The 52294-nt window shown below is 41.2% G+C and overlaps 1 protein-coding gene across 1 annotated transcript; it reads right to left on the reverse strand.

Annotated features, from left to right (window-relative positions):
• Positions 1–723: 723 nt before the first annotated feature.
• LOC138774976 (fibrocystin-L-like) lies at positions 724–25443 on the reverse strand (the record flags this gene model as incomplete). The annotated part of the gene is made up of 17 exons (XM_069955742.1): positions 25410–25443; positions 25202–25279; positions 24221–24301; positions 22574–22718; positions 21549–21657; positions 18313–18370; positions 16198–16291; positions 14596–14658; positions 14395–14468; positions 13659–13701; positions 10173–10243; positions 9284–9394; positions 7553–7642; positions 5223–5485; positions 3492–3580; positions 985–1144; positions 724–856 (listed from the first exon to the last, which is right to left on the reverse strand). Coding segments are annotated over exons 1-17 (1696 nt in total), but the record flags the coding sequence as incomplete, so codon positions are not given.
• Positions 25444–52294: the final 26851 nt, after the last annotated feature.

The raw sequence follows: 52294 nt of genomic DNA on the forward strand, positions 1-52294 counted from the left end.
CCCCCACCCTACAGCTGCTGATTAACAGTTTACTGACTATACACAGCATGGATAGATAACTGCCAATCAGCAGCTGGTGGGTGGAGTTTTCTGCTTCTCATGAATATCCAGGACTACTGAGCTCACGCATATAATGGGGAGGACTACGTATTTGTCCATGTTATTCAGGAAGATATCTCTGGATTAGCTGCACAGAACAATGTAAGTGAGATATCATTCTGTTTAGCTTCTCTGTCACTAGTTTATGCTACCATGAGATAGGACAACATAAACCTGCTGACAGAGTTTCTTTAGGATGCAAGCCTGAAAAATGATATGATAACAGATATGATAACAGATAGACCAAAATTCTATGCAGTACAGGACATGTAGTAGCAGTACAGGACATGTAGTAGCAGTACAGGACACGTAGTATCACACTATACCCTGGAGAATCACTACTAGACAGCCAACCAGTGCGGGCATTTTAGTAATACTGGGTTTTATCAGTAAAATGCCCAGTTTCATTGGTTGATCATCTAGTTATTGACTTTTGCCGCAGATCTTGACTGTAGCATTGTAAGTTGAGTCTGGTTTAAAGTTACGATGGTCCAGAAAGGACCATTGTATGTTGAAAATATTGTATCTTGAGGCCATTGTAAGTTGAGGCATCACGATAGATAGATAGATAGATAGATAGATAGATAGATAGATAGATAGATAGATAATATTTTTCATCCTGACCTGTTGCTTCCTTGCCATAGATCAGCCAGTAATACATGGCAGGACATGGAGGAATACAGTCTGTGGTGACATTAATTTGCTGAACCTCAGCTACTGCTTGTTGGGTTGTGTTCCAGTTCTGTAGCGTTATAACCTTAGGGGAAGAAAATAATGATGTTTCAGTGGAACCAACATCGAAACTGTATCCTATAATGTACAGTATATGATACCAAATACAAGAGGAGAAAACATCTGTAATACAGAATACTATATACTACATACCTGTGTTTCTAGAATGGTCGCACTCTGTGATTGTATATTCTGGATTTCATTCACTGCATCAGGTGTCTGCTGATCTGTGTATGAACTCTTCTTACTATATACACCAACATCAATTACTGAAGGTCCATAGACATTTTGGATATAAGCTTCAAAGTAACACCTGCAAATGGGCCAAAAAAAGTCATTTTTCCTGGATCTGATCATTTCATGATCAGGAGAAACATATGAAACAGCCAAAAGTCCCAAAACTTTACTCCATCACCAAGCAGGTACAGCAACGTTTTGACCTAATGGGTCTTTGTCAAGCATGCTTGTCTTCTATGTCAGAGAGACATGCCAAAAGTTTTCATCGGTCCAGGACTAATCAATCGTGAGAACGAGCTGGGAGAGGGCCAAACTGCAGCACAGACCACTTTAAAAGTTTTTTTTTATGATGACAGTGACACTTCAATTTTTTTAATTGATGTCTGGTATAATCCCTTGAATTCCCTTGTGTTTTGTCTGTGTTAATAAATACCTGTATTCCCCATAATATATCACTTCTGGAACATACTGATAAGGCTGGGTTCACACTTCATTTTTGCAATCAGTTTTTGCAAAAAAAAACTGATGAAAAACTAATGGAAAAACATGCATTTGTGTGCATCAGTTTGGATCCATCTTTCCACTGACTTCCATTATAAAGAAAAAAAAAGGATCAAAATGCATGTTTTTTTAACGCACACAAAAATAAGGTTAGTTAAATTTTTCTGTATGTTAAAAAAAAAAGCATTTTGATCCATTTTTTTTATAATAGAAGTCAAAACGTTTTTTTTCCATCCATCTTTTGCAAAAACAAATTAAAAAAAACGGATTGCAAAGACGTAGTGTGAACCGAGCCTAACTGGGTGTTTCTATTCCTTTCTGCATGTGGACATAACCATGGCTACATGTGATGGCCAATTCTGAATGATTTTGCTGCATGCCCTGCTAAGCAAAGCTGTGATGGAAAGCCATTATTTAAAAAAGTGTTCCTTATTATAAAAAAAAAAAATGACAACAGTGGATGTTGAAGTATTGTATTGCCCCCCAAAAGTTACAAATTACCTATTAGTGCTTTTTCCTTGCACTTACTACTGCATCAAGGCTTTACTTCCTGGATAACATGGGGATGTCACTTCCTGGATAACATGGGGATGTCACTTCCTGGATAACATGGTGATGTCACTTCCTGGATAAAATGGTGATGTCACGACCCGACTCCCAGAGCTGTGCGGGCTGTGGCTGCTGGAGAGGATGATGGCAGGGGGACACTGAGGGACACAGAGCACCGGAGGGACACTGAGCATCTCTCTGCCATCATCCTCTCCAGCAGCCACAGCCCGCACAGCTCTGGGAGTCGGGTCGTGACATCACCATTTTATCCAGGAAGTGACATCACCATGTATCCAGGAAGTGACATCACCATTTTATCCAGGAAGTGACATCACCATGTTATCCAGGAAGTGACATCACCATGTTATCCAGGAAATGACATCACCATGTTATCCAGGAAGTGACATCACCATGTTATTCAGGAAGTGAGGCCTTGATGCAGTAGTAAGTGCAGGAAAAAAGCACTTTATAAGCATTTAAGTGTGTGTATATTGGTGATTCATATAACTTTTGGGGAGCAAAAGTTAGGGGCTTTTTCTCTAAGGTCTTATTTCCACGTCCCGTATTTTACAAATGCTATGGACGAGAAAGCCCTGTAATGAAGTGTTTCCCCACCCGGCATAATTTATCGATATCATACCAGGAGCAGGGAAACTGTTTGAATCTCCGTAACCCGTGCGGTTCGGTCATTACAGAGCCACTGAGATTTAAAACAGTTTGAATGATTAGCTTTTTGCTGACTAAAGTAAAGGCAAGTGTACAATAGGGCTTCTTACTGTGAATTGGGAGATATATCTCTTATTTCAGTCTGAGATTAAAGCAAGTTATATGCAAAACAGAAGCTAAACTAATGGGGTGTTCCCCTGAGCTGCCTCCTAATTTGCACAACATTTCTAAAATGCATATCTCAGCGCTGGAACGACAGATTGAAATAAGAGTTACATCTTCTGATTCATGATTAGAAGCCCTATTGTCCGCTGCCTATATGGCTTTACTTTGGTCGGCAAAAAGATGTTGACAGGTCTACTTAAAATAGACTATATTGCAAGTGTTAAGAAGTGAGGGTCTGACATCTGGGACCTCTCTAATCAAGAGAATACGGTATTACTGTGCAGAGCAGAACAGCTAAACTGCCATCATGTAGAGTATTAGTTGGTTTTTCTTCAATCATATTACAGTGCAGTGTACGGTAAAGAGGGGAGACCACTTAAAAGGGAAAGCACCAGGGCGAGTTTTGTGCTATCCTTAAGCTACATTTCAGTGCTGAGGCCAACACAACTGTGAATGCAGACAAACTCATTTTCAAGTAAATTGTAATAATACAATGCTGACATCTATTGGAAGAACATAGTTTTTCATATAATATGACTCACGGCTTTCCCGCCTGGAGGAAAAAGGTCTTTGAATTCTGAGATGAAAACGCGAAGTAAGAAGTTGAGTAGCTGCTATAAGCAATCTGCACCTGTTATATGGGGGGAAATAAGTGGAAAGTTAGGCTCTGTTCACAGTGCTGTTTTCCATTCTGTCATTGGTTTTGGTGTTTATGGTAAGAACGGTATAGCCTGTAGTTATAAACACCAGAACAATACTGGACACCTACCGAACCTATACTATACATAGACTGAAATAACAAATCAGTGGGGTCCATCACTATTTCTTAGAACTGTTAATATGGATCTATACTACTAGTCATGGGAGTGTTTAAGTCTATCTATCTCCTATCTATCTATCTATCTATCTATCTATCTATCTCCTATCTATCTATCTATCTATCTATCTATCTATCTAACTAACTAACTATCTATCTATCTCCTATCTATCTATCTCCTATCTATCTATCTATCTATCTATCTATCTATCTATCTATCTATCTATCTCCTATCTATCTATCTATCTATCTATCTATCTATCTATCTATCTATCTATCTCCTATCTATCTCCTATCTATCTATCTCCTATCTATCTATCTATCTATCTATCTATCTATCTATCTATCTAACTAACTATCTATCTATCTCCTATCTATCTATCTATCTATCTATCTCCTATCTATCTATCTATCTATCTATCTATCTATCTCCTATCTATCTATCTATCTATCTATCTATCTATCTATCTATCTATCTCCTATCTATCTATCTATCTATCTATCTATCTATCTATCTGTCTATCTCCTATCTATCTATCTATCTATCTATCTCCTATCTATCTATCTATCTATCTATCTCCTATCTATCTATCTCCTATCTATCTATCTATCTATCTATCTAACTAACTATCTATCTATCTCCTATCTATCTATCTATCTATCTCCTATCTATCTATCTATCTATCTATCTCCTATCTATCTATCTATCTATCTCCTATCTATCTATCTATCTATCTATCTATCTATCTATCTATCTGTCTATCTCCTATCTATCTATCTATCTATCTATCTATCTCCTATCTATCTATCTATCTATCTATCTATCTATCTATCTATCCATCCATCTTTTACCTCACTGTTTGTTCCTCTCATATGTATTGATACACATCAGCAGATTCTTTTTCTTTTTGCTCCATGATAATTGTTATTTTTTTATTTAAATTATATATTCCCTAAATATACCGTGAATGTGAAATTTGCCATGAACTTAAAAATAATGATCTAAAATGGCCAAATTTCTCTCATGATCCACCATTAGTCAAGATTTTTTGTCTAAGTTTCTTAAGGACAAGAGATAATCTGTTAAAATATTTTTTTTCCCTCCTTCCTGCATAATCTGACAATCCTGTTATGTACATTTGTATCCGCCAGTATATGAATCTAGTATGTTCAGGGACAGTAATAGGGAGGTTGGAACTCCAGCAATTGCTTTCAATTCCATTTACTAGCTGGGGCATTGAGAATAGCAATGCTAATAGCAAACTAGCACCACTTAGTATTATACAGTATATTGTTGTATAGTGGTATTATTTGCACTATTTTAAATTAACATAATTATTTAAGTGATGTTTTATGGCCAAGACTCATTTTCTTTGCAGCCAACCCTGGGTATGTCCATTGTTACTGGGTATTTTAGTCAATGACAACAGAACATATACAGTTATATTCAGATTACCTTTCCTGCAGGATCACCAGATTCATTGAAATACAGAGCAGAATTGTCATCTCCCTTTATATAGAAATTGTAGTAATCTGTATCCGGAGGCACAAAGAATCCACTGAACCGAGCGACAAAGGCATTGGTCTCCGAGGGCCAAGATATGGAGGCCCCATCATACCAAGAAGCACCGGCATAGCCTGTGGAGTTTTCATTCAATTTTAGTGCATTAGTTGGTGTAGCACTGACGTTCCACCTCTCCATCTTCAGTCCTCGGCTTCCTAAAAATAAAGCATAGGAATTATGGTGAGTTTAGAAAATCAATTTTACATTCGTTATTAGGGAAGAGTACAGTGCTATTACAGAGAGCTTCTGTCTTCTTGGGGGATCTGGCATGTCCCGCACTACACAAACAACTATTGATATGAACAGGCACTGTGTAGTGTTTAAAGGGGTTATCCAGCGCACAAAGACATGGCCACTTTCTTCCAGAGACAGCCCCACTCTTGTCTTCAGCTTGGGCGGGGTTTTGCTGCTCAGTTCCATTGAAGTGAATGGAGCTTAATTGCAAACCGCACCTGAACTGGAGACAAGAGACGTGTTATCTCTGAAAGAAGGTGCCAATGTTTTTGTAGCGCTGGATAACCCCTATAAGCTCCATTAACTTGAATAGAATTGATCTGCAAAACCTACACCCAAACTGGAGACAAGAGTGGTGCTGTCTCTTGAAGAAAGTGGACATGTTTTTCTAATGCTGGATAACCCCTTTTATTTCCCCTGTGGTGGTGCTACAGGAAAACTCAACACTCACTGACAGGTTTCCATGCAGATTGCAGCCGGTTTCTCATTGGCATATCACCATTTTTACATCTGTATTACACCTACAAGTCCCAGCCTGACCAAGCCTTTTGATGGCCCAAACTGGCAGCTGTAATACACCGTGTCAACCCGGCGTACAGCTGATAGCCAAAGTTCCTAGCTAGGGGACACTTTATAGTCCAATGACTACCAATCTGGCTACAGTACCATTATGTAGTACCATATGTCCTTCTAAATGACAGAATTAGGAGGCATTCACACTTTACGTACTTTGCGCACAGTCCGCAATCACGGATGATGTGCTATTGAACAGACTTCGAAACTAGTGATATCATCATTCATGCTGATTCCAGGAGCACCGAAACAGTTTCAATCTTTGCACTACCGTATTGATACAGTCGCCTGTCCGTGTCAGTACAGTACTGCGAAGATTTGAAACTCTTCCATAGCTTGATGCAGAGTTCCCAATTCTGGTCCGTAGCACATCCTAATAGCGGAACGTGTGACTTCCCCCCTAGGCTTTGTGCTGTAAGTTGGATTATGCAGGAGCAGTAGTGGATTATAATAGGGGCGTTTCGGGCGGCAGCCCGGGGCCCTGAGTTCCTGGGGGGCCCAGGACCACCCAAAAAGACTTATACTTTCAGTGGTGTACTGTCTCCTGGCTACACTTCTGCCATGATTTGCAAAAAATCAATGGTTTTTTATGGCAATTTTGCACAAATGAGGACATCATGACATTATCTGTCCTGTACTATGAATGCCAGGCTAGTGCTGCCATACTGTAGTTACAGTGGGTTGGGAGGGCCCAGGCTTGGTGAACAGCCCGGGGCCTATGGTAAAGTTAATCCGCCCCTGTGCAGGAGTCATATATTTAGTGCCAGGAGTGGGGTCAAATCCCATCCTGTAAGATCAGGAAGTGTAAAATCCCATGTTTCTGGCCTCTTGTACAATTTGTAGGAAAAAAAAGTTTTTTAGACCCCACTTCTGTGTCTAGGGTGGTGCTCACAGTAAGAAAAAATTCCAACAGTATTATGAAACTTCATTCTCGGCACTCACCATCATGCTTCATAAATTTTTATTGTAGAAAAAAGACCATCAAAAAAATATACAATGGCAACAGGACGTTTCGGTGCTTGATGCTGAAACGCCCTGTTGCTGTTGTATATTTTACTGATGGACTTTTTTCTACAATATAAAATTTATGAAGCATGATGGTGAGTGCCGAGAATGAACTTTCATAATCTTGTACAATTTTTGACCTAAAACAAATATCTAATAGGACCCCTCCTATCATGTGGAATTATACTACTGGGGTCATCCTGTATGTGGAGAAGTCTTTAGGCCCCCTTGCACACCTAAGCCTGGGTGTAACTACTAATTTTGCCCATCCACCTTATAGCTTCTCCACAGAGCCTAATATATGATAGGAGTGTAAGGGTTGTATGACTCCATGCTGTAATGGGAACCATCTTCACTGTTTTCTAGAAACAGAAAAAGATTTTTACTATATAGTCATACATTGTAAATACCTGGAAAAAAAGATGGCAGGACAGGCGGCTGTGGTGGACTCCTACAAGTTATTGTTGTATCTGTTAATCCAAGAATTTGGCATTGCTGACCTGTAATACAATTACATATAACATGAGCATGGCTGAGTTAAATTAGAAGTTCTCAACTGAAGGAGGGGTAAGAAGATGCACAGTAGGGGGCATTGAAGAGGTATATGTGGGTCAACTAAAGAGGGGGGAAGGAGGTATACAGTATGGGAGGGACTACCTGCAGATGGGGGTGTATACAATATTGAGGAACAACTACAGAGAGGGGAGGGAGGTATACAGTATGGGGGGGGACTACCTGCAGGGAGATGTATACAATATGGGGACTACCTGCAGAGGCGGGTGCATACAGTATGGGGGGGAAGAACTACAGAGAGGGGAGGGAGGTATACAGTATTGGGGGAACCACAAAGAAACTTTTATTATACTAGCCTTACAGAAGTGGTACATACAGTATGGTGGCTAACTACTATATAGAGTGGGGCTACAGTGTAGGGGCATAGTGTGTGGACAATAGCACCTACACCGAAAATAAGCCCTAGTCTACAGTAAAAAAAAAACAATATAAAACCCTGTGTTATGTTGGAGAAACATGGTAGTAGATTAAAAAGTGTAAACTTGGTATAAAAAAAATATATTTATTAATAAATTAGTAAATTGCTAAAGTTTTGAGGATGTGTGGTCAGCTACTGATGGTCGGCTAAACTGGGGTCTTCTCTCTTGATGAGTCTTCATGAGAGTCTTAGCTGTTAGGGTTCGTTCACACTACGGAATCGGCACCGAACCCTGCCTTTTATCTGTTTGAATGGGAGGGCTCGAGCGCTTTCAGCTTTGGCTGTCCAGGTATGATAGAAATTGCAGTTTTGCAACAGCTGGAGGGCCGCAGTTTGGTGGTGGGTCGAGGTTGGATGGGGCAGGGTTTGGTGATGGGGCCACTGCGACCTGAATAGTCTGCAAAAATCTGTTCCTCCTCATCTCTCTCCAACACTCCAACTCCAAGGAAAGTTAGCCTAGACTAACACTGCTGTCAGGGTGCAGCTTGGTTTTATAGCCACAACAAGGTTCTATTGTGACATCATCCTCATATGTGACATGATGACATCACAAGCAGTGGGTGTGGCCAGAGCACAAAGAGATGAATAATTTATGTACCTGCACTGGACTTCTACATTATAACATTACAGGATTTCTTCTCCAATTTTAGTCCTATTAGTAAATAATAGTAATAACCAGTGTTCTCTCTGCCTGGTGGTGCAGGACGGGGTCTATAGAGGGGCTTTATTACGGGTGATAATTTATCAGGAATACACCCCCTCCCCAGGTTGGATGCAAGTTCTCCTTGCAGATGACATTATGCTTTATGGGATATGCTGAGTGTTGTCCTAACTCCATCATGAATGAGCTCCAGTATATCTGTGAGATGGCTCCTATGTTATGGATGGTAGATGCCGCTGTTAGGCGTCTCACAGCCTCCCCAGCGTATACAAACATGGAAGCTACAAAATAGTGTTATGGTAGCTTCACACACACCGTATCTCAGTGGATTTTATGCTGCACATCCGCAGTGGATCCGCAGCAGATTTGAACACAGATTTGAATAACTGAACATACCATCAAAACTGCTGCAGATCCTATCCTGTAATTGTGAATGCACCCTAAGAAATATAATAGTCCAGTTATGATAAAGCAATAAAATTCACTTACCTCCTATAAGGACTTTGGCTGGAGCGTCTGTCTGATCAAAGTACTGTCCAGATATTGTGACTATTGTGCCTCCTTGTATACTGCCAGAAGAGGGGAAAATCCCTGTAATCTCTAGAAAAGAAACCACAGTATACCAGGCATGAATAGACTGCCATCAGATTATCAGATGTGTTCACACACTGAATACTCCTTTGCATCGGTTTGTGTGGTAAATAGTATTCAACGCTTTAGTAAAAAGCTATTTTTTATAGTTTTTTTTGTTGTATTTTTAAAATTATGCCTAAAAAGTTCCATAACCCGGCCGGAGTCACGGAACGGCCGATCTCTTACGTTGTGTGAACATAGCCTAGGAGTGTATGAAACACGTAGCACATATATGTAGGTCTATATATAATACAAGTTTTCCCAGCATTTATATTGAATTTAGTGAATAAAAGTGATGTAAACAGAATCCATCTTTTTTTCATATAACACGGTCGAGGCAGATGGGGAGTTCCCAATAGCACAGTGCTTTTTTCCAAAATGTTGCCCGACTCCTAACCTCGGTGCCACTCTTCTCATGCACTGGTCTGGGTCTATGCCCTGGACTCTGGAGGCAGGCCCAGTGCCCCCCCAGTGTAATAATATCCCTTTCCCTCTGTGACATACCTTTATTAGAATCAACAGGGGAGGGGATATAGTCACACTGGGGGGCACCGTGCCCACCTCCAGTGCATAGAGCCGGACCGGTGCTCAAAAAGAGAACATTTCCGAGTGTGGAAACCGGGAGGTGTTTTAAAAAGAAAGGACACCACCCCCGGGATCCCTACGCAATGCCTCTTAATGTGAAGAAAAAAATGGGGGGTGTACATGATGGTACATTCACTTTAAATGACAGGATAAGTGTTACCTGCATACGTCTGGTACATGGAAAGTTTATTCACAGAAGACACAAAATATGTGGCCAAGTCTGGTAAACTCCTGGAACAGAAAAAGAAGCCATAGTTATGATTATATGTGATATTATTCAACACCATGACATTTGTTTGCTTGAGGAAAAAGTAGTATCTGAACCAATAAATACAAGATGGAGCAGATGCCCATAGTAACCCATTAGACTGCAGCTTTCATTTTTTTAAATAAAGCAGTTTCCCATAGCAACCAACCAGGCTGCAGCTTTCATTTTCAAATAAAGCAATTGCTCAATGTAACCAATCAGGCCACAGCTTTCAGTTTTCAAATGGAGCAGTTGCCCATAGCAACCAATCAGGCTACAACTTTCATTTATCAAAGGGAGCAGTTGCCCATAGCAACCAATCAGGCTGCACCTTTCATTTTTCAATATGAAATGACCTGAATTCTGACTGGTTGCTATGGGCACAATTACATGTGCACTAGAGAACGTGTGAATGAGGCCTAAGACTGAACTCAGGTTTGTAAAGCTCAGCAGACAAAGCACAATGCCCATATACATTTGGGAAATGCCTAGCTGACTGTGTTCAGGCCATTAAAGTCATACCTCCCAACTTTTGCAAAGAGGGGACATGTGCGCCGCGGTCCCTATAGCCACGCCCCCATAGCGACCCTCCATAGCCACGCCCCCATAGCAACCCTCCATAGCCACGCCCCCATAGCAACCCTCCATAGCCACTCCCCTACAGTCACCACATGCTGCTGACTGAATAGTGCCCTATACAGTATCCAATCCCGCCAAAAATGCCCTATATAGTATCCAATCCCCCATTATAGTGCCCCACATAGTATCCAATGCCCCCATATAGTGCCCCCACATAGTGCCCCACATAGTATCCAATGCCCCCATATAGTGCCCCACATAGTAGCCTATGCCCCCATTATAGTGCCCCACATAGTATCCAATGCCCCCATATAGTGCCCCCACATAGTGCCCCACATAGTATCCAATGCCCCATATAGAGCCCCACATAGTAGCCTATGCCCCCATATAGTGCCCCACATAGTAGCCAATGCCCCCATATAGTGCCCCACATAGTAGCCAATGCCCCCATATAGTGCCCCACATAGTAGCCAATCCCCATATAGTACCCCACATAGTAGCCAATCCCCCCATATAGTGCCCACATAGTAGCCAATCCCCATATAGTGCCCCACATAGTAGCCAATCCCCATATAGTACCCCACATAGTAGCCAATCCCCCCCATATAGTATATAACCTACATTAGAACATCAAAATTTGGCCCAATAATAAATAACCTCTATAGGGTCAACCTGAATTATTAAACCTATAATAACCCCATAAAAATTTCAAATCCACAAAAATACTCTTAATAAATCCAAATAAATTTTATTGAGAAAACAACAACCCGTAATCCCATAAAAAACATAAATCCACACAGACAGTTTAAAAACAGGAGAAGCCAGGACAAATATTATACATGATTGTTCACAAAAACTTCATAATGTATCACACACTAGCCAAATGGCTACAACAATGCTCATATGGTAATATCTATTATTGCACTCAATGGTTATGGATAGATCCCTATGTATTGCAACAACCCCAAATAGCAGCAGATGTATATTGCACACACTATATATAGCAGCATACAATTTATTGCACATAAATCCCAATTCAGACTATATGTGTCATATCCCTGTAAGGATGCACTAATGCATGCACCTATATCCCTATACCAATGTATACCAGAGCCAAGCTGCAGGGTTAATAATCCACTGAGATCATACTCAAAGCAATATGCCGGGATAAATCACTCACCCAATCTGAATATCCTGACTCCTCCACTCCACACCCCAACGCGTTTCGCCGCTGCTTTTACCAGGAGCGATGGATTGGAGGAGTGTATGGTGTCTTATAAGGGGGATATACGTCCGGTGGCCAATTATGTAAAGTGTCCGGTGTTAACTGTTAACGCATGGTGAGCCGCCCGGACGCCATATTCCTTCTAGTCTCCGCCCACAGATCAGGCGTCATGGCGCCATCATTGGGGGCGGGAGTGTCAGGAACACAGCATCCGTCGGCGCATGCCCCCCCATATAGTGCCCACATAGTAGCCAATCCCCCATATAGTGCCCCACATAGTAGCCAATCCCCTCATATAGTGCCCCACATAGTAGCCAATCCCCATATAGTGCCCCACATAGTAGCCAATCCCCATATAGTGCCCCACATAGTAGCCAATGCCCTCATATAGTGCCCCACATATTATCCAATCCCCCATATAGTGCCCCACATAGTAGCCAATGCCCCCATATAGTGCCCCACATAGTAGCCAATCCCCCATATATGCCCACATAGTAGCCAATCCCCCCTTATAGTGCCCCACATAGTAGCCAATCCCCCCATATATGCCCCACATAGTATCCAATCCCCCATATAGTAGCCAATCCCCATATAGTGCCTCACATAGTAGCCAATCACCATATAGTGCCCCACATAGTAGCCAATCCCTCCATATATGCCCCACATAGTAGCCAAACCCCCATAGTAGCCAATGCCCCCATATATGCCCCATATAGTAGCCAATCCCCCATATAGTGTCCACATAGTAGCCAATCCCCCATATATGCCCCACATAGTAGCCAATCCTCCATATATGCCCCACATAGTAGCCAATGCCCCCATATATGCCCCACAGAGTAGCCAATGCCCCCCATTTGTGTGGCCCCAGCGGAAAAAAACAATAAACCAGTAACTCACCTGTCCTCCGGTCCCAGCAGCTCCTCTCCCGGCAGAGCGCGCACTCCCGTCATCCTCCGGGGCAGGCAGCGGGGTATACAGACACTGACTGTGCCGGAGGATGACGGGAGTGCGCGCTCTGCCGGGAGAGGAGCTGCTGGGACCGGAGGACAGGTGAGTTACTGATTTATTGTTTTTTTCGCTGGGGCCACATATAATGCGGGACACTGGGGGCCGTTCTGGGACCGCGGGACAGCACCCCGAAAACGGGACTGTCCCGCGAAATCCGGGACGGTTGGGAGGTATGTTAAAGTCCATGGGGCCTGTGTTTGTCCTTACTCATATACATTAGCATCCCATTTTGCCAAAATATACAGGGGGAGCGTTATCAAATATGGTGTAAAGAGAAACTGGCTCAGTTGCCCCTAGCAACCAATCAGATTCCACCTTTCATTCCTCACAGATTCTTTGGAAAATAAAAGGTGGAATCTGATTGGTTGCTAGGGGCAACTAAGCTAGTTTCACTTTACACCATGTTTGATAAATCTGCCCCACAGTATGTGCCATGAAGGGCGTAATCATGATACAACCTCATTTCTTTTCATTCATGAAATGTCCTCATTTAGTCTTAGCATGACTTTTTCTGCAGTTTTCAATAGTTACATGGGAGGCGCCATATTATTGTCATCACTATTTTATTATAATTCATGCAAACTCACCTTCCATATTCATTGTCCAGGATGAAACTTATATTGAGGTGTCCTATGGGGAAATATGCAATAGCATTAACAAAGCACATCTTCTCTATACTGCATATACCTAGATATATAACTTTATGGGGGATATTTATCAAAGGTACGCAGAGGCGTACGCCAGGGAGAAGGTGCAGATTCGCCCCTTCTCTCTGGCGTATATGCCTGACGTATGCCTCGCTCCCCCGATGGGCGGGCTGGTGGGGGCGTACTAAGGCGGGAAGGAGCTGTGGCTTCCTCCTGCGCCTAATTTATCATGATTTACGCCTTTTTTTTTAAAGTGACGCTGCTGATTTTCCAATGACAACAGTTATTCCCTTATCCCCTTTGCAGTGATCGGTAGGGGTACGACCATTGGGACTCCCATCAATCACAAAAATGGAGGAAAATGTATTCTCCGTAGGGCTTTTGCACCAGGGGTGGTGAGCAAGATGAAGACAAAGAGGATTAGAGGCTGTGTCATCTCTAGGGTCTGTAAACTGGCCATAAAAAATAGACAATAACCTCTGCTATACAGAACACCCCTTTATTATCTGTAGTTATGACCATATTGAAATTATTGTAGCCATATCCTAACTCATTGAAAACTACCCATTTGGACAATAGTGGGGTCTTGCCATTTATTGTTGGAGCGATGACCAATGTAATCCTATCTTGATAATACCAGACAGCAAAAGAATCCAAATGTGTGTGTCCAGCTTACCGACATATGTCCCTGAGTTGTAGCAGATCATGTTGCCATAAAAACTGTTTGCATTATCTAGCGTTAACCCATACCTACGAATGAATATCAAAAGAAACAACAACAAATTGGTATAAATAGTCATCAAGCAAAAAAAAGACATTTCAAATTTTGGTCTAAATTGAGTCCTTACAGCAGGTCATTGTTTTACACGTGACTTACAATGTAACAGGATTATCGGTATTAGGTGTGAGCAGGTTACATGGCATTCCTCCAGCATAAGCCCTGTGAAACGGAACAGAAAAATCTTTATGAAAAACGCCAAAACTGCATCTGACATTTCATGCAATTGCAGATCTACATTAGTTCTCGAAGTCCTTTCTAAATGAATTTCTATTACACTGACTAGATAGTAGCTGGAAACTTTCTTCGAGGCATAACTGTGGTGCCAGTGAGAGAGTATTCATCCCCTAAGATTTTTGTTAAAAAAAAAAATAAAAAATTCAATGACTTTGTCAGAATTGTATTCACTTCATTGTATTCATTGTCATCACTGTATCATTCACCTACTAATTAGTGTAGTTGATGCGTAGCACAGTGCTTTAATATTTGTTCACAAAGGGGGGGGATCTACGAAGAGTACGCCACAGACATATGCCAAGGAGAAGGTGCAGATTCGTCGCTTCTCCATGGTGTACGCCTCCCGTACGCCCCACTCGCCCAATGGGCGGGCTGGCGGAGCTTGCGGGGGAGTGGTGAGGCAGGGAGGGGGTGTGGCCTCATCCCGCGCCTCATTTATCATGATTTACACCTGCTCGCAGGCGCAAATCCTGGCGCAAATCTACACCTGCTGGAAGCAGGTGTAGATTTGGTACGCCGGGCACCGATTCGGGTGCCCAGCTGGGCGGATTCACTAAGAGGCGTACGCCTCTTAGTGAATCCTGCCGCGAAAAAGGGGGCAGAGCTTAATTTAAATCTTTATAAATCCCCCCACCCTCCCCCCTTAGTGTTATTGGATCTTTCTGGCTGTTTTACAAAAGAACAACTCTTAACCAGATAACGGGATGGATATAACAAGAAAATAGGCCATCAAATTTTACTGGCTGGATAACCCCATCAATTAGTACCAGAAAGGTATATAGATTTGTAAAGTCCTTCTTTTTAAAAATTTCAAGTCTTCCCACACTTGTCAGCTGCTGTATGTCCTGCAGGAAGTAGTGTACTCTTTCCACTCTTTCTGACACAATGCTCTCTGCTGCCACCTCTGTCTGTAATAGAAACTGTTCAGAGCAGGAGCGATTTGCTACTGCTTAGGACAGTTTATGTCACAGACAGAGGTGGCAGCAGAGAGCACTGGAAAGAATACACCAGTTCCTGCAGGACATACAGTAGCTGATAAGTCCTGGAACACTTGACAAATCTATATAATTTTCAGGCACCTGTTGATTAGAGATGAGCGAACCGGCCGAGGTTCGGCTTCTTATGAACCTGAACTCTCGGCTTCTGATTCCCGCTGTCTGCCCGCTCCATGGGGAGGGTGGATACAGCCTGAGGACCGCCTAGAAAACTGGGATACAGCCTATGGCTATAGCTGTATCCCAGTTTTCCAGGCGGTCATCTGGCTGTATTCACCCTCTCCATGGAGGCTGCAGACAGCGGGAATCAGAAGCCGAGAGTTCAGGTTCATAAGAACCCGAACCTCGGCCACTTCGGTTCGCTCATCTCAACTGTTGATATGAATAAATAAAAATATAAAAATTCGCCAGAGTTCCCCTTTAATGTACATTATTTATGCAAAATTTGTGAGATCAGTAAATGACTTACCTGAGAACTCTGACATCTCTTCCATTAGAACTTAAATCCGTATTACTGCCATAGACATCAGTGAATATAATGCCTCTCATGGTGATCATAGAACCTGAAAGTGAAACCAATGAAGATGTGCAGGTAAGATAAATGTGATGGGGTCCCGGCAGCACAATGTGAACCTGCACTGATGGGACTCTCCGGTTTACAGAACCCATTTTAAAATACCGTATCAGGAAATTCTGTATTTATTCTGACAAGAACAGCCGTTGTTGCCGATTAAAACAACAGCCGTTCATGTCAGAAAAATCATGGAATTCAATTGAAACAACGCCTGTTGTTCACACAGTGTATTGTCGTTGTTCAATACGGCCGTACAAATAATTGGCCTGTCAATTATTTGTGGTCATTGTTGTTGTTGTAGTTTGCCTTGAAATGAATGGCTAAATGGGAACTAACAAATCTAACTTGCTGATCGCCTCCTATAGCGATGTTAGTTGTGCCCTATAGGAGCACTGCTGTGTCATCTGGCACGCTTTTTCTAATGATTCAATGGATGGGATGGGACGGAGGGGTGGCAGTGCTCCTAAGGGTGCTCCGGAGGGGAGTTTACCCCGGATAACAGCGCGGGAACGGCGCAGAGAAGGAAGGTAAGACACATACCTTCCTCCTCAGCATATAGGGGGCTATCAGCATGTTAGATTTCCCTTTAATTGATTTCTATACACACCCATATGGTGGCCGGATTTCAATGACTTTGAAATAATGTTCATCCAGCCGATAATGCAGTATCGGCCAGATGAACATGTAAAACAACGTCCGTTGTCTGACACTGCCAACAATGGCTGTATCAAATTACGGCGGTTGTTTTACATAGTGTGAACATAGCCTTAGACTACGTTTGATCCATTGAAATCCAGCAAAGGTGTGGTATATGTCAGCATGCTATTCTGACAGTTTGCCAACATATATCACTAAAATATTATTGTAATAGATGTGAACATTCCTTTTTTTTGGAGCTACTCAGGATAGGTTAACAGTCACTGATCCGAGATCCGACACCACAGCCGATCAGCTGTGAAGAGCCCGTACTACACAGAAGCAGTTGGCCTTGTTCCTCGTGTGGTAGTGGTGATATGAAAATGCAGATCTGCTCCCGGTTAAGTGAATGGCAACTAATAGTCATTGGAGCCAACTTCTTCCAGCCCCATTCACCAATCTATTCACCATATATTGGTGGGGTGCCAAGACCCGGCACCACCGCTGATTAGCTGTTCACAGGACGCACTACACAATGAATGGGGACGAAAGCCCCGTTATATCCTATGGATAGTTTCTGAGTCTATTTTGCCCAGAAAACACTTTAATTGTTCAGTTTATTGTTAGGATACCCTACAAAAAGAAAGTTTTGTTTTCAGTAAGACAACTACAGTAATTATGTTTATCAAGTCATTTATCAAGTAGATCCTAAGGGTGTTATTACATGGGCCGATGAAGGCCCGATAACTGTAAACGTGCACCGAATTGCTAGATCGGCGCTCATTTACTGGGCTTATTACACGGCCCGATTATCGCTTAACAAGGGCTGCAGGGACATTGTTACCGATGTCCTTGCAGCCCTTGCTTAACTTTATACATTACCTGTCCGGGCTGCAGGGCTCCTCTTGTGGTCTTCTCCCCGGGTACTGCGGGCTCCAGCTTCAGAGCGGCCTGTCTCAGCTAACAGGCCACGGCAGTCCCGGCCAGTGATTGGCTGAGCAGCCTGTCAGCTCAGACAGGCTGCTCTGAAGCTGTAGCACGCGGACCCGGGGAGAAGAAGACCGCAAGAGGAGCCCTGCAGCATGGATAGGTAATGTATATCGTCAGCCGCCGGCCGAGCACTGCTATTACACATAGCGAAGCGCGTTCAGCGCCTGACAATTATAGGTTCAAACCTATATCAATGATCAGCTGATGATTGTTGTCATCGGCTGATCGTTGTATTTATTATACGGAGCGATAATCGGCCGAATCAGGCCAATTTGGCCTATTATCGTTCTGTGTAAGAGTACCCTAAGTTACAGTATATAAGGATGCAAAGAGTTGACCATAAAAAAAATCTGAATAATGAGATAATTTTATTGCCAGAGATACCTGGAAGTCCAGAGAGTGGTGTTATACTGTTAATCGTTGGAGTGGTCCACCATGTTGCCTGAAATGAGATGGCATATAAATACAAATTATTTATAGAAATATCTCATTCTCATATCTCATAGCTCAGCCAATCCCTGGCATCCTAGTCAGTGATTGGCTAAGAAAGCTACCAATGCCAGAACAGTCCGTCTTGGAGGTGAAGTTGGGATTGTTCAGCCGGGGAGCCAAAGATGACATCAGAGGACACAGGGGGAGAGTGAAAAGCTAAGAATAGCATGTTTGTTATGTTCTCCCCAAGGGCAGCAACATATTAAAAGTTTAGTTTGAGCGGAATACCCCTTTAAATAGTGCTTCACCTTATCTTTTTTATGTAAAAAAAATAGAACTCTACCAGAATTGTCACATGTATGAACAGCAAGAGAGTCAGAACTTTATATAGGTGCAATGGTTGTCAGGGATGAACAATCCTACTAATATCGATGTAGTATTATTATAATATATATGGCATGTCCCATATAAAGGCCAAGAGTGGCGAAGAGGGTCTTGATGTGAAAAATGTATTCACATGTGGCCCCTCTGCTCCAGAATATTTTAAAAACGCCATTTCACAAATGTCATACAATGTATTGTATATGATCAAAGGTCAATATATACTTAAAAGAACGCAGAAAAGAAAACACATCTGACATTTAGTAAGGTATGTTATTTTTGCCTATGCAAACAATGGTTCCAGTCTTTAGTTACATACTAGCAAAGCTAAGGGTTGGACACTTGAGAACAAAGTGACAGGTAGTGAGTTCTGTATGGTCGGAGTCTGTCTGGCCACTTAATGTACCCATTACCGTCTAGACAAGGTTAACTGTCTCCAACACGTCTAGAGAAAACACAACATTAGTAGTATATATAGAAGGTAGGTTAGGTAATACTTTTCTAAGTATGGTAAATGTAGATCCTGCCCTCGCATGGACGACAAGAGCCTAGACAATAACCTCAACAGGGAAATCACAATTATAGACTATAGACTGTATGCGCCAAGGAGATGTAGGCTGTAGGGGCAGGTTGGGGGTGATGATTACTTAGGAGAGGGGGCCTAAAGGGAACCTATCACCACTGAAATGCTACCTAAGCTATTGGCACCATGTTATAGAGTAGAAGGAGCTGAGCAGATTGATATATATCTTCATGGGAAAATATTCAGTATAACTTGTAATTTATTGATTGAAATCTCTGGTGTTTCCAAGCTAAGGAGTCCAGTCCATTGAGTGACACCGCCCACTGGACTCCTTATCACAGAATGATCAGGGTTTTAGATCAAAAGCCTGGATACTGAATCTTTTCCCACAACGATATATATCAGTCTGCTCAGCTCTTCCTGCTCTATAACATGATGGCCATAGATTAGATAGCATTATCTTGGTGACAGGTTCCCTTGGGATCCAGCCAAACCTACAGACAGAGCAGATGATGAGGTATCATCTTGGGAAGGAGGGAAAATCTGTTGAGCTGCTGAGACAACACCACACCGAAAATGAAGGACTACACAACTTCCTGTATAGGCTAATTCAAGCAAAAAGCATGCTGAAGCCAGTGAGATTAGTGATAGCACAATATTAGAAAGTTTTATGTGTTGTGATAATATAAATATAGTTTTCTGATGACTGGATAAACAGTGACTAAAACCTTTTAAGCATTGCGCTTCCTAATGGAATAAAGTTACATTTACAGTAGTTACTGCTCAATGACGGCAGTGGAACCCACCGGCATTCAACTAATCCTTAAAGGGAATCTGTCAGCTCCTGGGCCCTACCTGAGGTGGTGACAGTGTGCTGTAGCTGTCAGCTTCCAGTGAGCATGGTGCCTTTTTGGTAATTTTCCGTGCAGCGGATTATGTACAATCTTATATCTCCTACTGTACTATAGAGTCACAGAGCACTTGTTTGTGCCACACTTTGTCATGCATCCTCCTCCCTTTTCATAAATAATCAATGCTGCCCGGCCTCTTACTCGCTCAGCTGTCAGATTGCAGATCAGTCCTCTGTAAGCAGGTTATGTCTGAAAGAATCTCTTCTCCCTAATGTGTTAGAGCTGTGGTCTAGGGGTAACTTACCTATCTAGAGACCTGCCAGCAGTTCATTCTCTGGTTTGAATCCCCTGATGGAAAATAAGTAGATGTCTTTTTTCCCCCTCATTATTGCATCATTTTTAAGGCTATATTCACACACAGTTTTTTTTGCTCAGTATTTTGGTCAGTATTTTGCAACCAAAACCAGAAGTGGATTGAAAACACAGAAAGGCTATGTTCTCACACTGTTGAAATTGAGCGGATGGCCGTCATTTAATGGCAAATAATTACTGTTATTTATAACAACGTCCGATATTTTGCCATTAAATGACGGCCATCCGCTCAATTTGAACAGTGTGAGAACATAGCCTTTCTGTGTTCTCAATCTACTCCTGGTATTGGTTGCAAAATACTGACCAAAATACTGAGCAAAAATACTGTGTGTGAACATAGCCTTAAAAATAATACAATAAAGAGAAAAAAAAAGACATCTATTTAATTTCCATCAGGGGATTCAAACCAGAGAATGATCTGCTGGCAGGTCTCTAGATAGGTGAGTTACCCCTAGACCACAGCGCCAACACATTAGGGGAGAAGAGATTCTTTCAGACATAACCTTCCTACAGAGGACTGATCTGCAATCTGACAGCTGAGCGAGTAGGAGGCCGGGCAGCATTGATTATTCATTCAAGGGGGAGGAGGATGCATGCCACTGTGTGGCACAAACAACTGCATCTGTGACTCTTTAGTACTGTAGGAGACATAAGATTGTACATAATCCGCTGCACGGAAAATTACCAAAAAGGCACCATGTTCACTGGGGGCTGCCAGCTACAGCACACTGTCAGCACCTTAGATAGTGCCTGGGAGCTGACAGATTCTCTTTAAATTTGTTCCAAGATGTGCCCAAAGTGAACAATGTCTTTAAGACTCTATTCCCACAGGACAGGAAAGCCATACATTTTTGGCAGTGGATTTGCATGCAAAAAATTGAAGATTTATTAGAGTTTTGAATCAGGTTTTAAATCCGTAGTAAATCCATTTTATAACAATCTACCATGTAGCCTAAATGGTGGAAAGCTAAATAGAATTGGGGGCTAGCACTGAGAATTGATTTAAATGCAAGGAGAGTCCAATGTGGGCACAATAGTAACAAGAAATTGCATTTACATACCAAGAACTTGCATGACCAGACTTGGTAATTCCCACCACAGATGTTTTGGGGGTCCACAGGAACGCCATCCACACTCACTCTCACCATGTAATAATCTGCCGGCATGGGTCTGCAATGCAAAAATAGTTTTTTACATATATATATATATATATATATATATATATATTTTTTTTTTTTTTTATTATTATTTTTTTTTTTTTTTAAATCTATGACGCCGTCTGTTAGGAGATAAACCCTAAGAGCACCACCTATACTACTTACTATAAAAGTGTTGCCTCAGTCTCTGGGCCTGTCTAAGGGACATCTGGACTAGAGCTAAACTATCTGGATGTCGTGACTTTTAGTCCATTCTGGGGCATATTACAGAACACTGCAATGAATAGTGAATAAATAAAAGGGGTGGTCCAGATCTCTAAAATCTTATGACAGTCCTCGCTCCACAGCCCCCTACTTCCATGTCAACACTGAAGCCGAAACAAGCACATAGCTCAGCGATACGGACCATCAAGCACTTAGAAAGATTGTGTCAGCAACGATATAGAGGTGGGGGGCTGGGGTTGTCATAACATTTTAGAGCCGTTTCAACCCCCTAGTCACTAAAAGACATGAAACACAGAATATACATATACACCCACACAAAGCAGGACAGCAAGCCCCAAATGATCATGATGCCCAACAGTGTCCTGCCCACCCATAGTTGCCACGACTGACAATACCAACCGCTTACTTCCACTTAAATTGGTTGGACAATTAAGTCCTGTTAGCAATAACAATAATATAGGAAACAAGGGGTTTCCCCCTTCTTACACCCCCAAATACTTCTGGATTAGTATAATCTATTTACTCCTTCATAATGCCTCAAACTAGCCTGCTAATACTACATTTTACTTGATAGAGTTGATAGAAACCCAGGGGCAAAGATATGGTGGTGGTCCCTCCTTAGTGGTATTACTTCAGTAAGTAGGTGGTGAAGTCAACAGGACAAAGTAAACCCTGGATATAGTGGTTCGCCAGAGGCCCAGTACCTGGTGTAGCAGATAATCTGTGTGGCGTGACTGGCATCTTTCTCCACGTCACATGGGAAGGAAAGGGTGGATGAAACAAGCTGGACAGCGTTTCCCAGATTTGCGTTTCCATCCCCATAATTGAACTGATTGGCATCTGCAAAGCCTAAAATGGGCAGAAAAGATTACATTTTGTCATTAAAAAAATAGCATTTTAAACTTAAAGGGGTGTTCCTACAAAGAATCCTATTTTCAACTGTCTAATAAATAAACATATATTATAAAATAAGGTTCCCTGTCGTCCTGTTAGCCTCACAACGGGTGGGGGTGTCTCCGTCCTGTGGACAGGACGAGAGGAATTTTAATGATTTTAAACTTAACTCCACCCCCTGGTCTATATAACCCCCCCTGGACCAGGAATACCTCAGTTTTTATTTCGTACTTGTGTCGCAGGGGCCCTCCCGATGGGGATACTTCTTGCTAACTCCCCATCCGTTGTGAGGCTAACAGGACGACAGGGAACTTAACATTTTGATGTTAATGTGTGCTCCTTTAGTCATGTTAGCATCACAAAGGTCCCCCCCCCCCCCCCCCCCCCCATTAAAACTTCTTTTCAATTAAACTAAGGTATTCCTGGTTCAGGGGGGTTACACAGACCAGGCGGTGGAGTTAAGTTTAAAATTAATAAAATTCCTCTCGTCCTGTGAGACAACCCCATCTGTTGTGATGCTAACAGGACTAAGGGATCACACATTAACATCAAAATGTTAAGTTATCTTCTACCTTTCCCAGAAAGCTCTTCATGCTTTCCTTTTGCTTCTGATGAAAAACTGCTCTGTTGTCTTTATTATCCCAGCTTCCTGCCTTGTGTACATCCTATAATAGACTTCCTGTTACTGATGTACACTCTAGCTCAGAATTCAGCCAACTGTATATTATTCCTACTATGTGGGAGGCTACTGTGGGTGTATATATAATAATACAATAAATAATAAGCAAAATATACCTTCAAGCCAATTTTAATGGTCATATATGCCTTGTGTGTTTTAGGAGAGTCCCTGCTCCTCTGTGATCATAGCCTGCCTTATAGCAAACATTACTTCTTATCTTCAAACAGTGAATGCGCAATGTACTAAGCTAAGGCTTATCTCAGCTTCCATACTGAGCCTGGAAAGAAGAGATCTGACGGCTAACGGAGAAAGAAATACACATACATATGTATGAACAAAACAGGACATCATCTCCTGTGAGATTTATCAAACATGCTGTAAAGTGAAACTGGCTCAGTTGCCCCTAGCAACCAATCAGATTCCACCTTTAATTTTCCAAAGAGTCTGTGAGGAATGAAAAGTGGAATCTGATTGGTTGCTAGGGGCAACTGAGCCAGTTTCACTTTACATCATGTTTGATAAATCTCCCCCTTAGTCTATAAAACAAGTATATGTATAAGAGCATGTGCACAATATATAGGCAATACTCCTGCAAACTGAAGATGCCCCCCTCCCCAATTATCATGCACCAATTTTGCAGTTTTCTAAGTTTTTGGGAGATATTGCTGGGGGCGAGCAGTCTGTGAATATGCTTTATGGCTGATAAAGAAGCAGGAGCCCGATCTCTGTCTATTAGCTGGTCCTTTGACACTACTAATAACTAGCATAGAAGACCCACCTTGTCCTTTGATTGTAAATCTTGTTGCTCCATTCAAACTGCCGTAATAGGGTGAAATCTGGGACACTATGGCTTGTCCATCTGCAAAGAAGATCAGTGATATGGAAACTGGTTTAGCTTGTTAAAAAGAGACACAACTTGTTTTACATCTTTCCGTCTGACCTGGAGAGAATTCAACATTGTTTTAAACCAAGGTTATATCAAGACTAGGACTTACACAGAACCATAATTGGCAGAATCGGCCCTATCCGGCCGATTATTGTTCCGTGTAATAAACACAACGATCAGCCGATGATCGTTGATATAGGTTCCGACCTATAATTGTCGGCCATCGGCAGCCGGCGGCTAACGATTAGCAAAATAAATACATAACCTATCCATGGTCCAGGGCTCCTCTTGCTCCTCTTCTCCCCAGGTTCCGCGCGCTGCAGCTTCAGAGCGGTCTGTCGTAGCTGACAGGCCGCTCATCCAATCACAGGCCCACACACGGAATAGGGCATAACTATGAGATTGTAGGGGGTCCGACCACTGAGGCCCCTTTGATCTTGAGAATGGGGACCGAAAATCTGACTGGATTGACTGCCCCCCTCACTGCCACAGCTCCATCTAATGTGAATTTGGGCCCCTTTGAATCCTGTGGATATGGCGTAAATCCCTTTAAGAACTGTCTTCACCATGAAGAAGAACAAGGAGCCATGGAAGTCATGATATGGCTTCCATAGAGCCTTTATCTCACATTATCCAGTCTGTCTAGCATTACATGAAGAGACAAAAGGATCTGAGCAGCGACATCCACAGAAGATTTGGGCTTAGGTCTCCAAGATGTCCAGAACAAACTCCCTTCTGAGTTCCTAAAACAGGAAGTTATTAAAGGGGTTATCGAGACATGGCCACTTTCTTGCAGAGACAGCACCACTCTTGTGTTTTGTGTTTTGTTGTTCAGTTCCATTGAAGTGAATGGAGCTTAAATGCAAACCACACCTGAACTGGAGACAAGAGTCGTGTTGTCTCTGAAAGAAAGTGGCCATGTTTTTGGAGCACTGGATAACCCCTTTAAACCTTGTGCAGTGCAAAGAAACAGAAAAGCAGTCGCCCAGAGTGACCAATCAGATTACAGCTTCCATTTTCCAGAGGTCTTATAAACAATGAAAGCTGCAATCTGATTGGTTGCTATGGGTGACTGCTTTACTGTTCCTCAGCACCAGGTTTGATGAATCCGCCATCCAGTGCTATTTTTCTCCTTTTTCACAGATAAAAAAAATATCATTGAAGTCTATAGAGCACGACTGAATACGGAGGCATCCATATATAATCTAGATTACATTATTATTTTCTTTTATTTTTCATCATTTTATTAAAGGAGTCTGGCAGCGGCTTATCCCTCCTAATAGAGAGCACAGGAGTGTGCGGCCGTGCCTCACGATGTGTATGGGGAGGAGACGTTACTGAAGGTGTATAATAGGGATGGGGAACCTTCGGCCCTCCAGCTGTTGCAAAACTACAATTCCCATCATGCCTGGACAGCCAAAGCTTTGGCTGGTCTGTCCACGCATGATGGGAATCCTAGTTTTGCAACAGCTGGAGGGCCGAAGGCTCCCCATCCCTTTCCTAGAAGAACTAATGATGAAGACAAAGAGCGGTCATGCTAAATATTTATAAATATAGCATCCAAAAGTCCTATTATTATATGTGAGTAGTATGAATATACTGTATGTTAGGTATAACTACTTACATGTGACAGGAATGGAGGCACAGAGAAGGAGTATTACTGCCAGAGACATGGCGCCAGCAGTCAGCGACCGCCACCAGCCGGGGCTGCAGGATAACAAAACAAAGGGAGACATAAAAGCATTATCTACAATTCATGAGCAATAACTTTATTACATTGTATTATATCCAGAACAACATTACAAATGGAGAGTCACGTATAAAGCTGATATCCCTATATGTTTACACAACTGCCATCTAATACAAAAACACATATAGTTACTGGATTGCTATCAGTCTACACATAGGTATATCCTTTAGGCTATGTTCACACTGCGTATGATTCCGTCCGTAGTTCGTAAGCCGCCGTACATGTGCGGCTGAAACTACGGGCGTGGGAAAAATCGACATTCGGCCGGATGCGTACGAACCGCGAATATACGCCCGTAGTACAGTTCTGCTTCCCTAGCTTATTTCGAATCGATCTGAAACAGGTCATTTACTTGGAAATCTTCGTCCAGCTCAATAAAACTCACAGAACCTTTTGGATCGAAAAATCAAGTTCAATTTGGCTGAAATAAGTACTCCGTACGGGACCGCATGGAAATCCACGGCCGTGAGTTGGAACATTTCCGTCCTGAAACAATGGTCTTGTTCATTTTTCACGGCGCCGCATACGATCCGGCCAAAAGCTCATACGTAGTGTGCACTGTGCGGGCGTATATCGTATACTTTCAAGCGACCGCATCAGCCTCAAAACTACGTGCGTATATTCGCGGTTCGCACTACGGACGGAATCATACGCTGTGTGAACATAGCCTAAAGCTGCATGAACCTGCTGATATGCCGCAGTAGATCAGTACCTGATAAGCGCAGGGCTGGTACTAAATCATGTCTTCTCCCCTGCATTCGAACAACAGCTCCTAATTGCCCCTATGCTAATGAGGGGTTTCAAGAGCATTTGGGGCGTCACCCTAAGCGCCAAGCACCATCTTTGCCCGCTCAGTCCACCTCCCCCCCGTGCCGCTCGCTATGCTTACATGAATATGCATAGTGGGCGGCACAGAGCAACCCCTCGGCCTGCAGGGAGCAACCCCCTCCTGTGCTGCCTAGCCCGCCCCCTTCCATGCCGCTCAGCTGGCAGCGGATCAGGAGCCCAGGAAAGTATGCTGCTCATTGCCACACTATGCAGATAGCAGGAGTGTGATTGGCGCTGGGAGCCTGGGTTGAGGTGAATGGTAAATATAGATATTTCCACATCAAGTATTGCCGCAATAAATAATTAATGAAAAAAAATTAATAATAAGAATTCTACATTGGCAGGTACTGATGTATACTGCATGTTCTCTTCTTCTAGATGCTTCCATCCCTCCCCCGGTTATACACACACTGCAGTAAATTCTCCCTATATTCCCTCTGCCTGATAATATACAGGATTTTCATGATACCTTTATGTTCATAATTCTCCATTCCCAAGAGCGCTATGAGGTCAGGAGACGCTCACTAGCAAAAACTTTCTGCTTGAAATCCAAGATTATTCCATCACTTATTTATCATTCGTGTTATAATAAATCCATTCCCATATCCACAAACTGCTTCCCTCTTGCAAATGAAAGGTTCCCATCCTAAAGTCACATACAACGCTGAACCTGCAGCTTTTACGTAACTTTCCCTGTAAGCCCTTTATCTGTATGTTCCCAGAATGTGTGGGACATTTGTCTGATGTCACATTTAGATTTTCTGAGCGTCCCTGCCCCCAGTGGCGGAAAAGAATCACTACATATGGAACCTGAGGTGTCTGTAATAACCTTACTTGCATTTACTTTGTATACATGGAGCTGTTATGTGGTCACTGTATGTTAGTGTTATGTAGATATTGTGAAGAGAACTGTGTATATAGAGAGCTGTTATGTTGTTTCTGCATGTTAGTATTATGTATATATTGTTTAGCATTGTATACTATGTATATACATAGATCTGTTATGTAGTTGCTGTATTTTAGTTGTATAATTTAGTTGTGTAAATGTGTATATTTTAGTATTATGTAAAGTGCTGCGGAATCTCTAGGCGCTATATAAATACATTTATTTTATTACTATTATTATTATTAATAATAATTATTATTATTATTATTATTATTATACTTTACTTTATATATTAACTTTTTATGGAGCCTGTTTTCATATTTATAGTTATGTGGTCATTGCTATTATGTGATCTCTTTATTTTAGTATCATGTAAATATTATATTGTGATGTTATTAGATGACTGTATATAGAGCTATTATATGGTCAGTGTATTAGATAACTGTATATAGAGCTATTATATGGTCACTGTATTAGATGACTGTATATAGAGCTATTATATGGTCACTGTATTAGATGACTGTATATAGAGCTATTATATGGTCACTGTATTAGATAACTGAGTATTTGGAGCTATTATATGGTCACTGTATTAGATGACTGTATATAGAGCTATTATATGGTCACTGTATTAGATAACTGAATATTTGGAGCTATTATATGGTCACTGTATTAGATGACTGTATATAGAGCTATTATATGGTCACTGTATTAGATGTATGTATATAGAGCTATTATATGGTCACTGTATTAGATGTATGTATATAGAGCTATTATATGGTCACTATATTAGATAACTGTATATAGAGCTATTATATGGTCACTGTATTAGATAACTGAATATTTGGAGCTATTATATGGTCACTGTATTAGATGACTGTATATGGAGCTATTATATGGTCACTGTATTAGATGTATGTATATAGAGCTATTATATGGTCACTGTATTAGATGACTGTATATAGAGCTATTATATGGTCACTATATTAGATAACTGTATATAGAGCTATTATATTGTCACTGTATTAGATGTATATATATATATAGAGCTATTATATGGTCACTGTATTAGATGTGTGTATATAGAGCTATTATATGGTCACTGTATTAGATGACTGTATATAGGGCTATTATATGGTCACTATATTAGATAACTGTATATAGAGCTATTATATGGTCACTATATTAGATGACTGTATATAGAGCTATTATATGGTCACTATATTAGATGACTGTATATAGAGCTATTATATGGTCACTGTATTAGATGACTGTATATAGAGCTATTATATGGTCACTATATTAGATGACTGTATATAGAGCTATTATATGGTCACTATATTAGATGACTGTATATAGAGCTATTATATGGTCACTGTATTAGATGTATGTATATAGAGCTATTATATGGTCACTGTATTAGATGACTGTATATAGAGCTTTTATATGGTCACTGTATTAGATGACTGTATATAGAGCTATTATATGGTCACTGTATTAGATAACTGAATATTTGGAGCTATTATATGGTCACTATATTAGATAACTGTATATAGAGCTATTATATGGTCACTGTATTAGATGACTGTATATAGAGCTATTATATGGTCACTATATTAGATGACTGTATATAGGGCTATTATATGGTCACTATATTAGATAACTGTATATAGAGCTATTATATGGTCACTATATTAGATGACTGTATATAGAGCTATTATATGGTCACTATATTAGATGACTGTATATAGAGTTATTATATGGTCACTATATTAGATGACTGTATATAGAGCTATTATATGGTCACTATATTAGATTACTGAATATAGAGTTATTATATGGTCACTGTATTTGATGACTGTATATAGAGTTATTATATGGTCAGTGTATTAGATGACTGTATATAGAGCTATTATATGGTCACTATATTAGATGACTGTATATAGAGCTATTATATGGTCACTGTATTAGATGACTGTATATAGAGCTATTATATGGTCAGTGTATTAGATGACTGTATATAGAGCTATTATATGGTCACTATATTAGATGACTGTATATAGAGCTATTATATGGTCACTGTATTAGATGACTGTATATAGAGCTATTATATGGTCACTGTATTAGATGACTGTATATGGAGCTATTTTATGGTCACTATATTAGATGACTGTATATAGAGCTATTATATGGTCACTGTATTTGATGACTGTATATAGAGTTATTATATGGTCAGTGTATTAGATGACTGTATATAGAGCTATTATATGGTCACTATATTAGATGACTGTATATAGAGCTATTATATGGTCAGTGTATTAGATGACTGTATAGTTGGAGCTATTTTGTGGTCTCTGTATGTTATTATGTATTATGTAGATATTGTGTACCCTGTAAATTGTTTCCATATGGAGCTGTTATGGAGCTGTGGTCTCTGTGTGTTAGTATCATAGAGGTATTGTTGTAGAGCTGCTCTCTATAGACACTCTTCTTCCTGTGAAGGTCCTGAATATGATATTTGGAAATATTTTTGTAAACCAAGATATATACTAATCCCTGTTTCACTTGCTTATTTATTCATAAACTACAATGTACTGAAATAATAAAATGTTTCAAAACTTTTTTAACCAATTGGAGGTTTCAACTAGACTAATAACAGGTCACATGTACTTGGGTAAAAGGTCAAATAATGACTCTAATCCTTGGAAACCAAACAGACATTGCTATAAACAAAGGAGCTTTTACTACCATTCTCCATCCCACCTATAGAGCTGCGGGCAAACAACAGCCATGGGTTTCTAACAAGCAAAAGAAGCATTAGCATCAGGCTCCTTGAGGGTGTGTTCACACGTTCAGGTTTGTAATCGCAATACATGTTCATACACACACACAAACACACAAACACACACACACACACACTGTGGGCCAAACAGAAAAAAAATATGAATATGCGAACCCGGTTCGCTCTTCTCTAATCATGATCATTATAGGAGGCAGTCATCAGAACATATTTTTGAAGGCCATCGCCAATGACGGATAAGAATCCTTTAGTGTAAACATACCCATAAACAGCGATTCCTAAGGGGGAGCTAAAAAGTGTAATTTGAAAAATAAAAGAAAGTTGTTTTTTTTGTTTTTTTTTTTAAAAAAGGTTGAAAAATTAAATCTCCCCCTAAAAAAATAAAAGTAACACATTAGGTATCTCTGCATCTGGAAATGACTGATCCCCTATGGTAAAAGCGAAAAGAAAAATACCAAACACTATTGTTCATTTCATTACTTCACCTCCCAGAAAAAAAAAATTATAAAGGAAAATCTAAAAGCTTTATCTCAGTTCTATCGTAAAGTGTAAAAAGTTGGAATTTTTTTTTTGTTTTTGTTTTCAATTTTATGCCACAAATTCTTTTTTGTTTGTTTGTTTTTTTGCTTGACCATACATTTTATGGTAAAATGGAAGTACAAATGCAGAGTTTCTGAAAAAATAAAAGTGTTATGGCTTTTTGAACCCCCTCCCTAAGGGATTAAAGGCAAACCAAAAAAAAAAAAAAAGCATGGTGTAGGATTGTTGCAAAATCTCATCAATAAAAAATGCACAAGTTAAAAAATTCTTACACTTCCATTTACAAGACACACACTTGTTTTCGTTTTTGCTGGTAATATAGCATCAACATATACTACAGCCCTGTACACCAGAGTGTTATCACTTATCCCCTATGTCACACACCACAGCCAGTTTCATAGAAAATCAGCGTAGAACTAAATAAACTAAAGCAAACCTACACAAACAAATACAGTACAGCAGCAAAAACACAGTAGTAAATGAATCATTAAAAGCGTTTGCGGAGCTTAATAAAGCATTCAGATTTTAAAAATGCGAATTACGATAAGCACATACAGTAATGTAGGGAATTTGAGTTAAATAATTTTGCCATAATCTCAAATTTAGGCAATTCCAAATTCTAATACTTGAATCAGTTATAATGTTTATCACTATTGGTACTTGCAAAATAATGGTCACACATATTTTATTAGATCAGTATTTGGTCTCTATCTATCTATCTATCTATCTATCCATCCATTTGCTATCTATCTATCTATCTATCTATCTATCTATCTATCTATCTATCTATCCATCTATTTCCTATCTATCTATCTATCCATCCATTTGCTATCTATCTATCTATCTATCTATCCATCTATTTCCTATCTATCTATCTATCGATCTATCTATCTCCTATCTATCTATCTATCTATCTATCTATCTATCTATCTATCTATCTATCCATCCATTATCTATCTATCTATCTATCTATCTATCTATCTATCTATCTATCTATTTATTATCTATCTATCTATCTATCTATCTATTTATCTCCTATCTATCTATCTATCTATCTATCTATCTATCTATCTATCCATCCACTATCTATCTATCTATCTATCTATCTATCTATCTATCTATCTATCCATCTATTTCCTATCTATCTATCTATCCATCCATTTGCTATCTATCTATCTATCTATCTATCTGTCTATCTATCTATCTATCTATCTATCTATCCATCTATTTCCTATCTATCTATCTATCCATCCATTTGCTATCTATCTATCTATCTATCTATCCATCTATTTCCTATCTATCTATCTATCGATCTATCTATCTCCTATCTATCTATCTATCTATCTATCTATCCATCCATTATCTATCTATCTATCTATCTATCTATTTATTATCTATCTATCTATCTATCTATCTATCTATCTATCTATCTATCTATTTATTTATCTCCTATCTATCTATCTATCTATCTATCTATCTATCTATCTATCTAGTATAGGTATAGCTAGAGCAGCACAACTTGTTGTAGAAGGGTGCCAGCAGGTGGTCTTGACCAAGACTTCCAAATATATACAAAAAGGATCGCCCACAGCACTCCAGATAAGTTGAAAATTCAAAAAGTGTTTTATTCCATGATGGTGCAGCACAGCAAACAAGTCAAAAGTGCGACGTTTCGACGACCTACCGTCGTCTTTTTCAAGCTTGAAAAAGACGACGGTAGGTCGTCGAAACGTCGCACTTTTGACTTGTTTGCTGTGCTGCACCATCATGGAATAAAACACTTTTTTGAATTTTCAACTTATCTGGAGTGCTGTGGGCGATCCTTTTTGTATCTATCTATCTATCTATCTATCTATCCATCCACTATCTATCTATCTATCTATCTATCTATTTATTATCTATCTATCATCTATCTATCTATCTATCTCCTATCTATCTCCTATCTATCATCTATCTATCATCTATCTATCTTCTATCTATCTATCTATCTATCTATCTATCTATCTATCTATCTATCTATCTATCCAGTGTTGGACTGGGGTATCTGGGGACCACCAGAGGAAATGATCCTGGGGGCCCACCAATGAAGAACCAGTGAAACGACATGTCAGTCGTGTTTGTGCAGGTTCTAAAGCTGGGGGCCCACCGGAGGATCTATCTATCTATCTATCTATCTATCTATCTATCTATCTATCTCCTATCTATCTATCTATCTATCTATCTATCTATCATCTATCTATCTATCTATCTATCTATCTATCTATCTATCATCTATCTATCTATCTATCTATCTATTATCTATCTACTATCTATCTATCTATCTATCTATCTATCTATCTATCTATCTATCTATTATCTATCTATCTATCTATCTATCTATCTATCTATCATCTATCTATCTATCTATCTATCTATCTATCTATCTATCTATCTGAAATGACCTTGTGATAGACACCTATAGTACATTAGGTGATTCTTATTCACATACCTGGTTATGAGCTGATGTCAGAGACCAGACTTAGCGGTTTATGGAGATGACGGGTGTATGTCTTGCTCTGCTGGCAGACTGCTTTACTTTGCCACCATCCTGTCTGTATTTATATTGTATCTCCCCGTGGTAACTAGACTGACTGACACAATGACCGCATCACATCACTTTAGGAATTTGTCATTGTCATTGTGTTACTGACGTCTACCTGCTGATATTTGTGTCAGAAACTTACAATTAACTTTGAAGCAACAAGTTTCCTTAACAGACAATGCTCACATAGGGAGGGCTCCTCTAATACTGGGCCATTGGACCTCTGAGAAGAAGCCAAAATAAGTCCAGTCTAAAAAGTTCTATCTTCCCCAGTATAGTATACAAGTATACAACATGATGGGATTAGTCACTTGTCATCAAGCTATCCAGGGGTCTAACTAAAGAGATTGGAGTCACACGATGACCTGGGAACCTGAGGGGGCAGAGAGGTCTAACTAAAGAGATTGGCCTGGGAACCTGAGGGGGCACTAAAGGTCCTGTCCTCCTATTGAGGAGACGTATCATAAATGATGCTGGATAGCGGATCTTGCATTGGGGTATAAGGCATATTTTGAAAATAAAGTTATAACTGTATAATTCATTGCAGCTGCTGAAAAACTTTTTTTTTATAAAGAAGGGGAGCTCTGGTCATCAGCCAATCATTGGTTAGCACAGGAGAAGAAACCTCCCCTAAAAGTGATTCACGACAGATGACTTCAGCAGGAAACGATGAGGGGCGCCCATGTAAGGCTATGTCCCCACACTATTTGCTGGACATCTATTAAAGTGAATGTAGCATCTTCTAATCCAATTTTTTTTTATTACCCTGTCATTGTCTGTGCGGTGATCCTGGTGGCAAAATGTCTCCTGGTTCCCGCACTCGGCATCGTTTTCTTTTTGGGTTCCAGCCCCATGTGCCTCCAATAGAAATAAGCAGGGCCACGTCACAGAGGGGAGGGGACATCGTAATACCGGTGGGGCCGGGCACGCCTCTAGTGCATACAATGGGGTCGGGGCACAAGAAGAAAACAGTCCGGAAACGGGTGGCATTTTGAAAAATAGACTGCACCATGGGATGTCTGTGCCAGCACCAACAGGGTAATATGAAAAAAATGATGGTACATTCCCTTAAAGACATACTTCATTTTAAGGCCAAATAGCGGCCATTATTGTATAACGACATCTGTTATTTGGCCACTACATGGGCTCAAATTGATGGCTGGCAAATGGTTAAAAAAGACATAGCCTAACACAGCTCCTCTCTATATAATTGTCACAATGTGACACAGAGATACAAATGTGAGGTACAAATCACCACTAATGACCACTGGCAATGGAAAAGTCTCCTTCCTGTCTGGCAACTCCCAGTTTGTTGACACTGACTCTTCTGTATGGTCACTTAGTAGTTAATCATAGTCCATGATTATGGAGCTTAACATACAGTACATAGGAGCCTGAGGGTCCTCCCTTCTCTGTACAGCCACAACGTTAGGACATTGTCCTTTAATAGGATCACTGAGAAGGAAATCGGGGAAATGTTGCTCGATACACTCGAAAAAATCAAATAAAATAAAGCACCAAGATGGATTTGTTGGAATAAATGAAACTTTATATGTGTAATTGTAATGATGATATATGTGAGATTTTAATGTTAGAGGGAAACGGTGAGTTTATTGGGGAAAACTGTACAACTTATAGGCTCTAGCCTCCATACAAGACGATATAAAGACGGGCATGGAGGATACAGGATACATTTGTCCACAGATGTTACACCTGGTCCTGTACACTTTTATGTTGCTAAAGCTGATGTCCCACCTGGTCCCAGCAATGCCGGATTGGTAATAAATCTGGTGACCGGGCAGCCAAGGAAGTGTTACAGTCTGAGACATTCCTGGGAAAACTTTGTTGTGTTAGTGGGTGAGGATTATCCTGCAAAAAAATCCCAGGAGAGAAAATAAGACGTAACACATGTGGCCGCAGGATGTCCGTGCAATATCACTGAGCTCATATCACTACTAGGGCTGACCAATTGTCTTAGGGCCCTATTCCACCGGATGATTATCGTTTAGATTATTGTTAAATCGTTAGAATTTAAACGATAATTGTTCATTTGAATAGCAGTTAATGACTAACGACCGAACGAGAAATCGTTGACCTGGACCTATTTTTATCGTTGCTCACTCGCAAATCGTTCGCATTGAATAAGAAGTCGCTCGGTGGTTCGCAGTAGTGACGAACGCAATAGCGACGACAAGACGACCGCAAGAACGATCATAAGTAACGATTATCTTTCCATGTAAATGGGTGAACGATTTCAGGTCTTTTGTAATAGCGGTCGTTTGGATCGTTTATCGTTAACCATTATGCGAACGATAACGTCCCGTGAAATAGGGCCCTTATGGCTCCTCAGACCATCACATCGGCAGTTTGGCTTTAAGGTTGATGGTAACAAACACGTGAACATTCCGGAATGTCCTTGAACAGTGTTTCAAACACAACAAGTATATCCCTACTTCTCATGGTCTCTGTTGACCCACAGGGACCAATGTCCTCCATCGTGACCTCCAGACAGAGCTAACTATCTACTGCCTCCCGAAACTTCTCACAGGTTAACAATAACTCATAGTTTAAGTGACAAAACAACTTGCAACATTGAAACAAAAGGAAGGTCACCACCATCCTTGACTCAACTCTAAGAGCATATTCCTTACACTACGCCTCCTACCATTTTCTGTCCAGTCCCTTATAAATCAGAACTGAACCAACCAGATACTATGGCTCGTTCGCCAAGTTGCAAACCATACTGAAGTCATTTCGGATCTAACTTGCGTATTGGGAAGGACCACCTGCTGGACATAGCCTACCTATCATCATCTGTGAGCAGCGGATGTTCTGTTCTTTTGTGGACCATTATCCTATGTTATATGGAATTTTAACCTTATGCTCATTGTTCTCTTGTTCTCATTATGTACCTGAAAAAGCTAAAATATCTTCTGTAATTGCTTTTATTAAAAAAAATTAAATACAGATTTTAAAAAAAAAACTGAACCAACCAGGACACACTACAGGGTTTAGGGCAGTTAACCTTTCAGCACACTCTAGTACAGAACCTCTTGGGCTCCATTGTAGCCTCCCTATTGTATATGGTCTAGCACCACCCAGAACACTTTGGCTGTCACCCCCATCTGACACTTCTGACAGCCCTAGCAGACTCCCCAGAACTGACCTCTAAAATGACTATGCTCATGCCATATTGACAACAGCCCAAACACAGTTTTTGGTGCCCATCTTCATCCTCGTCTACAAATAACTTATCCCAATAATCCTAACCCCAGCAACAACACTGTAGATCAGCTCACTGTCTACTCTCTGTGATAAGCTCCGGTCCTCAGACATTTTAACCAGTAGAATGCTTGGTGACTATGCACTCAAGCCCCTAGTCTCGAGTCTCTCCACAAACCCCTATTGTCTTCAAGCGATCTGTATTCATGTTCCTTAATAGTTATGGCCATAATGCCATTCAGTCCTTATTAAGTGGATAGGGCTCATCCAAACTAGTCAACTACTTTAAGTCTAGGCTGTCATCTGTTCATTGGATTGGGACATAAATAAATCCAAGACTGACACAGTTGATGGAAGACCTTTAGTGGCCATATAGTAATTACATACATAGCATTGCATTTAGTATTTTTTTTTCCCTTTTTGTAACCGTACACTTAATACTTTCTATTCTATAAAAACTTGCTCTCATCTACCCAAACTTTGACCTTTTGTTTCCTCGAAATCAAAATCTTTCAGAAATTGTTATGATTTCTTTGAAAGAGACATCAAAGAAGGGCAGAATCTAATAAACGATAGTCAAAAGTTAAGTATTACTTATGAACAGACTCACAACCATGTTGAAGAGAGTAATATTGAACAGAGCAATGTCCCATTGTGTTCAAGGGGATTTCTGGTCTGTTGTTCACACTGTAGAATTTCCAAGCAGAATTTGCTGTGGATCTGCTTTCCACCCTGAGGCTGGTTCACACTAAGGAATAGGTGAGGAATTGAAGAGGAATCCACTCGTATTTCAGCTTAAAATTACTCCTGTAAAATATGAACAGAGCAATGTCCCATTGTGTTCAATGGCATTTCTACTCTGTTGTTCACACTGCAAAATTTCTGAGCAGAATTTTCTGCCGCTGATCCGCTTTCTGCTCAAAGAATTGACATGTCAATTCTTAGGGCGGATTCTGCTAGAGGAATTCTATAGAAGTCAATGGGGCTAGAATTCTGCTCAAATTCTGCTCCTATTCTGCCAGAGCTGAACAGGCGAAGAATTTCAAGCAGAAAACTTTTGACTTCACTTCCTCGCCTTTTCTTTAGTGTGCTCATACCCTTACTGTGGCTCCTTTGGCTGCCCTAGATACAGTATAAAATGACATAAGATAAAGAGATATATAAAATGTAATTTCTACTTAAAGATCTTGAATGGTGCATACATGTTACCATCTAGTTCCACAGCAGTTCTCATCACCTAAGCATTATTCTCTATAACTTGTTTGATCCTTTTTTAAGCACTTGCCCTTTGAACTACTGTTATTTTTGTCAAGTGGTATAGTATTATACAACGAAAATAAGCTTTACACACATACATGATGTTTGTTTACTTGGTGAAAGACAAGCCGATCTGCTGTGGTTGGTTGTTTTCAGTCCTTGTCGGGTACTGTGGTTAAACAGTCATTCATTTTGAAAGATAGATCTGCATCCCATCAATAAAAGCCCAGAAAAGCCACAGATCACGCTCCTTTACTAAGACAGGACTATATACTGACCATAAAACTCCTGATGCTTACATTTAGCTTTCGTTCACCCCTGTTGACTTTCCGGAAGAGGAAAACTCACCAATTGCCACTATACAGCCCAAACTAAGTCTGTCCTTCAAATAGCAGTAGCTAGTTCCCATACTGTACTTTCTTCCTGTGTTCTGTCCTGGTTTTTCTGTTACTAGAGACAGATTGACCTAACAACAGGTAATGAACAGCAAACTGTGAAAAGGGGAGACACTTAATGGCCAAAACTCTAGGGCTTTTTGTCTAGGGTAAGCAGTTTTTTGGGGGAAATAAAGTGACTCACAAATATGTTGGAAATCATATACTGTAGACTGTAAAATAGGGGGCAGTAGTTTGAAGCAGTAGTTTAACAGTGCCCAACTAAATCAATGGCTTGTGTATTTATGGATGAATGTGTTGGGCCCTCCAAAGAAAGAGACCACTTTTTTTTAGATTTACTTCAGGATAATAAATGAGGCCAGATTGAGGCAAGTAGGCCGGAACAGTGGGCGGGGCTGAGCTTAGGGTACACTGCCCATGTCTCTGCTGCATCTCTCTGTGACCTGAGTAGTGACAGAAAGGGTATTGAAGTCAGTCCCTATAAGTTGTAATCTTCTGTCACAGCTAAAATTCAGTTAGGTCCTATCTATTTTAGAAAAGCTAAATGACAATATTATCTCAGAAACAATTTCCATGGAGGTTTTCATTCAACTTGTTGCGATATAACCCGGCTCCCATATAACTGAATATATATTCAGATGTGATGGTCCACTGTCTGGGTAAGTTGGATAATCCTAATAACTCACTGAATTAATAACTTGTTGTCAGGATCCGGCCGCCTCACTCGGCTCCCAACACCGCCAGAGCGTACGACCGGCCTTCCGCAAGTATATGCTGAAGCGTGTGGCCGGTTGAGAGGAACACGCCGACGACGGCCCTGGCGACTGGTCCAACCAGGTGCTAGGGACGTGGTGGCATGGCTTTTGTTGTTGCCGCGGCGGGGTTTTCATCGTTCGGTGACCCTCGGTGTGGAGGTACAGACGGTCACTTGCCAGATGTTAAAGCGTGACGCCAGTCCTGTGGTGGTTGGCCGAGATTTAGCCTTGCCCAGTGGTATGTTTTCGTGACGCCAGTACCGGTTGGGCACACAGGTATGGTGACCCACCTGCTTTTATTTTAGTGGGCTGGCCATACCTTGTTCCCCTGTGGACAATGACCTGCCATGCTGTTGCGGGGTCCCTTGGGTACTTATCACGGTGGTCCAGAGTGGAGTAGTGATCCACCCGTACTATTGGTACTGCCACCCACAGAAAGGGGAGATGACCCAAGGAGAGTGTGTATGCTGTGTCGGTGCTTGATGAGGAATCACAGAGTCTTTTTAGCATAAATATAATCTTGTTTAATCTGAAGATACTTGAGGTAGGCAGCAGAAAATACAGCTTTGCCTTGATACAATACTTTACACTTGATAAGTTAATTAATACTTTAGAGTCCAGATCTGTACTGAGAGTAGAAGGAGTGATACAGTCGTGCTAACTTAGTTGCGTGATGAGACGTAGAAGAGAGGATCAGAAGAGTTGAGAGGAGGATGTCGAGAGGGTCCCAACCCAAGTAGTACTGTGCTCTGCCGGAACTTCAGATGTAGAAATAAAAGAATACTTGAGAGTAGAGAGAATACTTGTGCCTGTGTTTTGATTCTTTGGTCTTTACACCACCTATTGCTCACCAGTGTCGAGTGACCGGTCCTAGAGTTTGACACAAGCCCCAGACCTTGTTACCTGGGGTTAGCGGTATGCTGAGAGTTTCCTGCTTACACCCATGCTGCGAGATAGAGTTCATAGGCTTTTAGCAACTTTGCTTTATCTGGATCAGTTCCTCACTTCTTTATGGACAATGTCCTGCATAGTGTTCCTCTGGTCCTTGGCGTGGGTTAGGGTGATTCCTGACTTGTCCTCTCTAGTGAAAGCTTAACACTGCATAGTGTGTAGTAAGGTTGCTTGAGAAGAGACTGTAGGGAACATCATACCTCTACAGAATCTAAAGACAAAAAGACCCTACACTTCCTCTCCCCATGTGACCATGTGACTTCCTACAGCGCATATAAGGTGTGCTGTGAGTGGGTGAGGAGTGCATATGCAAAAGTAAAGAGAGATGGTAGGTGAGAAGAAGAAAGAACTCTCATTGGTGTACAGACCCATGTGGTACATAAACAAACAATAACCCTTTGAGTACTACAGCTGTGCAAAAACTGGGTATGGATACTTGCAATAACGACATCTTGTGGCAAAACTCTGGTACTACTACATTACCACTCACTCTTAAAAGTACAGGCTTTTACAAAGGGTGTAACCAATAGCAACACACGTGGTGGGACACCACGTATGTACTTTCATTCACTGACTGGCGGCCGGCACCGCCAGTGAGCTTTGCATTTAGTTCTGGGGCTCGGTCTACACCCTCCATAAATATCCTCCCCTGTGTGTCCTGCCTTGATAGAGAGATAGATTGTCCTGTCACTTAGCAAGTATCCTGATTGTTGTTCCTGGTTTTCTGATTTTGGCTTACTGACTTCCCTTTTGTCTTACGATTTTGTACTGCACCGACTTGCTGTTACTGACCTAGGTTTCTGACCACGAGTTATTGTGTTTGTGTTTCTTATACTCGTTTTGTGTTTCACCTGTTCAGGCCAGGGACTGTCGCCCAGTTATCCGCTGCCACTTAGGGCAGTAAGTAGACAGGGTCAGCGAGGTGGGTGCCAGTGCTTGAACATCACCCGTGTCGTGTCCTCCAGTCCATTCCTGACACTTGTTTGATCCACTTCTTGTATTAGTATATTGCATTGAAAAAATGATGGTCTTTGTAAAATATAACTTTTATTATCCAAAAATTTAAAAAAACCTTTGTTTCTTTTTACAACCAAAAATCACTATTGCCATCACCATGTGTGCACTATTCACATGAATAGTCTGATATTTTCTGAGACCAAGTTCACACTGTTCATCATCCCTTATTGTACTTATCCATAAATATTTGTCCTTATGCAATAATATTTTTGAATAATAAAAGTTATATTTTATTAAGCCCACTAATACTAATATCCCTTATGTAAGCTACAATATTAGTTGTCATCGGTATGCCAGGTGCCAAAACTGAAGCCATGGAATTCAGCCTTATGATTGATGGAATTAATTTTGAGAGACAAATGCTCCTGTCAGCCGACAATGGTGACCGTCATTCCTCTGTCTAGAACATTGTTCTTTCTATTTATTAGGTGTCTGCTATCTACTTAGCATAGAAAGAACTAAGGAACTTTGCAATGTCCTTACTGCTCCGGTGCACATAATGATGACTTACGTTACCAGTTATGTAGGTCATGTACAAATACTGTATACAACTGGTTTCTATACATCCCTCATCAAAGTGATTCTGTATCTGTTTGGGTTACAAAGTCGGCACTAATTACTATCTGTGCCACTAATTCCATTAGAATAATTAGCTATTATCATGACAGGACGTGAGGCCACAAGAATTTTACAATTGTGAACTCTTAGTCCCCTTAACAGTGTAAGTCGGTGACACGCTATAGAGGTAGCCATTTGTAGCCAATGCAAAAGAGCCTATACAGGGCTATATATCTATAGAGGGTGCAGAGGTAGGATATGCACCCAGGTCCTGGTGCCTCAGCTCCACCACAAAAGAAGATACCTGTATTATACATTTTACATGGTATGTAGGGACATTGCGTTGAGAGACCATAGCTTTCAATTTCGCTTTTAGGACTATGGCAAGTCAACCAACTGTATCTCTCCTTCTCTATAGTATTATCAAAATGTATTGGTAATGAATGATGCCCTTTCCTACAAAACATAGAATGGAGGGGAGGGAATGGACATCAGGGCCAATGTTGTAACCTGCCAGCCCACTAGTCCAGACTGGTTTAGATGTCATGACTAGTGTTGAGTGGACTTGCCAAAAAGTTCGGATTTGGCAATGTTCTTCGAACCCAGACGCCTGGCTGGAGAAATTTGATGCTGCCCTAGGGCTGGAAAAAACATGGATATAGCCTATGGTTGTATTGATGTTTTCCAGGACTCCTTAGGGCGGCATCTAACTTCTAGTGTTCGGGTTTGGAGAACATTGCCGAATCCAAACTTTTCGGCAAGGCCGCTCACTGCTAGTCCTGACCATATTTTATGTTGGCAAAACTGTGGCTCTAAAAAGGAAACCCACATAAACTGTAGGAACCTTCCAGAAGGGTGCAGAGCTAATGTCTGTCACATCCTCTCTTCAGTCGGTCAGGATGTTAGTCAGTTTTAAGTTGAGTATAGGAAGGAGTAGGAATGTCTAAAGGAGAAAAAAAGGTTTAGTCTGTGAGAGTAAGATGTACAAGGTCCACATAGCTCTGGACTAGATCATTGGCATCTATAAAACTGGCAACTTACATATTGCTATTAGAGATGAGCAAACCGTCGGACTTTTGGTCCGACAGCATCTTCGCTCAAATTAGTATGCCTGCGATGCCTGCGATCCCGGGTGCATAGTTGCACTCCCGGGAATCTGCGGGCAGGATCTTCCAGGGAATTCAAGATACATTTCCAGGGATTTCCAGGGAATGTATCTTAAATTCCCTGGAAGATCCCGGCCGCAGATTCCCGGGAGTGCAACTATGCACCCGGGATCGCAGGCATAGCACTGGACTGAGCGGCTTTCAGGCCGAAAGTCCGAAAGTTCCGCTCATCTCTAATTGCTATTGGCTTACAATGTCACACAAGCTCTGCACCACAAAGCTTAGAATTGTAGTATCTTTGGTCAACACATAGGGGGAGATTTATCAAACATGGTGTAAAGTGAAACTAGCAAATAACTTTAAAATATACATGATGGAGGAGATTTATCAAACTGGTATAAAGTACAAATGGCTCAGTTTCCCCTAGCAACCAATCAGATTCCACCTTTCATTTCTCACAGGCACTTTAGAAAATGAAAGGTGGAATCTGATTGGTTGCTAGGGGCAACTGAGCCATTTGTACTTTATACCAGTTTGATAAATCTCCTCCATCATGTATATTTTAAAGATTGGAACCCAGCTGCTGGTAACTGCATACGTAATGCATCCCACGGCGGGGCACTGGACTAATAAACAACTGAAAGAAAAAAAAAACGTGAGCCAAGTAGTTGTCTACCCAGTTCCTAAAAAAGCTGCCCTCGTTTTCTGTAGACATCTGTAGACAGATAGAATACCTCTTTAAGTGATTAAAGTTTTTTAAAATTTCGGCATCTCACAACACTGAAAGGATTAACTTTTTAAGGGTACGTTCACACTTACCGGATCCGCAGCAGATTTCATTTAAATAACTGAACACAGCATCAAATCTGCTGCGGATCCTGTAGGTGTGAACGCACCCTAAAAAATTTTTATAGCTCCAGATGTACCTGCCCCTTCCAGACTCTTCCTTTCAGTTATGCATGGTCTCATGGCTACCTTCTTTCTGCCCTCACAATACAACTATATAATAAAGTTTAGTAACTGGATCTTCAGGATTCCTGAACTTTGCAGCTATTGTTACCAATGTTTCTGGGCTACTGTTTTTTTTTACACCTCGACATGTCTAAACTTTATAGACCCGCACCAATTCTATTTTCGCTTCTTCAGCAACTACCAGCACGAGATGTTTTGCATTTGTGAAGGTTATTTCTGCCCATGTATTTGCATAAATGACATATATAGAATCTGTACAAATAAGGTAGACTTACTAAAATGGAGATCCAAAATGGTGGGACTTTTCTTGGCCCTGCACATGCTTTGTCCAGGAAAGCCCCTGAATGTCCCTTTCAATGCAAACTGTCACCATTGTTTACAATATACTGTAAGTCATATTAAAAACAAGACTAAAACAAGACCATCCTCTAAGTATTCTCCTGTAGAGGGCGCTGTTCTGCAGTTATATGGCACCAGCACTACACAGCGAGTAGAGCCAACTGCTTCTGGTCCCATTCACAGAGTAGCATGAGTGCCGACCAGTGGATCGGTCGGGGTGCTGGGTGTCAGCACCCGCTAATCAGTAACATCAGTGATTTAATTAATTTAATTAGTTCAAAAAACCCTTTAAAGTTGCAGGTGGCATGGCAATGATTTGGGTGGGGGCAGGGAAAAGGTTGACATCAATCCCTATTCCCAGATGGCTAACTTCCAAGTTAGCTTGGATATATGATGGTTTGGCAACCTTCTTGATCTCAACTGGACGCTGTTGTTTTTTGTTACTACTAAAAGGGTTGGCACCAGATAATTACATGATCACCAGGACTGGGAGCAGCAACTCTAATGGCTCCTGCAGAGCTGGGTACACAGCCCCTATCGAATGTTCTGTATATAACAAACTGCTCCTACCTTCTCTTAGGAACAGCCTTGCAGAGTTCCAGTCATTAGCATTAGCTGGGTCCTGCCTCTGCCACTGACTGACTGACTGAACGGGCCTGGAACGTCACATCCCAGATCCCCTCTCAAACCAGTAAGTAGCTGGGGACCAGGAGCCGGGGAGGTAAGTGTATGTTCTTTTTTTCATCCTCCCCCTCCATGGAACTTTTGAAAAAAAAAAAAATTCCCTGCCTGGATTTTGCTCCTAAAGGGCCAGTAACGAATTAACTCTTAAAAAGCCCATACACCATTTACTCTTAAAGGAACAGTACTTAAAGGGGTATTCCTCTCAAACATAACTTTTGATATGTTGCTGCCCATGATGAAACTAACAAGTCATTCCATTCTTGTTATTATCTGTTTAGTCTTCTTATTACAGTTCTGAGCTGCTGCTTTCTGCTGAAGACACAATAATCTGTGTGTGAGATTATCTCTCTGTCTCCCCCTCCTCCCTCCTCCCTTCTGGGACGGCTGATGTAAACAAGTTTCTGACTGGCTTTATCTGTAGCTTCTTTGTAATGCTGGGAGGGTTAATCACAGTGAGTTCATTAGCAACTTGACTTCAGAATAACCATCCCAGCATTACAAAGAAGCTACAATGTTGCAGATAAAGCCTGCCAGGGACTTGCTTACATCAGCTGTCCCTTAAGAGATGAAAATAAACGTCATGGGTCATTAAAGGGTTAAAGTTTTTCTTAAAGGGGCACTCTGGAAGTCACTGTTGAAGGGGCAAACACCTTGTATTTTCTCCTGGAAATAGTAGTCCAGTAAATCGAGTAATGCGAGTGTTCAGTCTCATAGTAGGACCACGCACTGTTATAAAATTTTCCCTAAACAGTCCATGACATTTGGTACATGATGTACCCGGCATACTTGTCCTGCAACGAACCTTGAAACGACAAAACATTCTTTTTAGCAAGTAGACCAGTGCACGCATATCTGGAACTAGGGTGATGAAATGTATATGAAGCAGAGCCGAACTTACCTCCAGTCCAATGAACAAAATACAGAATACACAGTGTGATGTCTGCTGTAGCTGCACCAAGTGACAAACTCAGCTACTCTATACTTTAACGGGAATGAAGATGAATGTTTGCAAAACTCTCCATAACATGATATATCATGCACTATGCAATGTAATGGAGGGGCACCATTCTTACAGGGGTTGTCCAGGGTAAGAAAAACATGGCCACTTTCTGTTCAATAGTTTTTATTAAAGAATTTTCTCTTTTTTTTTCAAAACAAAGTAAAACAGGTTCCAAACATGGCCACTTTCTTCTAGAAACAAAACAACTCTTGCCTCCAGTTTGGGTGCAGGTTTTGTTTCATTGAAGTGAAAGGTAATTCAGTGAAAATCTTTCCCTTTCAAATCAACTGGCTTCAGAAAGATATATAGACTTGTAATTTACTTTTATTTAAAAATCTTATGTCTTCACATACTTATCAGCTGCTGCATGTCCTGCAGGAAGTGATGTGTTTTTTCCCAGTCTGACACAGGGCTCTCTGCTGCCACCTCTGTCCATGTCATGAACTGTCCAGAGCAGTAGTAAATCCCTATAGAAAACCTCTCCTGCTCTGGACACTTCCTGACATGGACAGAGGTGGCAGCAGTGAGCACTGTGTCAGACTGGAAAGAATACACCACTTCCTGGAGTACATAGCATGGGAAGACTTGACATTTTTAAACAGAAGTAAATTACAAATCTATATAACTTTCTGAAACCAGTTGATTTGAAAGAATTTTTTTTCACTGGAGTGCCCCTTTAATTGCATACCACACCTGAACTGGAGACAGGAGCGGTGCTGTCTCTAGAAGAAAGCAGCCATGTTTGTCTAACGCTGGATAACCCCTTTAACATGCAGCTTTGGCCCCATGGGGAGCGCTTCCACAAGTAAAATAGGTTGTATAGAATTAGGAAAACTATAGTCATGGGAACCTAAACCAACCTGACAATTTCTTACACCTCATTTCGTCTATTACTTCTAGCTTACTATGATATTTTGGAACATTTGTTGTATCCATTACTCTGACCTTACTCGGGAGTTAGCGATCAAGAACAAATGTTTCTATGGACGTCACAACGCCGGTGCCAGCAAATTGGCTGTAATGGATTCCAAGTGTAGCTTATAATTAAGGCGGCATAGACATCACTGCTTATTGCTGGATTATGTAGTGGAGTTGTACTATACCGGCACAATAAGCAATGTATACAGTATAATGTGGGGTTGGGAGGTCATTGTCCTTAGTTCCTGGAAATCTGTTACTATGTAATTATGGGGTTGTATGACATGTCCTCTATGCGGTACCATCAGGTTTGTGCTAGTTCTATACTATATAATGATGTCATTGTTTCAGTAACACCATTTTATTTGCACAATTCATAGCACACACACATAGTGTGCATCCTTAACACAAAACATGGAAATTACAATGGCAAAACAGAAGATAAGGAAATGATGGAGGTCACAGGATTGATAGATGGGGTCAGTTTTTACCCACAGGAAATCCTGATCAGTAGGCCTCAAAAGGCTTCAGGAAAGCATCAGGATTTCCTGACAGTAATCAGGTTCTTACATTCAGGAAACCATCAGCAACTTCCATAGACTTCAGGAAATCCTGATGAACATAGGACAGGTTTTAGGATTCCCTGAACCATTTTCCTGAATGGACACCCTTCAGGAAAAATCTAGTTCAATCCTATTGGTCAGGAATTTGTGTTACGAAAAACAAACAGATTTTCCTGAAGTGTGAAGGGAGCCTAAGGGCCCTATTACACGGGACGATGATCGTGCGAAAAATCGTTAAATCGTTTGAACTTAAACGATAATCATTTCGTTTTATTGCAGGCAACGATTGAAAAATAGTTCGTATGGGTTTGTCCTAGATCTGAACCTAAAATATTGTTAAACCTTCGCTGTAATTCCACATTCGTTCACTCAAGTTCCGCATTTGTTCACTAATCAATCAGTGTAATTGCACATTGTTCATTGTTTTGCTGGGATCAGATGGAGTAAACGATCATAGTAACAATCGTAACTAACGACCATTGTTCTGTGTAATATGGTGAACAATTTTAGGTTAACGATAATCAATCTCGTTTGCGATCGTTTAATCGGATAGGTCCATTTACACAGAAAGATTATCTGACAGATTATCTGCCAACGATTTGAAGCCAAAGCCAGAAACAGAAATGGACCCTTAGTCGTTAATCGTTGAAAATCGCTCCGTGTAATAGGACCCTAAGGGCATGTTCTCACGGAGTAAAAGTGGTGGAGTTCTGCCGCAGAATCCTGCCAGCCTCCGTGTCATACAGGCAGTCTATGCAGGGCTTGCACGCCTCTCCGCTTGAATTGATGGCAATTCTTCTGCACAGAGAGAGGTGGCACAAGCCCTCCCATAGACTGCCTGTATAACACGGAGGCTGGCGGGACTGCGGGAATTCCACCAGTTTTACTCCATGTGAACTGGCCCTAAGGCTGCAGGAAAAACATGCATTCAGCCATAGGGTGTTTTCCAGGACTCCTGGAGGCTGCAGTCCACTGTAATCAAATGCTGCACACTCGGGTTTAGAAAAACCTATTGCCTATGGTTAGAACAAGCTAAATCTGCTGACAGACTTGATGCAAGAACGCAAAGTCATAATACAAGGTCTCAATGGAACGGCTCGTTGCCTTAGGCCACTTTCACAGTATTTAGGTCAGTAATTTTTACTAACCTCAGTTTATATACTGTATACATGTAATTATTTCTCTCTATATTGTGCTTTGTTTTCTGCAGGTCACAATACCCTGTTATGCTCTAGAGCAGCTTTTCTGCCAGGTAATATCCATAGTCAGTGCACCAGGTATCAGCACAGGTGTTCTGTCTATGGGATATCCACAAATCATCACCTGTTAGGGGTACCAGAGGAACACTGCTCTAGATCAGGAGTGTCAAACCGCAGCCATACAGCAAAACTACAATTCCCATCATGCCTAGACAGCCAAAGCCAATGACTTTCTTCTAATGTGTTTGAGCAGCTTCACATACATGTATACATAAATAGGACTGACCAGGGACCAAGGAATCTTTTTGGAAATCCAAATCTCATTGCACTATGGACTGCCACCTCTGTCCATGTCAGGAACCATCCACAGCAGGAGAGGGTTTTCTATGGGGATTTCCTGTCACGGGCAGAGATTACTGTCAGATTTCCTGCAGAACATACAGCAGCTGATAAATATGGGAAGACTTGAGAATTTTAAATAGAAGTAAATTACAAATCTATATAACTTTCCGAAACCAGAAAAAAAGACTTTTGCTAGAGCACCCCAATGTATTTGTAAAACGATTTAACTTGATGATCCATTCAAGTTTATTAGGTGAGACAGTCATATCCAAAACCAACCTATTTTAGAATGCAACTCTAGAAGATCACCACCCTTGCTCTTCTTTCTTGCAAGCAGAGTTTTTTTTACAGTAAGTTGGGGTTCATATATATCCATGGTTTCCAGGTAGACCTAGGGCTGCATCCATCCTCTCCAGGCAGTGGGATGTGATGCAGAGCAAACCCTAACTACCATAAGCTAACTCCTACCTAATAACAATAAACAATGGTCGATAAAAGGCTGTACGCCGAGTACAAGGTATTATTGGACATTCAAATAAGTCTATGGTTAGGTTCACACTATGTAAAAATGATGGCCATCTCTCATAATAACGATCGTCATTGCGCAAATAACTTCCTTTATGTAAAAATTAACGGACATTATATAAATAATATGCGGTTCAGGGAAGAAAAAGAGCGCTGCACCTCACACCTATGGCTGATACTAGTGCCCCTAGGCTAAATAAAAAAAACATCAGAATTTTGTGTATGAATTGATCAAGCCATACTGCCCCATGTACCATCGTGCAGGTATCTGATACACATGGGTCCCTACACGAAGTCCACACCGTGCCGGTCAGTGGCCACCAACCCCGCAGGCGTGCACAGCCAGGGAACGGGGGCCATGGGACGGCCCTGCGACCCCCATGCCACAGGACCAGACCCAAAAACTCCACACCAGAACCCGGCCAGCACCGCCGGTGGAGAAGGTCGCCCCCAAACAGCACAAGTCTGGATGAGGTATTGCGCTCACCATAGCTGCTCCTCCTAGTGAGACCCACATGACAGCAATTAGCAGGAGACACCTGAGTGCACATGGTTTTAATCCCTCCTGTTTGTCCCATTCTGTCTGCAGCAGCTATGGTGAGTGCAATACCTCATCCAGACTTGTGCTGTTTGGGGGCGACCTTCTCCGCCGGCAGTGCTGGCCGGGTTCTGGTGTGGTGTTTTTTGGGTCTGGTCCTGTGGCATGGGGGTCGCAGGGCCGTCCCATGGCCTCTGTTCCCTGGCTGTGCGCGCCTGCGGGGTTGGTGGCCACTAACTGGCACGGTGTGGATTTAGTGTAGGGACCCATGTGTATCAGATACCGGCACGAGGTACATGGGGCAGTATGGCTTGATCAATTCATACACAAAATTCTGATGTGTTTTTTATTTAGCCTAGGGGCACTAGTATCAGCTATAGGTGTGAGGTGCAGCGCTCCTTTTCTTCCCTGAACCGCATTATTTAAACAATGACAGCAGTTATTATGATGACCCATTGTATTTCCGTAATCCAGTTCCATTCACTTTCAAACCGAAACGGAGGACAAGAGTGGAAAAAAGCGGCCATATTTTTCTATAACTTCTTTAAAGTGTCACTGTCGTGAAATTTTTTTTTGCAGAAATCAATAGTCCAGGCGATTTTAAGAAACTTTGTAATTGGGTTTATTATCCAAAAAATGCATTTTTATCATTAAAAAGCAGTTTGAAGCTCTCCCCCCTGTCTTCATTGTTCTCCTATGGAGAGAGCTAAAGAAAAGACCAAAACAGGACAACAAAGAGTTAATCTACAAATCCCTCACCCATTATCTGTTCTGACCATCACCAGTGACCTGTCTGAGCTCAGATTACAGCTGTCACCCAGCTCCTTGCCTGTAATCCTCTGTTATCTGCTTTCTGCTGCCGGCTAACTCCCTCCTTCCTCCTCCCCCCTCCCCCTCTCCCTAGAGCAGACAGGGTACGTCTCCTGCAACAAGTCACAATTTTCAGATTTTTCAGAGTGGATGAAAAGAGGAAGGAGGGGGGGACCTGGGAAAAGGCTTTTTACATGCAGATAATGGCAGATTTGGCTAATAAACCCAATTACAAAGTTTCTTAAAATCGCCTGACTCTTTAAAGCGTACCGGTCATGAAGTCCATTGACCCCACTGACTATGAATCCCTTTCTGCGGCTGGAAACACCCTAACTTCCGGCCACAGACTGGCATCCACCACTAGTCAGGTCAGCGGACTTGTGACAGGTACACTTTAAATCACAGACTAGGTAGTGCATATACAGGCCGGATATGCTTGAGCACCTCCCCATTCTGGCTCCTGGATGGGAGTGGGTCCGGAACATATATAGACGAGGGCTGTCGCTTTGAGACATCCCCTAATGTATAGTGAACAGGAATTAGAAAATGTTTCTTTTCATTTGTACTGGAGGATGACCACACCCTAACGGGAGATAAAAGGGTTAGGCACTAGAATAGCGTCCTGACATTACATCTTTATTCATCTTCCTAGACTTACAAAATTACAAAAAAATAAAAAATCAACACTTCCTCTTTCGGCCGCCATACATGTGTATTAGTCTGCATATTTTGGGTCGTGTAGATACCTGCTAGAAATGCGCCAACTATTCAGAACCCTAGTACTGCTGTTTAGCCAAGATGAAAGACTGGTCAAGGCTGCAGGAACTGGATATTTATATGATCAGCATCCCATTACAAGGTTTATATGCCCTTAGTGTTAATATTAACATACTCCACACTTATTTGGCATGAATTTATTTGGTTAAACATGCTACAAACTACGTAATAAAAAAAACAACTTGAAAATGGAGAACAAATTGTGAAAAAAGACATGTATCAAATTAAAAAAAAAAAAATAGGCAACTGAAGTTAAAGACTGGCATGCTGGGCAAGGAAAGCCCTTATCCTCTGTAACAGCTCCTTCTTCACACTGTCAGGCACCAGGGCTGGGAAGAGAAAAGAGATGATACATTTTACTGCCGAGGAAACACACACAATAAATCACGGATTTTATATGGCTGTCACAACTAGAAGGACTGGAGAAACTCTTGCTCTCCAGCTGTTGCAAAACTAAAACTCCCATCATGCCTGGACAGCTAAAAGCTTTGGCTGCCCAGGCATGATGGGAATTGTAGTTTTGCAGCTGAAGTACAAGGTTTCCCCATGCCTGTGCTAGAGTATATTGGTATCAGGTAACTAGAAATATAGCACTAGATGTAATATTCAGAGACGCACTCACATGCAACAGGATAAAAACTTGGGGATTTATT

This window comes from Dendropsophus ebraccatus, unplaced genomic scaffold, assembly GCF_027789765.1.
Source record: "Dendropsophus ebraccatus isolate aDenEbr1 unplaced genomic scaffold, aDenEbr1.pat pat_scaffold_1193_ctg1, whole genome shotgun sequence".
NCBI lineage: Eukaryota > Metazoa > Chordata > Amphibia > Anura > Hylidae > Dendropsophus > Dendropsophus ebraccatus.